General features: G+C 47.0%; 2 protein-coding genes across 2 annotated transcripts; one reads left to right on the forward strand and one right to left on the reverse strand.

The window, feature by feature from the left end:
- The first annotated feature begins 1,558 nt into the window (after positions 1-1,558).
- On the forward strand, positions 1,559-36,252 carry BLTP3A (bridge-like lipid transfer protein family member 3A). Its single transcript, XM_068419164.1, has 21 exons — positions 1,559-1,667; positions 15,307-15,469; positions 17,102-17,140; positions 17,615-17,706; positions 17,914-18,103; positions 18,543-18,683; positions 19,273-19,443; positions 20,629-20,809; positions 21,131-21,217; positions 21,823-21,987; positions 22,501-22,646; positions 23,408-23,549; positions 24,070-24,263; positions 24,998-26,538; positions 26,778-26,974; positions 27,516-27,667; positions 27,776-27,923; positions 28,870-29,141; positions 30,012-30,120; positions 30,701-30,816; positions 32,194-36,252. The coding sequence occupies exons 1-21, from the start codon at positions 1,624-1,626 to the stop codon at positions 32,317-32,319; spliced, it is 4,416 nt and encodes a 1,471-aa protein (XP_068275265.1). The 5' UTR covers positions 1,559-1,623; the 3' UTR covers positions 32,320-36,252.
- Positions 36,253-36,522: 270 nt separating this feature from the next.
- Positions 36,523-39,652, reverse strand: TAF11 (TATA-box binding protein associated factor 11). The gene is made up of 5 exons (XM_068419427.1): positions 39,442-39,652; positions 39,193-39,332; positions 38,776-38,863; positions 38,152-38,248; positions 36,523-37,044 (listed from the first exon to the last, which is right to left on the reverse strand). The coding sequence occupies exons 1-5, from the start codon at positions 39,631-39,633 to the stop codon at positions 36,914-36,916; spliced, it is 648 nt and encodes a 215-aa protein (XP_068275528.1). The 5' UTR covers positions 39,634-39,652; the 3' UTR covers positions 36,523-36,913.
- Positions 39,653-69,675: the final 30,023 nt, after the last annotated feature.

Consider the following 69,675-nt stretch of genomic DNA (forward strand, 5'->3'; position numbering starts at 1 on the left):
GATGCTGTTAAAAGGCTCCTTCTTGCAGTAAGTTATTGTTTTGATGCTGCCAAACATATTTCTGCTTCCGCTCAGTTCCTTTCGTAGCATAAAGGGATGTGTTGAAGACATATCCCGGGCCCTTTAGTTTATTAAAAGGATTTTGCTTTTGATGAGCCATACGTAACGCAGGTGCACAATTTCGATGAAATTAAAAGAATTTATTCTGTTTGCATAATCATCTGCTCTGTGCATGTCGGTTGTCATCCATTGCAGCCAGCAGAACTGTCCGACTCATTCTCAACATATTTGCATTCAATATGAAAGCGTGGGAGTGATTTGCATCTTAACAAGAAAGTGTTTGGTTAGCAGTGCTGCGAGGGCTCCTTTTCCGAGTCGCTCTCTGCTGTGGGACAGGACAGTCAGATCATTTAGAGGAGATTGTTGAAAGCACATAAGCTTCTAAAAATACAACCTCCTGTAAAGAATGTGGTAGCTGAGATCAAATATTTAATAGCTCAATATTTAATAGCCGTCTTCAACAAACATTGAGATGAGGCAAAAGTTAGAGGATGTTTCTACAATAAACCATACTTATGCAGCGCACAGCACTTGGGCTGGACCAGCAGTGAGGTGCTGCAGCACCGACACGGGGGATCCTGCTGCTCTTGAGTTACCTGTGTCTGATGCAAACGGATTGTAGTGCAGCTTCATCTCCCAGGTCAGGTTCTGCAAGCATCGGACACGGAGCAGAGTGCAAGGAACTGAAATGATTATGCCAATGCATAACTTGGAAGGTGAATGCATCTCTCTGATCAGTAATCTGAGCGGTTTTCAGCTTTACATGCAGCTGGGTTGCTGTTATATCAAACATAAAACACACACCGGCATCAATGCATATTAATGACTTTCTCCTGGGGAAAAATAAATAGGCAGGAATTAGTTCTGATCAGCACTGGGCTTGGATACAAGTTCAAGGGTTGTTCACCCCTTGAGTTCCCCCTGCCTACTGTCAGATTAAACCAGAATGTACTCAGTAAAGTACAAAGCCCATGGTTTTCTTGTCGTGGGGCTGTTAAAGGCATGACTGATCAGTGTAAGGCTGCCTTTGCTGAGAGCAAAACACTCCCGTGTAATCCGGGCTGAAATCTGGCACAGCGTGTGAAACGCTCACTGTCATCCATCAAAGAGTTACAATGCAAACGTGAAGTAAGTAGCACAGAAACTTCTTGAAACTAAGATTAATTGTTTTTTCTTCTGAGCAGCCTCACTGGTTGCATTGTTTTACGTTGAACGTTTTATTTTTGTAGTGTGAGCACCTCTGTTTTTTAAAAATAAACCTGATTTGTGGCTGACCTGGGGCAGCCTGCGGAAGGGAGCTCTGCCCAGAAGAGGTGTCAGACTAAGCCGGTTTGTGGATTTTCGCCTGCAGCTCCACGAGTGTGAATAATCAACGCTGTAACAAACAGCACCTCATTAACAGCAGCCTCGAACCGCCGCCACCCTGCGCTTACCGGCGGCGGCCGCCAGGGGGCGCGGCGGGGCGGCGGCGGCGCGCGGGGGCCGGCGGGAGGCGGCGGGGCGGGGCGGGAGGCGGTGGCGCCGCGATGGGGTCCCGGCGCCCGCGGCCCTGAGCCCCGCGGCATGGCCGGACTCATCAAGAAGCAGATCCTGAAGCACCTCTCCCGGTGAGGCACCCGTGCGCGGGCCTTCCTCCTCTTCCTTATCCTCCTCCCGGGGGGCTGCGGGTCGGGGAGGGCCCGGGCCTGAGCGGCTGCCGTGGGGCTTGGGGAGCGCAGGGCCCGGCTGACAGCCCCGCTGTGGAGCTGCCGGGCCCGGGGGTGTCTGAGGGCAGGGGGGCTGTGGGGCCCGGGGCTGTTGGGCCAGTGGAGGGGTCTGAGGTCCCGGGGCTGTAGGGCCAGTGGGGGGGTCTGAGGTCCCGGGGGCTGTGGGGTCAGTGGGGGGGTCTGAGGGCCCGGGGCTGTGGGGGTGTCTGAGGGCTGTGGGGCCCGGGAGCTGAGGGCCCAGGGGGAGTGGGCCCTGCCTGCTGTCAGTGGACCCTGCTGCCCTCCCCTCAGGGCTGTATCCTGCTGGGATCAGGCCCTTCAGATCCCCAGGCCGGTGCCCCCCATGTGCGGGAGCTGCTTCCAGCCCGGCCTGGCTCCTGCCGCTGCCGGTCTTGCCTTGGTGCTGGAGGTGCAGGGAAGTGGCTGGCTGGGTGTGTGTTCCTGGGGGGCTGCGTTTGCTGACCCTCGGGGGTAGCTGTAGGCCTGGGCTGCTTCCAACAGCAGCTCCCGCTCGACTGGGAGCGGATGAGTGTGAATAAAAAGCTCAAGAGAAAAGAGGAGAATATAAACAGTGAAAGGTACCAAGGGTGAGAAGGAATGCTGTAATACCTGATATGCTCAGGCACTTGCTTGTCATTTTCATTGATGTTTTGTTGTTTTCAATGAAGTTCATTAAATGCACTAAAAGGTGCCTTGAGGAAGACCATCATCTGGTGCTTCACGTGTAAGACTGTGAGTCATTAAATACAGCTTCAGCTGTGGCACTGCCACTGACTGGGGGTTGACCTTGGACAAATTGCAGTGCCTCAGTTTCCCTCTTGTTTGAAAAAAAAAAAAGAGCTGCATGAGAACTAGTGGTTCTGTGTTATCTCGTGGCCATGGGCATGTCCTCCCTCTGCATTGCTGAAAGATCAGAATGGTGAAATATAAAGGTGGGAAATCTCTGAGGATAGTGGTGAAGGCACAGCGTTGCCCAGTGCTTTTCCTCTCTGTGCTTTATGAGCTGCAAATGATCGAGTCCTTTCCGTTTTTACTGGTGGAGAAGCTCAGATACAAAGCGAGGGGCTTGAAGTGCCTTGTATGGGATTACGTGGTGTTAGTGCTGGAGCAAGGAATTGAGACCTGGGAATCCTGCCTCTCTGAGGCTGGTAGTAAATCCTGAGTGTTTCTGGACCTGAGAAGAATCCCCACTAACTTTAAGCGAGCAGTCTCCTCAATAAAGTGTCTGTCTGCAGCCGTTCTGAGTCACTAGTTGCTCAGTGCTCCAGCTTCCCAGGCACTGTACCGAAAGGAGTGTAATAGAGCCTGCTGCTTGATCTATTCAGTGCGCTAATTTAAATGAATTTCTGCTAGACCTGACATCACAAATCTCCGAGCTTTCTGCCTCATTCCGCCTCAAATCGGCGTGTCACGCTCGTTGTGGATTCATTCTTCTTGTCCGGAGGCACTGAAGTATTTATAACAAGGAGGGATGGATGACAGCAGTTGTTAATGGAGGCTGAAATAGAGCTGGGCTTTATTCCTAGGTACCATTCCTCCTAGGATGAAAGGGGGTGTGTGGTGTTCTTATGGATAATTATCTTTCTTTAGATAAATACACTTTTCTTGCTGGTGCTTTTACTTAATTTTGCTTTTCAGTCTCCCTTACCTTGCGCTGTTACAACGTGGTCCTGCTCCAAGTGCCCCTTTTCCCCTCTGATCAGGACAGTTAGTGTTCCCCTGTGTCTCCTTTGTGCGGTTCCAGGGAGAATGGGGGGTCACGAAAAATTCTGCAGCTCTACCTGTTTTCCTACTAGCTGGACTTACTCTGTCATTTGGGGTGCTTGGTCTGATCCTGCCCCTCTCTCGCACACGTATTGTGGATGTTTTTTAGAAATGCATTTTGAACACAGTTTAATGTTGTATAAAAAAGATGAAGTTTTTCCATTCTGGTTTTGTTTTCTCTAAATACCTCAGCTTCTCGCTCCCTTTGGGTCTGTCTTTCAGCTGTGCTTATTTGCCCAGAAGAATTTTGCTACTCAGTCATTAATCTGCCTTTATTTTCTGCTTTCCATTTGCATATGAAATAATCCCTTGTTCCTCTTATGTCTTCATTCGAAGTGATTTCTGCATGGGGTATGTTTTTGTTCCTTTTCTATGTGGAAATTTGCAAGGAAGGGTCACGAGAGACACCAAGATCAGGGAAATATGAAAGAGTTGTTTCACACCGGCTGTTCAGATTAAGTGGATCACATGTCTAATAGGATGACAGCGGTCACTTGCGGTGATCTGTAAAGCTGGGCTTTGCCCTCGGTGACAGAGCTGAGTTATGAGTGTATTTTAGAAGGCTTAGCCTGTGTTGTGCTTTAGCAGCTTAAATTCCTAGAGCAGAAGAATCTAAAAACTTGCAGCGCTTTCACCATCTGTGCTTCTCACTCTTTTGTCCTATATTTAGCTGGGAAAAGAAAACAGATTCGGTGGTTTCACTTTTTGGTTCTTCTGCCCTGGCACATGGCTGCGGTACTGGGGTGGCAAATTCTGCAGGAGAATGTTTATAACCAAACGACAAACCGCTATAGCTGGGACAAAGGGCTCCCCTCTCCCTGCCAGCTCTCTGAAGCGTCAGCTGCTTGGTGTGTGTTTGAACTTGAATCTGGTTTGAACTCCTCCGAGGCTGTAGAACAAGAGCAGTACTTCGATTGTGTTTACCAGCCTGTAATTATTCATGGAAACACATCTGTTGCTTTAAAATAAAAACAGTGATTTACCCTTTACCTCCTTCTGGTTTTGTTTGAAAGTATCCTCTTTTTATTGTCTTTTTTTCTTTTTTAATAGTGCTCAGTGCAGCTGTAGTAGATACTTGATCTCAGAGTTATTATAAAGCTGGTATTTGTCCCCATTTGGTAACCAGGGAAACTGAGGCAAGCCAGACTGCCCAAACTTACTTAATGTAACACTTCAGGATTTGAGTTCTCAGCACTGCAGTGGAAATCCTTATAAAAATTATTTTTATTTAATTTCGTTAGGAAGCTTTTGTCTGCTGCTGCATCTCACAACTGCTTTGTGACGTTTTCTTTTGTTACACGTGTTAAAACGTCTGAGCTTGTGGAGTAATAGGCCTTCTAACTGCGCACGTTACGTGGTTTCCAGAGGAAATGCAGTATGTAATCCTTCTGTTTGGAGGAGAAGAATAAAAGTTAGGTGGAGTAAACAATCAGATAATAGCTTTGCTTGGTCCAGTTCCAAAGGGGTGATGTGAAAGAGCCACTGAGTCAGAAGCCTCTGAAAGGAAGAAAAGCTGGGGTGGGGTTCTGGGAGCAGGTTCGAATGCAGGGGAAGGAGACCACAAGTGTAGCTTTGACAGGAGCCCTGGAGAACTGCAGCTGAGGAGGAACATCAGCATTCTCTGAAAGTGGGGTGGGAAGTAATCAGAGAAGTGAGAGAGAAAAGCTGGCTGAGGTAACACTCACTGAGTGTATTCTCACTGAGGAAATACAGAGGAAAACCAGCGTGGGAAAAGAGACCTGTTTGCAGAGGGAAGAGTGCGGTGCTTGAGCCACCAGTCCAGGCAGCTGGCCGGGCTGATAACAGATGTGTGCAACAGAAATGCAGGGGACACTAGGCTGGTGGGGTTTAATTTGCTTGAGACATGCTCGTAAACAGCCTGGTGCTCGCAGAGGCCCTCTCCTGAGTTTATAAAGTACTTGAGTGCCATTGGGGTTTTTGCTCTGTTTTATTCCCAGTCTGTTACGCTGGATTACTACACACGTAGGATCTCAGCTCCTGTTTCGTGTGTTGGTCAGGACAGTATCTGCACGGTGCTGTGTTGCTGTGGAGCAAGACTGGGAGTTGTGGAAGGGATTAAGACAGTGTTCGTAGCAAGGTTTTTGGTGTCGTCTTATACTGTGCTTTGCTTCTGTTGGTTGGTTTGTTTCCTCCTTTCCCTGGTTTTGGAGGTTGCTGAATGACAGGCAATGTTTTGGACAGCACAACCTTTCCAATGAAGGCTGAAGCCAAATTATCTTTGGCAGGTGTAGCCAGGGTTATCGATCGTGCCATCAATTGTCACTTTCTTCTCCATCTGGATGTCATAGGGAGGAAGACGGGGCATGGCAGAGGTTGGCAGAACTCTCTGTCACAGCACAGTATTGGAGCCACCTTTTTGGATAAATGAGGTGGCCTTAAGAAACAGAATTTAAAATATCCTAGAAAACAAAACAATTGATTATCACGTGCAGGATGTAATACTTTGATACTTGTAGGTCAAGTACACAGCCAGAAGAAACAGCGTCATGTAACTCATCATAAACTGGACTGCGTCTTAGCAGAGCCTTTCTTCTCAGCGCCCAGTGGTTTAGACCGTTTGTCCCTTTTTCCAGGCAAGATTGCCTTGACTCCTCCCCTCTTTCATTTGCAATCGCACCTAGTCCTTGCAACAGATAAAACCACTGCTAGTAGATAAGGGAGAATATCAGGAAAGCCTGTAGTGTATCTTTAGTTTCTTCTAGATCAATTTAGCAGTCAGGAACACGTGGGTGTCGCAGAGCGTGCTGAGCTAGGAACACGTAGGCTTCTGTGGGCTGTTATTTCATAACTTGGATATAAGAGTCTCAGAATCCCTTCCTGGCCCTAAAAATGCATTTGGTATTACCCCTTCGAGGCAGTTGTGCTACTTCTGTGCCACGTGCAGACTTCAGAGCTGGCTCCAAGACCCAGAACCGCTCTCTGCCATGTGAGCCCTGCGTGTTCTGTTGCGTTACTGGATTAGCTCTTCAGTTAGTTTGGAGCTGTTTGTGCCTCTGCTCAAAAGTATGTGATCGCCCCCACCATCAAAGACAGGCTCTCAGGCTAAGACAGGACAAAGAAAGGCCATTGCAGCTGATGCTCATCCTGCTGTTTGGTGGTACGGGACTCTGTGAAGTCAGGGTGGCAGAAGTGAGATACGTTATCCCAAGGGGACCCGTCATTCTCCTCAGAAAAGATGGGGACAAGAGGCAGAAGTGGTGGTTCTTCAGCCAAGAAAATGGGATTCAGTCTCTGCTCTTCAGGAATGGTTGAGATGGGCTCTGTGGTTTGCACTGGGCAGAAGGTCAGATCACGTTATCAGATACGCATCATTTGCCCAACACAGAGGGGTGGGGAATTCCCTAGAGCGTGTTTTTACCCCCTCAGTGCTTCGATTTCTTGGCTAAATGCTGCAATCTGGAAATCACTATAAGAAAATACAGTCTGAATTCTCTGCTCTGTTTACTTGTCACTTGTCCTGAAGTGTTTTGCAGCATTGCTGTGTGCTCGAACACCGAGATGCAGCTGTGCCCTTGCAGTGACAGGCAAAGTGATGGAGCATTCGGTTAGTAAAATGTAAGGGAAACCTTCTGATTTAGAAAGATCTACCCTCAGTATAAGGTGTGTGCTTCCTGCTTAACCCTTCAGGTTTCTGTGAGTTTCCTGACCTTAATTCTAAATTAACTGGAAGAAATTTCAAGAGCGTGGTGGGTGGGGAGGAAAGCAAGAAAATTACGTCTGGGAATGGCCTGATGAAACTAGAGAATCATGGAGTGACGTAGGCAGAAGGGACCTCTGGAGAACCTTTGCCTGGGACAGAGTGTCTTTGGTAGAATTGAGACCAACATTGCAATTTTGGCTTTAGCTGCTTTAATATCCTCCTTCAGTGATCAGGGAAATTTCTACTGCTGAAGATTTGCCTAAAATAGCTGTTGCAGCTATGGGAAATATGTGAAACCACACAGCTGCTAGCAGCTAAAAATTGATTATAAAAAAGCCATTACTTTTCCATCTCCAAAGCTTTCTGTTTCTGCTTTTCAGTGCATTCTGTTCAGCCAGGTAATAATTTCTTTGGTGCCCCAGTGCCACAAAGCACACAAGTTGGAATCCAAAGCACGAAGACTTGAAAAACAAACCTGGTAGCTAAAGGCCAAAATAACCCCCTCCTGCAGCCAGCACTCGGACAAACGATGGCAGAGAATAGCAGAGGAGAAACGTGGTTGTGTTCTCACACCTGCACGGGGCTTGCACACGCATTTTGGCATGGCTGAAGAGGACTTGAGCAACACAAGTATGTTACAGAGAGCAGGTAACCCGGGTGTGGGTAACCTCCCTGAATTTTTAAGTTCTACATTTTGATCTTCATGTGGCTGAGAGCAGCAGGACACGTCTCAAAAGGTTTGGGGACAGATGGGACATGCATGCGGTTGAGTCTGGAGGGCGGTTAGCTGTGGGGTGCCTCATGTGGCTGTGGGGAACTTGCTTAATCATTTGGTGTCACAGTTTCCCCGGCGATTAAGTAGAGATAATACTAACGAGCCAGTTTGTACGTTGCTCTGGGAACACTGGCAAATAGAAGCAGTTTTGGGAAATGGGATGGAAACAGTTTGTAGCACGAAACTCTGAGCCAATTGATAAGACAGAACCTTTGTCAAGGCTCCTTCCCAGCAGTGGCTGCTGTTTTGCAGGCCACCAGGCAGAGTATCCAGCATTGAACCACTGGCAATATGTTTGTCTCTTCAGTTCTTCCATGCTGTGTCTAGCAAAGCATTTAAGGCTGGATGCAAACCCTTTAATGTCATAATTTGGAAATTTCTTATTTTCCTAGTACATTTTGATGGCTTTTTTACTTTTTAAAATTTTAATATTGAGGAATTCTTGATGGAAAGACAGAACAGGCTATTATGGAGTAAAGTAATAAACAGCTACCACTTCTTTGGTCAAGACAGGGGTAGGGAAACAGAGTGCACACATAACAGGACGTGGCATTTTCCTTTTGCAGAGAGTAATCTCTAAAATCAGGGTTGCTATGCTGCAGTTTACCAGAAGAACCAAACTGTCAGTTTTACAAAGCATGTGTCAGCTGGTGGATGCAAGGTGTTTCCAGCCACTTCCACGCAGCTTGAGAGAAGTGTGTGCTGTTTCTGGAATGCTAAATAGACTCTTGTTGCAGCAAAAATAAGTTGCACTTCAGGAGGAAAATGTGACTGGATATATCCTCACATCAGCTGCTGGGTTTTGCAGAGCCTCGTGCTGGCTGCGTGGAACCTGTCCACGCCACTGATACTCTTCAGACTAAGTGATGGGTCAAGAAAAGGGGCTGTTAAACACGACTCTTCTCCCTTTGTCTTATTTCTCCTAGGTTCCTTGAGCTCTTATCTCCTCTGCAGCTACTCAGTTGAGTCTGTAATTACCTGTTATTTTCTGTTAATCGGAACAAAAATGCTGATTGCATTCCAGGGTGAATAATTTCTTAAAATTGGAGAAATGAGACTTCTGACTAGTGCATTTATTTATATGCTTCTTCCTAGTTTTCTTTTGTGTGTTATTATTTGCTTGAGGTTTAGTCTTGGGGAATTCCCTGGCAGCTGACAAGGGTTTGCATTCCAGATTTTGAAGCATGGGGCAGCTGGCATATAAACTTTACTGAGCTTCCAGCTGATGAGCTAGAAATAGCCAAACAGTTCCTCAGTGAGGTGGAGTTCAACCCCTGCCAAAAACCCAGTCTCTTTTCCTTTCAGGTTAGTTTATGGTTTGCTTTACAGGTCTCCTAGTACCAAATTAGTTGACAGTGTGTGTGGTGCAAGAAGCACACCTAGTCTGGAGCCTTTGCAGTTTTTCAGCATTCAAGTTCTTAACAGTCATTTCTATTGGGGACAAGAAAGTGTCCTAAGGGGTCTAAGTGAGCGAGAAAGCAGTGGAGGAGTGACCTGACATTCATGCTTTGTGTAATAGTTCAGTCTTGTTCCTCATCTCTTTGGAAATGTTGATTTTCCTCTGCAAGTTTAACTTTGAATTGAATTTCTAAGTCTTTTTTACCTTAGCCATGTTGCATTGCAATAGATAACCTGGAGCTGAGAGAACTGGTAACACGTTTGTTTTGGGCCTAAAGATGTTTTGTGGTGTGTGTGAAACTGCGTTTGGCTTTGGGTGGTCGAGTGGTCCAGCCTTTTATTCAATGTGGTTGAAGCTTGGAAAAACAGAAAGCTGGTCATTTAAAGCCACCAGTGGCACGTGTGTACGGGCACATCGATGCACTTAAATCACCTCTGATACGGAGCCTACCCGTGTGGTGTTAATGGCTCTTACCAAGGCACATGGTGACGTGTACAGAGTTTGTTGTGTAACTGAAGTAGGGCGAAGTCATCAGGCTTATTGCATTGGGACCTCTTTGTCTACAAAGGAAAATATGACTGCCTACCCCAGTACTGTGCACAGTGTGCAGCTGGAGTCATGGAGGTGATTTTCATTAACAAGATGTGGTGCTTTCCATCTTCTGAACAATTGGTTAGTTTGGTATCGATCAGATTCCCTTAAATTTGAAATGGCTTTATACTAAGTTGGTGTGATACCAACTAGATTAGTACTAGCTACTGTCAAATACTGTGCGTAAATTAGTCTCATCTGCTAATTCAGCGTGTTTCTCTTCCTTGTCTGCAACTCTCAGTCTTTCAGTCTTGGCTAGTACTGTGCATGGTCACCAGACAGATTGCTCTGCATTTATACCAAAAGCTTGAGCAAGTTATATGACTTTTCTTCCTGAAAGAGCTTTTACTTCTTCTTCCTATGTGTCTGCGAGGCAGCTATTTTTTACCTTTTTGCAGAAGTTTTGATCCTTTGCCCAGTTTTATTTCCTCCAGAATTATTTTCCAGTTCATTCTCAGACACGTGTCTTGCAGTTAAAGCTTCTGCTGCTGTCTGCCTTGACAGCTTTCCTGTATTTGGCAGTCACTGACCTTTTCTTGTAGTAGTCGTGAACCTTCTTTCCCAAGTAAACATGCTCTTTGGCTCCTGAGGTAAGAAGGTTTAATATGAGGGGAAATATCCTATCACAGAGATTTTTGGATTGTAGAAGATCTTCCCAAGGAAGGCGGAATTCCCATTAAATGGCCTGTCCAAAACCTAACAGACAAGGCTCTGGGAAAGATCTTGGGTAAGGAGCAAATCTGCATTGGACAGAATATATTTTTTTCTTCCATGTCTAATTCTGTTCTTCTGCCATAGTTGCTTAGATCACATGTTTGTTTTCCAAATTAAAGCAGAAAATCTTCATCTCTTCCCTTGCTGTTATCCTTATGAAGGCAAGAATCTTGTCTGCAGCAGTTTCCCTGGGGCCCTTAGTATTGCTTGTCTGCTTTCAGAGCGCAGCTGACAAGTTACCCCCTCCCTGGATTACGTGTGTGTTGAGTATTTTTCCACCTGCTCTCTGCAACTGTGGCTAATATTGCAAGCCATGCAGTTGCTGGCTTCTGCCAATAGATGATGCTTGTCATTAAGTAAAATCAGGGTCACTGGGGTACTGCTAATTAGTTCTCACATATAAGAACCATAGTAACAAAGATATTAATAGAAATAAATGTGTTTAGCTGTAAGTAGTGGTTACATACAATAGACAATGATTACTGAATAACTGCAGGAGAAGAAGCTGAGGCAGAAAATCTAGTTTGAGCATATGAAGCTGCTGACGAGAGGGTTCCCATACCACGTGGCAGCAAGGTAATGAGAGAGAGGGATCTGAAGAGAAGTTTTATGATTTCAGACGTCTTCACCTGACGTTATCTGTCTACGTATTTGGTCGGAGACAGTGTGGCCAGACAGCTACGAATGTGAAAATAAATTTTTTATTTATGATTATAGCCTGGCTTCAGGCCAGCAATCAGATTTGGCCAAACTCCCTCTTGCAATCAGAGAGTTTGTGGCCTCTGGATATGCAGGCTGATGAATCGGGCAGTCGTTCTTTTAGTAGTGACATCATTTTTTGATGTATGTTCAAGCTGATGATTGAGCAAATAGACTGACACTCCTGTGCCTTCCCCCATCTAAAATATGAAATGAGGCTTCAAAGCAAATCACGATCTCAGACACCGCCCAAGAAAGCTGAGGGTTTCTGTAAAGAACATTATCCTTTTAGGCCAGATCCCAAGAAGGCGTTGAGGTTTAAATCATCTGGGTGCTGTTAGCTTCTTAGGATGAGACCTTCAGTCTGCTATGAAATTAGGATAGCGCTGTTAACGACTGTATCTGTCTGCTTATGAGCATTGAATGCCCGAACACTCATGTCAACTGAAGTGGAAAGAAACAGTGGGAAACAGCCTGTAGGTAAAACTCTTCCTGCAAACCACTGGGCTAAGCAAGAGGCTTGACCTAGCCGGGCTTCCCTAGCTGTAGCTGCTCTAAGCTTCTAGCTTGTGGCCTTGACTGTGAATGCAGCAAGACCTTTTTGTTCATGTGAAGCCTTTCTATGGATGCTGGTGGCTGTGGTGGTCCGTTTGGCCATTGTGTGGCAGATCAGCTTCTGGCTGGCAGGAATTTTCAGAGATGAAATGTTGCTCGTGGTATTGTTAATGGGGATGCATGCGTGCTCGTGTAAGTGTACACAGATGCAAAATGGCCTCGTGACTCTGCAGTGACAGTTCCATAGAAGATAGAAAAAGGTTTTCTGGTTTGACTTTTGTCGTGGTAATCCTGGCAAGCTCAAAAGGAGTGCTGTCCTCTGAGTTTACTGGCTTAATGCTATGTGACTTCTGTTAGAGTTGCAAAAAAAAAAGTGGAAATATCCCACACTGCCAGTTTTCCTAATAGCTACCATTTTCATTCACTTTTCTGGAAGCCAGCAATCCATGCTGCCAAAAATGTTACTGTTGATAAGTATGAATGGAGCGAGCCTGCCAACAAACATCTGAAATTGTCTGCTCTCACTGCTTTTTGCTTCCCCTGGCAGTGACCAAAGCGGTTCCTTTCAAGAAGTAATGGAGATTTGGCATCTGTTGAACTCCTGAGTTCACAGGCACACTTCATCTGTTTTCCTCTTGTAAGCTCCATCTAACGTGCATTACCTGTATCAAAATGTCTTAAATTTGAAGATTATTGCATTTGAAGATCTCTCATTCCTTTACAGGAGGAGAAACGGAGAGCAGGGGACCTGGTGATAGGCATAGCTTCAGGAATTTTGCCTGTTTAAAGGAGGGAATTTGTTTCATTTTTAGATTTTTGTTTACAAAACTTGCAGCTTCTGTTGTCCCATCATCGGTGGGGTCTGTAACCTCTCCTTCGGGGGCGGAACAGCACATTTTGGTGTATCTAGAATGCCTCATGAAAAGGATTCTTCTGTAGAGTCTGGTAGTACTTGTGGTGGCTTTCTTACCTGCTCAGGAGGATTTCTGCAGCCTTTCCCTGCAGATGATTACAAATAGTTATTTGTTTTTAGCTAGATCATGTTTCATACCGCTCTCTCCACCAGTGTCCTGTTTCACAGCTGTAGCGTCCTTTCACTACGTCACTGTTTTTTTTTGATACACATACACACTAAATAAAAGTAATGTCCTAGTTTAGACACGTCCTTATATTTTGCTTCCGCATTACCAGCACAAAGCAGCTTTCCCATCTAAGCATGCTTAGCCCGGATGAGGATTTGAGACACCCGTGGTTCGATCCTTGCTTTCCAAGTGTGAGAAAGCTGCTCTGTGCCTCAGCCTCTCCCCACCTGTAAGCTGATCACTACCCACAGCAGCCTCTGAGCTTAACAGTGCCAAGTGCTTTTCATTACCTACCTACTGAGGTAGTATTTGCTTTATTCTTAGTATCCAGTCCCAAAGGGACATGATTACAACAGCTTTCAACAGAGCTGGTTCACTGATGCAAGACAAGGATGCTCATGTGTTGCCTCTGGAGGTATTCGGTCTAATTTTCAGCGGTGTCTGAGATTGTGGGTGCTCACAGTGGGACTCCAAGCACAAACCTTACAGACACGCAGCCTGTCCCTGCATCTCCCTGCTAGTGGAGCAGCCTCTGTAGCACACGCTGGAATATGTTATTTCTTTGCGTAGATGCTGAGAAGCAGTGTTGAACTTGGCTGCCTTCCTGGGTGTGTTTAAACAAGAGAGCCTTTGGTTAAAGGGAGTAACAAGTTTAAAGTGAACGTGTCAGCCTGAGATGCTGGCAGGTGTGTTGTAAACTTGGTCTTTAATCAGCTGTGAGTGTGTACCTTCGGCTCAGGGGAGGGAGGTGACAGCATGACACAGTAAATGGCTGACTCAGGCTTATGTGGCAGCAGAAGACTCTACAGTGGCAGGGATCAAGGTAAAAAGCAGGCAAACTCACAGCTGTGTGTGCCACCCTCCTCTTCCAGGAGTTGCTGCATCAGAAGCGTAGTGTTGACATCAGTGGCTCTTCGCCATCCGTCAGACTTTCTCCTGGCGAAACGTTCACTTTGGAAAGGAGCTTTTCCTCCAGGATTGACTGACCAGCAGCTGCTCTGACATCTCAGCCCGTTTTGTCCTACACCTCGTGCTCCTACAGTGGCCACATAAGCTGCCATCCCAGCAGTGTCGCTCTGGTTCCTCCTCCCCTCTTTTACCAATGACTTTGTTCAAGATGCCCTTTGTGCCTTTCACAAAGCAGCAGCCCACACTGTTGGTGCAGGGGAAGGAGAGAGAATGGCAGCGTGTGACTAACTGTAAGACTAATCCTGCTTACGCTGACAATAGGGTCTTTCTTTCTCTTCCGCTTTCTGGACCACTGTACGGAATTAGAATTAGCATTAGCGTGGAGGAATGTGTGGAATAAGCCCTGGCTCAGTAGAGGGTAAGTTGTTCAGCAGGAAGTCTTCAAACGTGAATCCTGTGACTGCAGAGTGCAAGCTGCTTTGCTCCCTTGGTGGCAGCCCCTTCTTCACAGAAGGGTTGTTTGAGGGAGACAGCCGTCTCCATCAATACAGAGAGGTATTGCTGACACACGTACAACCTCTGCGGTCTGTTGCCCTCTAAACTGGCTCTTCTGGTTCCTTAGGGGCCAGGGTGGTTTTAATGAAGTCAGAGATTTCCAGATCTACACCACATACACTGCTCTTGAGCAGTCCTGCGCAAATTGTTTCATCTGTTGTATTTAAATCTCAGGCACATAAGGGATCTGAAGATACTAGGCTGCATGCAAGGGAGGTGGAAACAACAGAAGCCCTTAGGAGGAGGAATTGCAACCAGAGAGAGCAGCAGCTGGTGGTTGCCAAAAGGAGAGGAGGACGGGAGCTTGGGCTGGTCACTAGAGAGGGGAGTTGGGTTGCATGCTTGGACCTGCTGACCAGAGAGCAGGCTGGATTGCGAGACATGTTTAAAGAGACAGCCGTAAAAGTAATTTATTAATGATCTTTTACTTTCCTGTGTCAAAAACTTCAAAAAGAATCCAGATAATTAAACTTTTCACTGCTGATATGGCACTTCTGGGGGGAGTAAAATTGCTGACCTGTTGCAGTTTGGCTTTGGTTTTCTTTGGTTTTGTACTAGGGCAGTTTTGCTGGTTTCCAGCTTCCTAGTGCTTCAGAAGGAATTTTCAGTTTCTCAAACTTCAATTTGATTTAAAACAAACAAGTCCTTCAAATGTCAAAGTGTAAAGACATTTTTTTCTGGAGCAACCAACATACCCTGGGTTTAAAAATGTCAGAAAGGGTTTAACAAAACAGCAAGTAGACTCTTATACTTAAAATAGCTCTCTTAAAGGCTCCTCTAGTCTCAGCAGCTTTGCTGGGGGTTGTTTTTAGGGTCTTCTCTTTCTTCTCTTGTAGGTTTACCAAGAATCTCTCTCCAGACAAAATCAACCTGAGCACACTGAAAGGGCAAGGGCAGCTGACGAACTTGGAGCTGGATGAAGAGGTGCTGCAGAATGTGCTGGACCTGCCCACCTGGCTTGCCATCACTCGGGTCTACTGTAACAAGGCATCTATCAAGGTGAGTGGAGGAGGCTGCGCGCGTGTTCCCAGAGGCAGTGGAGGCCTTCCTTTGGCAGCTTCTATTTGTCACTTGGGAATTTCTGATGAAGAATCATGGTGTGATTTGATCCACACATCTCAAACCCTGTGCTTTGGGTGTGAGATGTGCTGATTGAATGCTTGAGATAGCCGCAGCAGGTTTCACCAAAGGCTGCCTTTGCCAAGCACTCTGCCCATGATGGTGGCCAGCAGCAGATGGTAGAGGATGCTGAGAGAAGCACAGGAAAAGTGTGCCGTGGTCCTTCTTCACCTTCAGGTCACTTGTTAAGCCAGAAGTGAGGTCTTTGTATTTAATAGCCACTGATGAATTTCCAAGAATTTACCCAGCTGCTTTCTGGACCTGCTTACGTATTTAACATCCAGAGTGTGCTATGGCAAAGAATTTCAAAGCTTAACTACATCTGCTGTTGCTTGTATCAAGCCTGCATACACTAGTTTTAGTTGATAACCTCTTGGTACTGTTATTGGAAGAAATAGTGAACAGTCGTTCCCTGTTCATCACCTCCACGTCACTTAGGATTTTACAGACCTCTCTCTTTGGTCATCCCGTCCCATTTCCCTGCTATTTTGATAGTGGAAGAGTTTTCTGTGTCCTCCCTCATCCCCACTGACTTTTTTTTAATGCTAAAGAAGTAACAGAGACCTCCACCAGGAAGAGAAAGTAGAGAGAATGGAGTGCAGTTCTCTGAAAGCCTAATTATGCTGTGAGGTATTGTAAAAATAAATTGAGCTTAAGTCTTAATTGTTGAAAATGCAATTCATAAGAAATGTGTGAATAGTGCGTGTGAAAAGCTGCAGACTCTGCACTTTGTCAGCCTTTATGCCCACAGTTATCCATTTACATGCATAATCACTGAAATTGTGCATGTACTTGCAGTTGCACTTTTGCACATTGAACTCCTCTTACAAATTCTTCCTCTGTGCTTTTTAGAGAAAAAAAAATGATTTTTTTCAGTTGATATGAAATGCCAGATTGTTTAATCTCAGTTGGTAGGTACTAACCATAGTTGCATTACAGGGATGTAAAAGTTTTTAGTATATCGAAGAGACTTGCTATATAAGAAATATGGTTCTGCTCTGCCAAGTGACAATAAAAATGAGCCTGTCTTGCTCATCTGATCTGCTCTGTTTTTAGAGTTGGATCAGCTTAGATTAGTAACAAACATTTGTTCTTCCTCCTACGAGAACTGCAGAATAAGTGTTGCTGTAGGAAAATAAAATGGAGCTTTTTGGTTTGTGCAGTCTTCAAAAGAGTTACCTGACTTCCAGTAACAACAGCAATTAATTGTGAACTCTTTAAGGACAAGAACATTCTCCATAAAGGAATATGAAAAATCAGAATTTGACCCGCAGAATATCTATTACTTGTGATATGTGAGATCCAAAAGCTAAGCTGGATTTATAGGTCTGGTGGCTGGAATGTCTTTTCACTTGAATGTGTGAGCCTGTTTGACCTGGATATGGTGGGACATGATGGATTGTCCCTGTGGTCATTTCTCAGAGAAGAACTTTGGGCTCAAATGGTTCCCTGCAATTTCTCAAGCTTTTCAATGTGAAGATAACTCTTGTAACCTCGACTTTGTTGTTTCAGATCCAGTGGACAAAGCTGAAAACACACCCAATCTGCCTGGTAATGTTTCCTCTCTTGTTCATTCCTTTTCTTCCTCGCTGTTTTTAATCTCTCCTGCTTGAGAAAAGGTCTGCAAAGGGAAACTGTGAAGTGCATACTCCAATTTTCATTTGATCTAAATCCTCTAGGCCCCTAGCACCCAGGGGAAGGGAAGTTCTGAGAATAGTGTTTGGCAATGAGTGACCTCCCACGAGACCCATGTTTAGCTGCAGGATGGAGCTGGGCTGAGCTCTCAGTGAAGTCCAGGGCAACCTTGTGCCTGGTTTTTGTTGTTTGTTTTCCCCTCACTTCTGAGGATTCAGATTACCCAACGATCCTGGCACTGATGGTGTGAGAGCTTTAACATGAGACTCTTGGAGAGGCATGAGACTCCAGAGCTTGTTTATCCCTGCCTTAGACTCTCAGACCTAAGGCTGGTAGGCTGAGCTTGAGTCTTGGTCTTGTATTTACTGCTCCCATGTTCTGTCTTTACAGTACCTGGATAAAGTGGAGGTAGAGATGCGAACATGCGAAGAGCCTCGGCCACCCAACGGACAGTCTCCCATTGCTCTTGCTGCTGGTCAAAGGTCAGACCCCCAGCCCTGTGGTTTCTTTCTAACATGCTACTGGGGTATGGGTGGCCATTGTTCTCGATGGTTAACTATTGGCCTTTCCACACTCAGGTTTAAGTGGCTCTAATATTGCTTATAAACCTTGGAGTCTATATATATTCTTACCTCTACCAGGCCTTTTATTGTAACAAGTGATGACTTTGAGGGATCTTCTCTTTGCAGTGAATATGGCTTTGCTGAAAAGGTCGTGGAGGGGATGTTTATTGTTGTCAATTCCATCACCATCAAGATTCACTCCAAGGCATTTCATGCTTCTTTTGAGCTATGGCAGCTCCAAGGCTACAGTGTCAACCCAAACTGGCAACAGAGTGACTTGCGACTCACCCGCATTACTGATCCGCAGAGAGGAGAGGTAGAGTTGTCTTATGTTGCCTGTCATAACGTGCACAGAAGAGTGGCACTCGTGCTACCTCAGTCCTCTGGGGTAATCAGTCTGAATTCTCATACAGTGGCAGTAGGGAGCTTCAGTGAGCTTGCCTGCTGTTTGCTGGAACAGGGTGGCTGAGAGCTGACTCGTGTTCACACCTTTCTCTGAGCTCTTCTAATCTGAGAGAATGAAACTGGAGAAGCTCTGAATGCCCTGGTGGTTTGGCTGCTTTTAAACTCAATGTGAGAGAGGGGGTTAGATGTTACCTGGGGCATGATTTCATTTTTGTACTGGGATCATGGAAGAAAAGTGCGTTGAATGATTTTCTGCGGCCTTGTTTCATTCCACACCTTCTCAGCATTTATTTTAACCCTTGAAGTTGTTGAAAATCTCAGCATTTTCCTATTTTGCTCCTTCTGGGTAGGTTTTGACGTTCAAAGAGCTCACCTGGCAGACACTTCGGATAGAAGCAGATGCCACTGACAATGGCGATCAGGATCCTGTTACTACTCCTCTGAGACTCATTACCAACCAAGGGAGGATCCAGATCTCTCTCAAGAGAAGGGTGAGAGTTTCCTCCATACTTTGCTGGATACAGTCTCACTGCCTGGTGCAGTGATGATGCATATTTCCTCCCACGTTCCTCAGTAACCGTTCTTTTCCTTCACAAATGTTGAGCCCAAGCTGCTATATTGCTGTTTTCTGTTGGAGACAGCTGTGTTCTTACCAAATGTCAAAGCAGTTTATTTCCCAGGGGAGGATAACATGTATGGAGCAAGTTTTTAAATCCATTTGAACACCTCAAAGAGAGCTGTCATCTCTTTACTGGGAGATTAAAACCTGTAAAGAGCCTTATTTTTAGCTTATTTTTAGCCTTATTTTTAGCTGTCAATGGAAATATGACTAAAAAATTGAAACCATCTCTTTTTTTAAGAAAGAAAACAGTGAGCAATTTGCCTCCTAAAGAGGAAGTAGCTTTGACTACTTTCCTTCTCAGAGAAGGTACTGTGGACATCCACCAGATAAGTTAACTTCTCTCTCAAATGAGTGTCAGAGCAGTGTTTCGTGTTTCTGTTACAGCTTCTGTGCATTATAAAGAATGTGTGTGTATGGTTGCAGCTCTTGAAGTCCCTGCCTCCTCCTTGCTGTTTCAGACCAAAGATTGCAATGTGATGGCATCTAAGCTGATGCTTCTGCTTGATGACCTGCTCTGGGTGCTGACAGACTCTCAGCTGAAAGCAATGATGAAATACGCAGAGTCTCTGAGTGAAGCCATGGAGAAGTCTGCCCAGCAGAGGAAAAGCTTGGCACCAGAGTCTGTACAGGTGAGTGAGTCGTGATTTGGTTGTTGCTCTGCCAGGAAAAAGGAAAAGACAAGGTGAAAGAGATGGTTTCTGTTTGTGTGGCACCTGGCCCTTGCTCACAGAGCATCTCCCTGATGGGAACTGGTAGGCTTACCTGGTGTCAGGTCAGTATCCCATGGATTGGGGGCTGTTGTTGGGTAACAAAGTGACCAAAGGAGTTGGATTCATTGCCAGTAAGCATTAGAGAATGTTCATACGTAGTCACAGGCTAGATGCTGTCTCATAGCAGGGTAAAAGTGGTGTTAAGTTGCATGGCTTTCTGGATTTGGCTGGCACATGGAAAGTTGCAGCAGGTCCCATGAGGATTTGATTTGGTAATAAGCAATAAATATGTTCCAGAAATAATATTTTCTGCCTCTGACAATCTGCATAGGCCTGGGGGAAGGGACTGGCATAATAAATTATGACATAAAACCATAGTGAGTGTGATGCTCAAGGGAAAACATTGGCACCTGATTTCACTGTTGTTGTTTGGGTTTCTGTTTTTTCCTTCTAATACTCTCGAGAGCTCTTGATTTTTGCAGTTGTTCTTTGGTTCGCATATAGCTTAGCAGTGTATGAGAACCTTGGGACAGCTGCTTCTGCCAGTAACCTTGAACTTCCCTTACCACTTTCTTTGTTTTCAAAATGCTGTGCTGAGTAATTGTTTGGCGAATGTTGCAGAATAAATACATAGGGCAGAGGACAAAAGATGTTTTCTGAGACAAGGATGAGGGAATAGGAGTATCGCTGCTGGTGGTGGAAGCTCCAGGGAGAGAGGGCTATGCACATAGTGCAGTGGGATTACACAGAAGAGGGGATCAGGAATATTTAGCCCTTTTTGTCCATGGGGATCAGGAATACTTAGCCCTTTTTGTGCAGGAGTCTTTGAGTATGTTTCAAGATAAGTGAACGGTAACGGTAGCTTGATGTAGAGGAGGCAGAACCACAGGCAAAGAGTTTTGCTCATGAAAATATAGGAAAGGATCCAGATTTCTGGACTTCCAATTCAATTTCTATAAATTGATGCCTTGCAGTCTGGAAGATCGCATGAGTTGTTTTTAATTGCATTATAACATCTCTTGGGGTTTTTTTTGGGTGTGGTTTTTTTGTTTGTTTGTTTTGTTTTGTTTTCTATTAGTTCTTACCAAACTTGTCTGTCTCTAGACCACACCGCCTCCTCCAAGTACCCAGCAGCAGTCCCGGTCTCAGCCATTTGGAGTCAGCCCAAATGCAAGTAGCATTGGTCAGTACTTTGATAAGCACGACGTGAAAGAGTCATCGTACCACCTCCTCATCTCACGCTTGGATCTGCATATCTGTGATGACAGCCACACTCGAGAGTCAGGTAACTGTGAGACCAGTGCTGGTTATTGTAGTGGGAAGTGTAATTGATAGGGGCCTCGGAAGCAATGGGGTCTGGTATTTTGGTATTTGAGATTCTAGGTCTGGTTCTTATGATATGAATTGTTGGCCTGTTAGATTCAGTTGTCCTTTTCCTTGCCTAGGACAAGATTTTGATATGGCTTTCTAAAAGATGATACCCTAATACTGGCCACGGTGACAATCAGTCGGTGGTGGCAATCAAAGCAATGTTATACTGAATTCTCCCAGTTCAGGACTTGGATTGCAGAGCTGATCATGGTTTTCTTTGTTCTGTTTTCCACAGGCACTTTGAAGCATGGGATGCTGGGAGGTGCCATGCAGCTGACCTTCAGGAGGATGGCTTTTGACTATTATCCTTTCCACAGGGCAGGTAAGGGAGTGTGTGGCCTCCCAGCTTGAGGAGGGGGATAAAAAAGAATTTGAAGAACACTGATGATGTATGACTTCAGGCAGGACTGGAAGAAAAGTCCCAAGCCCTTTGTGTAGCCTAAATCCTCCTGGGCAGGGTTAATCTGATTTACCTGTTGGTGGATGATTGACAGGTTTCTGGCAGAGCAGAGTACAAAGAGAGGAATAAGTTACTGTCTGTTGTGAAGACATGAAGATGAAACTTTGGATTCCTTTTCAGTTACTTAAGCTCTGGATCCGGTTCTTACATGTGTCTAATCAATTTTGAAGGGTTATAGGATGTATCCCAGGAGAAAATCTGTTTGTGGTTAACTGAAGAATCAAGGAAAAGTGACCTTGGCATTCTTTGCAACACTTAAATTTGGAACACTTGCTGGTAGGACCAGCTCTGTTGTGTGAAATCTGCACTTGTTTCACAAGCACTTAGTATGCTGCACATTGCATATTCCAGATCCACTATCAATAAAGAGGAAGGCTGTACAGATTTACATACATTTGAGGGGCACAGGAGGGTTGTGTGTATCCAGGAACCTCATTTTTAAAGCCAGGATGTTTGCTTTCATGCAGGAGATGCGTGCAAGCATTGGGTGAGGTACAGTGAAGCAATGGAAACACGGGGACAGTGGGCAAAGAAGTTGGTCAGTGAATTTCAAAGCAAGACCGAGAAGCTTTATGAAGAAATGGACCCTGCATTTGCCAGGACTTCACTTTCCCCCTTCAAAAAGAAACCAGGTAATAGTATTTGATAAAACTCCTAGTAAAACAGGAGATGGTAACAATTTTGCTCCATCCAGCAATAACTCTAGTTACCTTTCCCCAATTTAGCAGGCTGATTTATTGGTGCAGAAATCCATAGCACACTAAAAATAATAACTATAATGGCAAAGGAAAGTGGCTGTCATACTGGAATACCACTGCAGCAAGAATGGACAGACTGCAGTGGTCACTTTCCTAGCTTATTTATTGAGTTTCTCCATAAGTGAGTATATAAGAAGTAAATTAAATACTTAAAGCCTGGCTGAAGAACGTGTTCTTTTGCTACAGAGCAGACTCATCTTTCACAGCGTTCTTCCTTCAAAAGTCCTAAGTTGTTTTTTTTTTTTTCTGCCTATCTGTGCCCATCTGTTTCTAATTTTGGGGCTGGTAATTCTGCTCTGTGAGCACATGGGTGTTGGTATTGATGGTGAAGTTTGCTGCAAAGGAGATGAATAAAACCCTGCTGGTTCTGCTTGCCCATCCCCACAGATACTCCGTTGAGTCCTCGTAAAAAAAGTCCCTCAGAGAAAGGCCGTGTACCTCCCACAAGTCTGCCACGACTCCGGCACCCTCCCTGGAACCGGCTTCGATCCAGCTGTGTGGTAGTTCGAGTGGATGACTTGGATGTTCACCAGGTAGGGCTTTGAGCAGGGTCTGGAGATGTTAATGTCATTTTTAAAAAAGAAATTTAATCTGATACGATTCAAATAAATCTTGCAAATCCTGTGTCATCCAAGACAATCAAAACTCTGCCCAGAGAACCCAAATGCCATGTTATGTTGCATGTAAAACTTTTAAACCAAGCACGAACTGCTGATAATTTTCATGTTCAGAGGAAATTGCATGCATAACCACAGGGTTTCTGCATTCTGTGTCTGTTCACATCTAAACTTGCATCAAGCATTAGGCAGGCCCAGGGTAAAAGATTTCATGCATTTGAGAAGTTAGTGAGGATATGGATTTTTGACAGAGGAGAAGTCTTCCCTCATGCTTTCTGACACAGGAAGAAAGCATCACTAGACTGGATCAGGTCCTACATCCATATACCCTGTAACCATTGCAAGAGTGTAATCAGTACCAGATGCTATAATGGACTTACCAACATGCTGTGAATCTTGAAGAAAGCTCTAATAGATTTCAGTTCTGTTTATTCATGTTGCCTAATTGATTGTCATGGCTCTTACTAGCAGTGACAGGAGACATAAAGAACTAAATTCCCTCAAAGGACAGGAGTTGGCAATATTAGCAGGTAGAAAAAAGTTTTATTTTTACTTGAAAGCAGAGTATGTTTGATGTGTAAATGAGATGGATTGAATATGGGAGACTGCAGGGTTACTGGGACACTTTGTTTTGCTAAATCTGAATTCTGCACAACTGCTTACCCTTGTGTTTTCAGGTTTCTACAGCTGGTCAGCAAAGTAAGAAATCCTCCACCTTGCTTTCATGTAGTAGAAAATTCTTCAAACTTCCTGATAAGATCTCTGCAATCCATATTGAATTCACAGAGTATTACTTCCCAGACAATCAGGACTTTCCAGGTAATACACCAAGGTTAGCACCTTCTTTCACAAGTTTCTTAAAGAATCAATAAACTCTTAATTCCTTAGGTGTGTAAACCCTGTTACATATTCTCTGGGTGTCCATTTTTATTTAGTTTTCTAATGTTTGCCTTATATTTTTTTTGCCTGTGGGAAAGTGGGATGGAGTTTGCCTGGTGCAGAACGTGGATGTAAAGTTGTGCTTGCCAAATAATGTATCCAGGAACGTATTGAAGGAGCTGCTGTGTCTGCCCAGCTCTCAGGATTCTGCCTTATTGCTTAGCACTGGAGTAGGACTGTAGGGTGCTCTGGGTGCTCTGCAGATGGCTTGATGTGAGACCTGGAACACCTCGTTTCTCTGGTGTACCACAGCTTCTCCCTTTCATCAGGAGATCTGTCTTCCAGCGTGTGTTGGAGCCATCTGCATGGTGTTGTCAGGGCAGGTTGTACACTGAGCTGTAGACCACCTGAAGTCCCTTTTCAGCTATTGTTAATCTGTTTCAATTCTGTTTCCTTCTAGTTCCATGCCCCAACCTGTATGTACAGCTGAATGGCCTGATGTTTACCGTGGATACAGCAAGTGTGCTCTGGATAAACCTCTTCTGTCTGGACCTTTATCGCAGCTTGGAGCAGTTCAAAGCCATCTATAAGCTGGAGGACTCACGCAAGCGTGATGAGCATTTTGATGTTCGACTGGATGGCTTCCGGCTGAAGGTACCATTCATTTCCTTCCTTTCCCAGTCTTCAGTGTTCTCTCCCTTCCTGTTGTGGAAGGAACATGAGACCAGGATGTAGCTGGAGTGCAGAATGAGAAAACAGAACATCTACCTTTCTCTAACTTTCTCTGTCTACCATTTGTGTTAGTTTTGTTTTGATCTGTGAACAGTAAAACAGGCGCTTCAGCTCTAGTCCAGAACAGGCAGGCAAGTCAGTATTTATGAAAACAGTTTCAAGGAGAAATTGATGGTTCAAGTAGTCAAAAGTTGTTTTCTGGCCTTTGGAAACCACTTTGACTCTCATACCGTTCCCAATGGGCCTGTGTCTGCTGCATTGACGTCCTGTGGTGTTTGTCGTTGACTACCCTTGTTAGCGGTTTTGTGAGGAAGCTTAAAGGCCTGAAAGTGTAGTAAGTCCTTGCAGAGAAAGATCAAAGTGTGTGGCTGTAAGCTGAGCTGCCACGTAAGCCATGGATGGTAAAAGAACCTGAAATAAAACTCAGTTTAAATTCTCTTGTGTCTGATCCCTCTTCCCTGATTTGTAAATTTTATTTCATTTTTTCGGGTAGGGATAAATTGAGTCTAGTCCAGCTCTTGGGATTTTAGTAGAGATCAAGACTTCTCAATTGTTTATATATTCCACAGCTGACCTTCTGTGTAAATGGTCACAATAAGCCTCTGCTGGTTTCCCTTTTCACCGCTTTACTTGTAATATCTTTCTCCTCGATGTAGCTTAACATCCCCGTGGAGAAGAAAGTCACTGACCATCCAGATCGTCCACAGACACTCTGCATTTGCACGTCGGAGATGACTGCCACCAACACTCGCCATGCTCCCTTCTGCAGCTGTCAGGACCTCCAGAACCTCTTCCGCAAATTTGCCGGTTCAGAATTCTTCCACTCCAGCTACACGAAGTTCCCAAGGGCTCAGGACAGTTTCGGCCTCCTCCACACCCTTTTCTTGCGCCACGCGTATGAGGTGGATGCTGGGCCTCAGAAGCATCCAGGCGTTCCCCAGCTTCTACAGAAAACCTCTGCCTCTGAAGATCTGTGGTCTGTGTATTTCACTGAGCTTTCCCTGGACTTCGAGGGAGCTGAAAGCTCAAAGGGCAGAGCCCTTAGCTTTGTTGACCCTTTTCCCCTTTCCATTTGGGCCTGCCTTCCCAAGAGATGGGGCCAAGCTCAGCTCTCTAAACGACAAGAACTGGCTGCCTCTGAGTTGAAAATCAAGCCTTCTGCCAGCTTTAGCAATCACTCCAAGAATGAGAAACGTTCCAGAGAACATGGGGTTTGTCAAAGATCAAAGACTGACCAGGATCTGAAGAACATCTACAAGGTCCCAGAGACAATGGCTGTCTTGGGAGAATCTCGCTCTGAAATTGATGATGGAGTAGATAATAAAGAGCTGGAAGCCTCTGCTGATATCCATGTGCTTGTGTCCTCATCTGTTCATGTCAAAGTTCGGCTCAACCACTACCAATACTTGGTGCTGCTCAGGATGAAAGAAGTTCTGCAAACACTACAGGAGCAGTTGGCCCAAGACACCCAGGAAGTAACTGGGTCTCCTTTAGATCCCATGTCTGCTTGCGTAGGAGTTGTGTTCCACAGTGCTGAAGTGGCTGTACTCATGAACACCACACCAGGCTCCGTCTTGGAACCCAGATCCCTTGACTCGGACACAACAAGCCTGATCGAGTCGGAGCTCTCGCCTTCAGACAGCAAGGAGGGGCTGGTGGACGAAGAGAAGGAGCTGAAATCAGAGACCAGTTCAGAGAAAGGAGTATGCAGTACCTCAGAGGTCCCAGAGGACAGTGGGATTGAAAGTACAGGTACCAGTGTACCTCTGGAGAGACTCCCAAGATCTGCAAGTGATGGAGCTCTGAGTACAGCTCCGCGTAGTAAGAGTGTAGAGGAGAAAGGTTTGATAGAGGAGGCACATGAAGCTGTGGAAGCCATGGTTGCAGAAAGACCAGCAGAGACCAGCAGCCATCCTCAGAGCCCTCCTGCCCTCCCTTCTAGCCCAACTTCAGACACGCAGCCCTTGGGGAGAGGAAATAGCGCTCTCAATGGCCAGGCAGAGCTCATCCCTTTGAAGAACATAGAGGTGGAGTTGTCTAGTGCGCTGCATATCACAAAGGATGCCACGAAGGAAGCTCTGCATGTGACTATGGACCTCACCAAAGAAGCCATGTCTATAACAAAAGACGCTCTGAGCCTGAGCCGAGAGAAGATGACCTCCACCATGCAGAAAATGCTCTCTCTCCCCCCAGCCAAGTGAGTGGGCCATCCTCCTGTGCTTCTCAATAGCAGCAGCAAGGCTGCTGGGAAGGGGGGAAATGTAGGCTGACTGCTCCCTTTCTTTCCATATCATTTGGATTAGAGATAGACCATCTCCAGGAGAAACATCTAACCTAAGTACACTAGAGTCTGACTTGCGAGTGTTCAGAGTCCAGCCCAGTATCTGTGTAATCTGGAGGCTAAGTTGTTTGCCTTTATCACTTTGTTTTTTGTAGGGATTCTGTGCCCAAAGCAGAAGAGGGAGCAGTGACTCCAAGCGGGAGTGGCAGCAGCCGAAAGCGTTTCTTCTCCATGAAGAGGACAGCATCCCAGCATTCCTTTGACACCACATCTGTGGATGGGAGCGGCCCTGAGGATGGGCTGTCTGTGGACAGCGATGGCAGTGACGGCTTTGTGATGCTCACAGACTCTGGTAACAAGTGCTTGACTTTATCCTTCTCCCTACTCTTATTTCACACTGGTGAACAGTTTTCTGCCATGGGCAACTGGCTCATGCTGTGTTCGTATGGAATGCACTTGTGCCACTCCTTCTTTTTGAAGGTCATGAGTAGTTCACCCACAATGGCTTTTTCTGCTTTTGTAGGTGCTTTTTCTTTGAGATGAAGAGTATAAATGAGTGGGGAGGGTGACCCCTGCCCATCACAACGGTGTTCTAAGGCATTTGGCCATACTAGAGGAAGGACTGTAAATGTGTGCGGGTGGGTGGCTGGTACGTAGCGTTTAGGAAGGGTTTAGTAAGGGCTGGTTGGAAGTAGGGTCCACTGAGCATTTCGGCGAACGTCTCTCACTTCAGCTCTGTATTGCTTAAATTCATCTGAGGAGCTGGAGAGAGTTCCCTAGAGGATGGTATGGGCTGATAGGCCATGAGATTCAGGCAGGTACTGAGATCAGGACTTCTTAAAACCAGAAAAAGAATCAGGATCAAGTTGTTGTTGTTGTTTGTTCCATTTCAGAACCCAGCCTGGACCCTCTTCTTTCAGAGCATCTTCCTCCGGTCCACAGTGACACAGGCAGCAGAGCAAGCCTGATGGCAGAGGACGAGGGTGGAGCGTCTCCTGAAATAAACAGCTCGACTTCACAGAGTGAAGACCCCAGCCTTCAGCTGGTCAGAGTTCTGTTCCTTTTCACTGCAATACTGCCTCTGAGTGAATCTGGAAGCTGACTGTGCGGTGGTGTTTGTTTTAATAAGTGAGCTTGTCTCTTGCTGTTTTAGGTGTCTGTGTTCGTGTTGAAGGTGAATGAGGTGAACTGTGGAATAGAGGCACGAGGTGATGATTTGTCTGTTGCTGTACAAGTAATGAACGTGGTTCCAGAGCAGCTGAACAACATTGGAATGTGGCAGTATCTGCGTGGCTACCTGGGTAAGACACTGGCTCTTGGAGTCTTTTATAACTGGCTTTTATCCTGGCCACCCTCAGGGAATGTTCCATTTTAACAGTGTTAATGTTTAGTGTCTTTAGGATTGAATACGACTTGTGAGGGAACGTGAATGCCAAGAGTCTTTCTGTCAGTGGTTTAAATCTGGTATTTGAAAGATGTTTCCAAAGTGCCTACGCAGTCAAGCTCTATGGTGCCTAGTAATCATTGACTGGGATTTTTTTAATTGCTGCTAGGATGCATGAAATGAATTAAAAGAGTGAATAAAGCTATCTAGGAAAACTCTGAAGTTATTCCTGCCCTGAGAATAATGCTTATGGGCCAGGGTACTTCCCCAGGGCTAAATTTTAATTACAAACAAAACAAAAGAAAAAAAAAAACAACCAAAAAAACCCAACCCACACAAAACCAACCAACCAAAAAAAACCCAACCCCAATCCAACTCCAAAAAAAATGAAACTAAAAGCAACTACAACCCGAAACTTAAGTGAAAGCATGAGCAGTTCTTGGACTGTTGATCCTTCCCCTCCCAGTACTGCCTATGGCCAGGAGGGGGCAAAGTGGAATACAAGATCAGGCAGTGTTGAGGTCAGGGGAAAGACTGGTCAGGGCTGGAGAGCGGGGTGGTGAGTTTGTGGTCAGCTCGTGTCTGTGCAAACGAAGGCTAGTTTTAAAGTGTGCTGAGATGGTGAGAGAGAGGGATGTGTTTGGGGGCTTAAATGGTCCAGCTCTGGTGTTAGTTCTTGTGATGTGGACTCTTAGTTGTTTGAAGTTTGGATTCATTTCATGTGAAGGATGATTTCAGACTGCTGTCATTGTGAACTCGGCTCCGTTCTGCGTCTGGACAGTAAAGGGCTTTTCAGAATACCTATTTCAAGTTTATATCTTATTACTGATGCAGTCTTCTGCAATGAAATCTTTCTGCTATAGCTCTAGGAGATCCAGGTATAGAGAAGCCTTCAGTCCCTGAAGCTAGTAAGACCCAGCCAGAAGTGTGCTTGCGTCTTGAAGTAGGACCCAGTGCTGCTGTGCATTCACCACTCGCTGTTCAGAACGGCTTCCTTCGTATGCTGCTCCACAGTTACACAGCAGAGCTCTTCATGTCCTCCCTTACCAACCTTGGCCCCTTTCTTGAGGATGAAATAATTCCAGAGGTGATCCCCATGGAGATAGAAGTTGTGGATGCCAAAATCACATTGAAGGTGAGTGTATGGGGAGCCAGAGATTGCCCCCAGGATGGTATCCTGGGCAGAGCTCACTTGCAAGATTCTGCTTGGGAAAGGATGCTGTGGGATGGCTGTGGGCCTCTGTAGAGGTCCTGTTTTCCTCATACTGTTTGATTTTGCTTCTAAAAACTGCCTTAGGGATGAACGAGTAACACAATGGAATTATTGAGTGATCAGATTGTGGAGAAATGGGAGCCTGACATTCAGATTCTCTCCCCAGCTTTGTTGATGACCTATTTTGCAGACTCAAGGGAAAGAATTAAATACCTCTTCCTCTAAGTGCTTGTGTGAAATGGGAAGTAGTTGACCTTTTCTGTAAACAGTTAGGGGATTATAGATTAAAACATTATATACGAGCTGGTTGATATTTAGGAGGGGGGCACTGACAGAAGTTCTTGATTAAACCTTTTTGAAAGCAGTGCTTTGGCTCCACTGACAAGCAGGAACCAGTGTTGCTGCACAGCAGCGTGAAAATCTCCAGACTAAGGGACATTGGCTTTTTTTGGTTAAGGAATATTGGCTAGGGGTTTGAATCAGGAATTTGTAGGATGACAACTGTGAAGAGCAGCCTTCAGGGTGATGGTCATAGGCCTCTCCTCAACCTTTATTATGGGTGTGATAGAACTTGGTTCTGATCTGTGGGAGTGCTTTCTACACAGGTTGACTCACATGCAGCCTTGTATATAAAGCCAGGCTTTCCCGTGTGGTGGGTGACCTTGGTGAGCTCTGGCAGTGCTGCCAGTTGGTCACAGTACTCCCGTGAAGGCTGGGGGCAAGGGGAATCCTTTGCAGAGTTGCCAGAGCTGTCACAGCAGATAATCTCTTCTCTGCTTTGTTTTTTTCCAGGATGACAGCCCCCGGATCTACCCTACCTCCCCTGGCCCTGTTCCTATCACCTTGGCAGTAGATCACGTCATTGTGAAGCGCAGAGATGATGGGGTGTTCTATCTAACAGGTCAGCAACGTCGGGAAACTTGTTTTGTTCTCCCCTTGCACCCCCCAGGCTGTGCTGGAGGTAGAGTGCTCTGCTGTGCCTGGTGCTGGAGGAGATTGGAACTGAAATGTGATGGTTGCTGCTGGGAAGGATGGGCTCTGGTGTGTGAGCAGTCCCTGCTTCTGTTCTCTGCAGTCATTTCTACTAGAAAGGGCAAATAATCTTCTGTCTTCAGTGCAAGCACCCAGGTCCTTTGGCTGCTCTGCCGTGTTCATCTCTGGATGCATGCATTCCTGCCGCTCTAGTTCTTGCTACTTTTGTTGTTTTCTTTGGACAGCAAATTTGATACCTCGGGCAGAACAGGTTATAATACCTAAAGCAATGAACTGGCAGCCTGAATTCATGCCTGATGTTTTCTTGAGCTCACAAAGTCAGCACAGATTACTGCTTCTTCCCTTGCTTTAGTTTCTTTGTGTTAAAATGGGAATGAATTTTTTTCTCTGTTTAAAAAGAAGAGAAAAAAAGACAAAGTTATTTTTTTGTCCTGAGAACCCTTTTGTATAAATGTCCACACCTGAATGTTTTCTATGCTGCTTTCCAGCTCCGCAAGGGGAGGGCTCACCGAAACAGGAAAAACCTGTGTCAGTTCTTCAGGAACAGAAGGCCCCAGTGGAGTGTGTCTTGGCAGCCCCAGCAGCAGGAACACGTGGGCTGCAGGTGAGTCACTGCTGCCTGTTGCTGCCTGGACAGCTAGTAGCTGGCAGCAGGCTGGAAAATTGTGTCTTTTGTCTTCATGTTTTTGCAGTTACTGGTAGGTGTGGTGTGTTGCAGGTCTGGAGTGCACAGAAAAGCAGCCTATATCTCCTTTTACAGGCATTCTGAGAAGTAAGGATACCTTGCCCAGCATAAACTCTCTTGTTGCCTTTCAGAATTCTCTTGTTCTTCTGAGTGGCTCCATCTTCCCACTGTGTCTGGTTCCTGCTTAGAAAAAGAGGAATCGGGAGGTTCCCACAAAGAGAGAGATGTTTAGTGCGAGTAGAGAGGTCTTACAGCCAGGGAGTTTCAGGTTGCCTAAAGTTTCTGCTGTTCAGTTTGAACTTTCATTCCCTTTTGATCCATATATCTGAATGCCAGATAACTTGTTTATTTTGAGATAGGCAGTGTTCTCTGCTTACCGTTTGATGCCAGGTCTACTTGGTAAATTAATCACTTGCTATGGAAAAATACATATTAAGGGAGCAGTGTGGCTGACTAGATACAGAACTGGGCTGGGAGTTTGGATTCTGTTCATTAGTTGGTGGCACATCACTTCATTTCTCATCTATCTCCCTTCCATTTAGTGCAGAGATTTTCTCTTCTGCCCCTTCATAGCGTCTTGTGAAACAGGGCCCTGACCAGAGTTGGAGCACATAAGCATCACAGTAACTTAGCTTCAATAACATCAGAAAATAAACTGAACTTATTAGGAACAAATGCAAAGGCTAAATTCTTGAGTAAAAATATTTCTGAGATCCCAAGGAAAGAACTGTCCTGTGCCACGAAGCTGCAGGGGGATCTCGCTGGCAAAGTTTGAGGACAGAATTAACTTTGGTCATGGAGACAAGAAATGCCAAATATCTGCTTGCTCCAGCTATCATCTTAACAGATCTTTAGAGGTGTATCAGGACCCTTTATAAAAGAATAATGCAGATCAGAGCCCAATTTTTTTCTTCCTGCTTTCTTTGTATAGTCATCTTCAGCCAAAGCTAGCTGCTTTGCAGGAAAAAACCTTACCCACTGCAAGTCTTGTTCCTGTGCCTAGAAATGTGAAGGGAAGTCTTGGGAGAAAACAGTGGTTAGACAGCCATCACTGGCAGCCTGAGCTGACTAAGGACAGGAATGGAAGTCAGCAGGCACCAGTCGGCAAGTATTTCTGCAACTCAAACTGGGTCACGTTGTCTGAGCTTTGTGTGGTTGTGTCACATAGTGTAATTCATCTCCAAAGCTCCTGCTTTGGTTTTCTTCTTTGAGCACATCGGTGCAGTGAGATCTGCCCTGCTGCTTTACTTTTGGAAACTCCTGGTTTGGTTTTTTTTTTCTGTTTGTCTCTTGTAGTTAAAGGAAGTGCCAGAGTTGCAAAAGGAGCTTCAGACCATGAAAATAGCCCTTGCAGAAGCCAACATGGACAAGGCTCGCCTTCTGCAGGAAATTAGGAAATACAATCCCCTCTTCCAGCTTTGACAGTGAAGGCGCAGGCTGCAGCTGCTCCGGAGGAGTGGAGACCACCACCAGCACTAAGGCGGCTAGTTTGATTATATTGCTGCTAAACGGGTCAACCTCCTGGAGACTGATGGCCTCAAAGAATGGAAACCAACTGTGATTGCAAAATGAACTTGAAAGAGGGAGAAAGGAAGGAAGGCCTGGCTGAGCAACAGGGAAGGAATGAGAAGGAATTATCTGTTTGCAGCCACTTTTCTCTGTCCTGGCAGTATGGTGCTGCCTCTGTCACTGAACCAGGGCAGTGGTCAGCCTACAATCAAAAAGTCAGAAGTTGGGGGGGGGACACCCCGTGTCTCTTCATCCATGGGTGGTAGTGACAGTCTGCTTTCAGCCTTCACCTTTCATGGTAACATCTAGAGATGGTTCATGTTGGGGTTTCTGCTTCTTTCAGCTGTCCTTGTTGTGTTCTTGCCCAATCATGCATGACAGAACACAGCAAGAGGAGTGTAGTTACTTCACCATGTCAAGGAGGGATGGAGAATAGGTATGGCAGAAAACATTGCTCAGAGCTCTGGTGGGAAAGCACGTGTACTATCACATCAAAAACAGAAACACAGGAGGTCACTTGGTGTGGGAGGTGCAGAAGGGATTTCTCTCTGTGGAGGAAGGGGGCTGCAGCTCATTGTTCCCTCAAGAACAGGGTCAGGATAGTAAAGAAATTCCTTCAGACTTCTTTTTCCACCAGTAATTTGTTGTGTCAAGACAGAATCAGTAGTATATTAGACTTAGTTCATTCTCACTTAATCCCGCAATGTTTGGCTTTATTGATGCAGAAACACAAAGGAATTAATTTGTTTCATTACAAAGCGCTATTTAAACTTTCTTTAATCTTACAATCAAAGAACAGGGGTGAAGGAAGTCGATTAAGTCACGGAATGAGATGACCTATGCATTTTCTTTGGGATGCACGCTGTCCTCAAACCATCGTGTGCCAGAGCTTCACCAGTGGGGAGAGGGAGAGCAGTACTGGCCGCTGGCTGCCTTCCTACACGGTCATGTGTCTTTCTTAGCACTGAGCTTACGCCTGGTCTTAAATGTCTTTTAACAGGGATGTTGGTATGTGGGTCAGGAGAAGGGTGCTGACCAGGCCCCCTTGGGTGGAGGCTGACACTATGAACTGCTCACTGTGGGGTGGAGATGAAACAGTGGCTGCTGGGTTGAGCGTGGTTTGTATTCTCGTCTTTTCTGGAGCTGCTTCCCTGAAGAGGAAGAAGCCTCTGTGGTCACTGACTGACTGAATTTATAAAGAAAGAACCTCTACAAGCGTGGAGGGGAAAAAAAGAAAACCCTAGTAAAATATGAAGTAAACACTAATTTTAAAAAATAAAAAAGGAAATGTCATTTATGAGCTGCAAGAATCAAATCCACTCCTGAAGGCAAACTGGTACGTGGTTTCTTTGCTCTGCTGGTCTGGGCAATACATGGTTGATGGGCTGAAGAAGGAAGCAGCCATAAGGGGCAGTTGTGAAGGGAGAAGCTGTTCAGAGGAGAACTTGCTCTGTGTTGTGATACAGAGGGGTGTGACTTTCAGCCCCCTCCGTGTTACGGATGAGCGACCGTTCCCTCCCCTGTTACACACAGCATCTTTATGTGTGCAGAGTTTGTTGGATTTTATCTTATTTCAAACTTTGATTTGGCTTTTTCTAGATGCATTTTGTGTTCATGTAAATGTAGCATTTCTGATGCACAGGCTTTTAGTGCATGTAAACCAGGTGGCGGTTGCCACACACTAAGTGCTAGGAAAAGTGACAGATTATACGTGATTCTCCTTTAATAATCAGATGAAAACTTCACTCCTCTATAAAGGTTGGGTAACCCTTACTGTGATTTTTAGCTGATCACACTCCCCAAAACTTTAATCTAATGGATTTTTCTATTTTTTTTCTATCTAAGCATTACTCCACTGAGATTAGTTTAGGTAAAGGAAGACAAGATTTTAATCCTGCTCACTATGCAAGGAGCAGCCTCTGATTTACAAGCCATAATGAGGTGAGGCCTGGAAACTATGCAAAAGCAGGCAAGTAACTTGGGAGTTAAGTTTGTTTTTCCTACTGTGCTCTTATATTCTTGTCCCTTTGCCAAGCTGTTGAACACTTCCCCTGAACAGGCACTCCTGAGATCATTTTAGTTCTGCTTTAGCTCTAGGGGAAACAGGGACGTGTTTACAGCGCTAGGCTAGATGTGGAGGCACTGCTGTCTGTGGTTTGCGGAGAGCCAAGAGTGGATTCCTTGTGGTTGTTAGCTTTCACTTTGAAAGAAGAGGGTATGTAAGAGAGGGACGGTGATTAAAACAACTGTCACTCTTAAGATCATCATCTTAATTCCATGTTTGACTCCGTTAGGCTGAAGGGAGCTTTGAATAACAGTTGTTGGGATTAGTCCTTGCATGCTAGGTTTGAACAGCCAGCCTCGGGGCAGGCTGTGCTGCCAGAGTCCAGCATTTCTTCCAAGATCTGACTGACCAGTGCTTGCAATCAGACATAACAGCAGCAGTGAGAGCCCGACCTTCCTTCTTGAACCTCTGGCCGCAGGCAGCCACAAATGAATGAAAAGCAGGAGCGCTTGCCTGTGGCAGAAGCACGGGAGCTGAGCTGCAGGAGGCTGCACGCTCACGACCCACTTAACCTGGGCTAGCTCTGAGGTTTGGATGCTCTGGCTTCTGCCAGTTGCTTTCCCTCCTCCACGGGAGAGGATCCACTCCTCCTCGTTCCCGTTAGACAACCTGGCTGTTTCTCTGGAGCCCGTTCTGTGACCCAGCCCCTGCTCAACTGTGACAGCACAGATTTGTGGTGCTGCCTGTGGCGGAAGATGCACTAGAGCAGCCCGTCAGGCCTGTTCGCAAGAGGAAAATGCACTTTAACTTTCTAAGCATCAGCGGGCATTTCCTTACCAATACTGCCTCGTGCGTAGAAGAATCTGGAAGTCAAAGCAGGGGTTCTGAAATGCAAGTTATCTTCCGTAGTAAGTAAGACTTGCTGTGAGCAAGAAAGGAGGTAACAAAGCATCTGCATATCTAGACTTGCTGTGAAACAAACCGATACGCCAACAGCTCACTGTAAGTACCATCACCAGCTGCACAAAGCTCACACAAGCAGAAGCTGAACTTTGTTTAGTCAAACCCTCGTGCTTCTGTGCTTGTTCCCTCTTCCTGCGTGAAGCAAGAAATGTAAGAATGCTTGCCTTAGGTGGAATGCAATGGTATTGCTTTTTATTCACTACTTGCTTGAAAACGGGAGGTTTCTTTTCTTTTCTTTTAAATTTTCATGACTTTGAGTAGGTGTCCAGCTTCATCTCCAGCCAACCTGGGAAATGAGTAGGGTGCAAAGGGTTTTCTTGGAGGTGGTGCCTACTTGTAGTGTCACACAACTCCTTACCCCTCCCTCCCACGTGTGCAGGCTGAACAGAGCTGAGGCCAAGTTGTTTACAGCAAATTTCTTGCTCCAGCAACTCAAGTCAACTGGTTTTGTTTAAGAATTAAAGCACTTCCATTGTTTTAAGTACCAGTAACAAGTACTGTAAAACAAAATTCATGTCCTGTGTACAAGGCATACGTGTGGGAGGACAAAAACTCCCCTATCTCCACTGATGATGATGAGCAAAGTTTACTTTTTGGAGCCTTTTATTTAAGGACTCTTTCTATGTTATGATGAGAGCCAACTTACTCCTTTGTGTAACTACAACAGTTACCCTGGGAAGAGCACATGGCCTCAGCATCTGTTACATTGTTAGAAGCAGCGTGCTCACAGGGGGCTCCTCTCTGTACAGGTGGGTAATGTGCAAGTCTGAACTTGAATTTGAGTTTTAGGCAGTATTGGAACTTTGTTGCAGTATATTTCCACTCATGCATTTATTGGTTCTATGAACCATGAAAAGAAATTAAACTTGTTAACCTCCTTCCAGGCTCATGCTTTTTTTTTTTTCTTCACTTTTCTCTCCCCTTTCACCTTCCTCCTTGTACTGTTTTCTAGACAGCTCCACAAAACTGGCTTTGGGAAGAACAGGGAGTGATGATTTCAGAAGCAGCAGCTTTCAGCCCTGCTTATGCTAATGGAACAATACATGCCCGAGGCAAGGCGAAGCTCCAGGAACATGTTGGGGTTGGTTGAGACAGATCATCACAGTGCACTCCCCCTGCTTTGCATCACACAAACACCACAATTAGCATTTCCCAGTAAGACTAAGAACACAATAAGTTTAATGTACAAAAAAAAAAAGACCCTTCTGTACACAGACACCACTACATGTGTGCCAGCAGAAAATACGGCCCTGCTGGGCGAATACCCTGAAGCCCTTGAACGTTCCTGTCCCTGCTCTGTTGAAGCAGAGGAGCCCAAGGCTCCAGGTCAGGGATTTGGCCCCTGCCAGCTGCTGCACAGCGCTGGGATGACAAGCCAGGCTTCAGCAGTGAGGGCAGGAAGCCTCCCTGCCGTCACTTAAGTCTCCACACAACGCTCCTGAAGGAGCTTCAGTCTCATAGCTCTGCTCTCACTGGTGTGAGGTTCACAACAGGAAGCTTGTTTTAACTTCTGTCTTCTCTTGCTGCTCTTGGGCTGCTTCAGTGGAAGATGATCTTTTTGTATTTGGAATTGGGGATCTGTCCTCGGGACTTGAGCCTCCTCACCGCCTCTCGCATGTGTTTGGGCTGCAGAGGTGGCAGCTCCCCCCACTTCTCACACACATCCAGGGCTGAACAACAGAAAACAAAGAGTTCACGTGAGTGGGACAGCAAAGCTTAGCCCATCTCCTACTGTCTGAGCTTTAATTTTAAAGGCAACAGGGAACCTTTTTGTTCAGGGTTTACAGTTCACATTTTGTTAACACACAAGAATGAAAGAAAAGTCACTCCCAGGGGCATCAACACTGGACCAGAACAAACTGCTTTTTAAACCATTCAGCTACTCTGGAATATGCTTGTTTGAGTCACGCAAGAACTTATGATCTTAAACCAGTTGCTCTAAAGCCACCCCACGGCAGGGTGGGGTGTTTTGGGGTTGTGTACAGTAGTGACAGGAAGGTACAACCTACAGTGGATTTAGGGGCCAGTTTCTTCTCTATCGTTTACAGTAAGTATCATTCACGCCTCCTGCCAAGGACACAAGGCAATTAATGACATGAAACAATTAACAGCAGTGAAGCTGCTTATCCAAAATGCCTCAGGCAACACACAGTGCTGCAGAGACAGCAGCAGTAAAGCTGCATCACCCCGGCAGAGGTGATCCCAGCACGGACAGGCCGTGTTCTGTGTGACAAGTCCACACAAACTGGTTGGTATCAAAACCAGCACCACCTCCAGCCCAAGCAGAGCAGGGACACAGCTGGGTCAGCCGCCCACCCGGTGTCCCAAGGAGATCTTGGCTCATCCCATAAAGGAAGAATCTTATAGGTTAAGAGGCTGAAATAACTCATTTCCCTCTGGGCTGAATTTGTCCACGGCAGCATTAACAAAAGATCTTTACTGCCCGGTTGCAGCCTGCTCCCAGGCCGACGTACAGAGCAAGAACTTCCAAGTTATCCTCTGTAGAGAGGACGAAACAGGAGGTCAGTGGTCACCAGCCTCTGCTGCCTCATGGTCAGTGATACTGATGGGATTCAAGGGGACTAGGGGCAACACCAACAACGCTTCACCCCTCTCTTGGCTTAGCTCTCAACGTAGCTCCCTGCTGCTGCTAGAAGGTCAGAGGGCTCCACGGGACAGCAAGATTGGGAACCCCTGTCCCGTCTCATTCCATGTCCTGCTCTAAGCCATGAATTTACCCTGGATTCTTAACTTTGTACTCAACATTTGCCACTCACCTTCCTCCACCACCTCCCCAACAAAGACCTTGGAGATGCCAGACATGGCGATAACCACGTTCTGAGAGACGGAGGTGCCGGTGATGGACTGGATCAGCTGGGGAAGGGAGACAGACAGCTGAGCGAGGTGCACACAGCAACGGTGAAACATTTTAACTCCCATTTAGCAGTTTGAGCCTGTCAAATGTCAACCAAGGGCTACTGAAACGTACTGAACAGCAGTAAATGAGCTTTAGAATTAGGTCCTGCACTTTGGGCACATACTGGCTGTCAAAGATTTTAGCCTGCCCTCATTCAGCTGCAGACCCTGTACCAGCAACCACTTTTTCCCCTTGCCTCACACCCCCCAGCCCACTGTTATTAAAGACGAGCTTCTATATAAACCTCATAAACCGTGTGAGGGCACAGAGCTGGCCAATAATGGGATAAGCTGATCTGAGGACAATGGTCTCAGCCACAGGGGCCAGGACGCAGCTGGAGCAGGGAGCAGCCACTGCCTTTGCATACCACAGAGCCAGCTCGTGTTGTGCGAGGCCCAGATAAGACCACAGCCAGGCTCTGTAAGGCTCAGCCTGCCTGCTCAGCTCAGCCTCCATCTGTGGCGAAGCGTTACTGAAGTCATACCCGTTTAATAGCAGCTTTGGGGAAGGCAGACCGGCGATACATCTCGTAACGGTTCAACTGTTCTTCAGAAAAGGATGAGACCAGTATTCTGGAGTGGAGAGAATTGATCGTTTACAGCAAAAATAAAAACAAAAGTCTGAAGCTCTTCAGGCTGCTGCAACAGCCCTGTGAAGCCCTTCTACCATCCTAACCCTCCTGCGGTACGAAATGGAGCTGGGAAGGGAACAGCGGTGCTAAGGTTTAGTTTATAATGCAAAATGGCTGGGCCCGCCGGGAGGGGAGGGGTCTGGGATGGAGCTCCGGACATCCTTAATTACGGGCTCATTAACTGATTAAACAATTATTACACAGTTTCCAGCGGCAAACCCCGCGCAGCGTGCGGCGCCCTCCCGAGCCCCCGCCCCCCCCGGCACTCACTGCATCTTCTGGATCTCGTCCTCGTCCACTTTGTGCTTCTTCTCCTTCCTCTCCTTCAGCTCCAGCTTCACCTTCTTGGCCGCGCACGCCTGCAGGCTGGGGTCCTCCCCGTCCACCGCCTCCGCCTCCGCGCTCCTCACCTGGGCGAGAGCGCAGCGCTCGGCCCGGCGGCCCCGCAGCCCGGCCCGGTGCCCCCACAGCCCGGCCCGGCCCCGCTCCCCGCTCCCAGCGGGCCCGGCCCGGCCTCACCTCCCCGTCCGGCGCCTCCGCCTTGGCCTCGCCGCCCCCGCCAGCCTCTCCCGCCTCGCCCTCGCCTGCCACCTCCGCGGCCTCCGGCTCCGCCTCCGCTCCATCCCCCGAGGGGGACGCGGCCGCGGGCGGCGGCTCCTGGTCGGTGGCGGCCCCGAGCTCCTCCCGACCCCCTTCGCCGGGGTCCGCCATGGCCCCGCGCTGCGACGTCGCTCCCTGATGACGCAGCTACGGGCGCCGCGAAGGGCCGCGGCGGAGGGGCGGGGCCTGTCGCCAGGGCAACGGGCCTGCGGCGGCGGGTGAGGCGTGGGGCCGCGCTGGGGGAACTGGGGGGGAACTGGAGGGACCGGGGTGGGAAGAGCTGGAGGCACTGGGGGAACTGGGGTGGGAACTGGAGGGACTGGAAGAACTCAGGCCACTGGGGGGACTGGGGAAACTGAGGTGGAAAGGGCTGGAGGCACTGAGGGGGGGGACACTGGTGGAACTGGGGTGGGAACTGGGGGCACTGGGGGAGCTGGGGGAATTGGGGAACTGGGGTGAGAAGGGCTGGGGGGCTAAATACATGAAATTTCCAGCAGGGCCTTTACACATCCTCCTCCTCGGTGAGGTTCAGGGGTCCCGAGCCCCACAGCACGGGGGTGACGCTGCGCGTGGAGTCCCAAAGGAGGGCTCGGCGGCGCGAGGCTGGTGATGGACGCTGAGCCTGTGCCCTGTGAGTCTCCTCCTGTGCGTGTGGCACAACACGGGCTCAGGACGAGCTCCCTTCACCTCTATCGAGCACGAACCGCACTGTAACAGGCTTCCCTGAACACAGGGATTGAAAACTGGCTGCCTGTTAGGATGGATACCGTTAATATTACGTTCAAATGAACCATCTGGCCGCATTTGAATTATTTTTCATGCAGGCTTGGAGCGTTATAACTGCTTCTAACCACTTCACTTCCTGGCGTAGACTGATCCTCAGCGTGCCATGCAAATCACCGCGCCTCCCCCGTGACCTCCCTGTGGGAAAACAGCTGCGAAATTATCCCTGAATATTCACCCTCCCCATAAACACGCGGAGGGAAACCCTTGGCAAAGATATTCTTTCTTTATATACATCCTCCTTTATATACATTCCTTCTTTATGTGCGTCCCTGCTGTATACACGCCCCTGAGCGAACGCCCGTGTGTGCTTTACACCAGCGTAGTAGAAACCTGGGAGACGGGATTTGACCAAAAAATGCTTCTTTCACCCTGCAGCACGTGCTGCAATCCCACTTTTACATTATTCGCGCGTTCAACCCATAAAATTAATTAAAACGTGGCAAAAAATAAGGTGGAGTGAAGGGGTCAGTGAGAGAATAACCCAGCGGGGGGGCGGAGCCTCCACAGGCCCCGCCCCCCGCAGGCCCCGCCCCGGAAGGGCGCTCGGGGGGCGGGGCCTGGCGGGAGGCGGCGGCGGCGGCGGGCGGCGGCGGCCGGGCCGGGCCATGGGGAAGGAGCAGGAGCTGCTTGAGGCCGCCCGTACCGGGAACCTGCCCGCCGTAGAGAAATTATTATCGGGGAAACGTCTCAGCTCCGGTTTCGGTAGCTCCGGTGGCGGAGGAGGAGGAGGAGGAGGAGGTGGTGGAAGCGGCTCCGGGGGGGGAGGCGGCGGAGGAGGCGGCGGGAGCGGCGGTGTGGGGCACCCGCTGTCCAGTCTCCTCAGGTGAGCGCGGCCTGGGCGGGGGGCGCAGGGCTGGGGAGGGGCTGGAGGGCCTGGGGGGAGGAGGGAAGGGGGCTGTGGGCCTGGTGGGTAAGGGGGAGGCTGGGGGGGCTGGGGGGTTGTGGGGCAGGAGGGGCGTATATAGGGTGAGGGGAGGGAGAGGCTGTGGGGCGGGAGATGGGGGAGGTGGAGAGAGTGTGGTTGGAGCCTAGGAGGGGGGTCTGGGGGGGTTTAGAGTTGGGGGGGATAGGGGGATGGGGTGCTGTAGGGTCATGGAGCTGGAAGAGGGGTATGGAGATTCGGGGCCGCAGGGTAGGGGACGGTGTGTGTGGGGCTGGGGGAGCTGTGGGGTTGTGCAGCAGGAGGTGGGGGCTGTGGGGCTTGGGGGGGTCTGTGGGGCTGTGCAGCAGGAGGTGGGGGCTGTGGGGTTGGGGGCAGCTGTGGGGCCATACAGCAGGAGGTGGGGGCTGTGGGGCTTGGGGGGGTCTGTGGGGCCATGCAGCAGGAGGGGGGGCTGTGGGGCTTGGGGAGATTTGGGGCCATGCAGCAGGAGGTGGGGGCTGTGGGGCTTTGGGGGGGGCTGTGGGGCCATGCAACAGGAGGTGGGGGCTGTGGGGCTTGGGGGGGGCTGTAGGGCTGTAGGTGAGGTAGGAGGTATGGGGGTTTGGGGTGTGGTAGGACTGTGGGGCAGGGAGGGAGGATGGAGCTATGGGGTCATGTTGATAGGGGCTGGGGGCAGAGGAGGTGGGAGGTGTGGGGAGGGGGGTCTGTAGGGGTGTGGGGCTGGAAGGTGTAGGCTGGGGGGTGTGGGACAAGGGGCTAGGGGTGTGGGGCAGGGGGTGTGGGGGCATGAGGGGTTGTAGGGCAGGGGGGCTGCTGTAGGGGTTTGGGTGTGCACGGGGGGTGAAGCGTGTGGGTGAGAGGGCTGTGGGATAAGGGGATGTTGGAGGTCCCTGGGGCTCGGCCGTGTGGGCTGGAGCGCTGCGAGGGACGGAGGAGGCCGGTGCCCTGGGGGTCTGGGCCAGCGTGGGCCGAAGGAGGAGGCGCGTTGGATGGGAATTGAGGGGCACAGCGGGCTGTGATGGATGTGGGGCACACAGGGTGCGTGAGGATGGGCTGGTGGGGCCCTGAGGGGTTGGTGCTGCCTGTGGGACCAGGGGCGTGAGGGGGCTGGTGTGCCCTGAGGCAAGGAGTGGCAGGGGCTGGGAGAGGAAAGGAGTCTGTCTGGAGCGGGTGCTTCCAGGGCTGGGTGCTGCCTGGTGGTGGTGAGTCCCCCGGGGCTCGGACTGCTGCAGGCTACGGTATTGTGGATGCTGCTGGTTACTGTCAGTGGCTGCAGACTGGTGTAACTGGGAAAATGGGATGCATATGGAGGAGGACTCTGCGTCAGGGTGCTAGCAGAGACTGCTGGCTCTGAAGCCAGGACGTGTGGAGGTTCCCACGGTGAGGAGAGCTGCTGGATGAATGTCCTGGGGCCGATGTGCAGGCGGGTGTCGGGGAAGGCGTCCGCTCCCTGCTCCCTGCGCGCTCACCCTCGGTCATTTTCATGCTTCTCTGCTGTGGTTCTCGCATCGGGGGGTTTGGGGCTCGGCGGTGCTGTGCGAGGGGCTGCGCAAGCACGTGAAAGGCAGAGTGATTTGCTTTAGCATTTAAAGTACCGTGCTGCGGGATTTGCTCCGTTTTGAAGCTCTTAGACCTTTGTTAGTTTTTTCTCCTCCCCTTTTTTTTGGCGTCTCCCAAGGAAACCCCTTGCTGGTGTGCTGCTGGAAACGCTGGCGTTCCTGTCCCCCGAGCAACTGGTTTATATTGGGGGAGGAGGTTTGAGTCCGGTGCTGAGTGATGCTGTTGCTGTGTGGCCTGGCTATTTAGGAGGATAAGACTTGCCCATTTGTGGCCAAATTTGATCCATTTTCCCTTTCACATAACCTTATCACAACTCTGCTGTGGCACGTTGAGCTGAATGGCAGAGACCCGCTGACACAGAGCTTGTGCTTTCCCGGTGCGTACATTTGCTTCTCTGAAATGTAAATCTGCTTTATTCGTACTTTATTCTTCTCTTTTAATATATTAAACTCTCTGTGCCCTTGTTTTGAGTGGGAGATTGCTCTGACCACTTCAGGCTTGTCTGCGTTAGAAGATGGATGTACTTGTGGGGTGTTCAGATAAAGTGGAGAGGGTCAGTGAGTTAAATACACACCCCGGGTGTTATCAGCCTCTTGTTCTAACAGCTCCGCCACACTTTCTCACAACGCGGGGTGATGACGGTGACCCTTTTTTTCCCCGGTAAGACAACGGCTTGTGGTATGGGCTGATTTTGGAGCAGGCAGGCTGTTTGACGGCTGATCAGTTAGTGGGATTTTTCCCACATAAACGTGGTTTTGGGTGTAGACACGGATCTGAAGGATGGTGAGTGTCACAGCTGTCATTCATAGCTTCTGCGTTCGTTAACTCGACTCGCTTATATGTCTGTCAGCTGACAGTATAACGATCCCGTTTTCCCACCAAACTTCCACAGAATCACAGAATCAATGAGGTTGGAAGAGCCCTCTGGGATCATCGAGTCCAACCATGGCCCTGACACCACCATGTCAACTAGACCAGGGCACTAAGTGCCATGTCCAGTCTTTTCTTAAACCCCTCCAGAGATGGTGACTCCACCACCTCCCTGGGCAGCCCCTTCCAATGGCTAATGACCCTTGCTGAGAAGAAATGCTTCCTAATGTCCAACCTGACCCTCCCCTGGTGAAGCTTGAGGCTGTGTCCTCTTGTCCTATCACTGGTTGCCTGGGAGAAGAGGCCGACTCCCACTGCGCTACAACCTCCCTTCAGGTAGTTGTAGACTGCACTAAGGTCACCTCTGAGCCTCCTCTTCTCTGGGCTAAACACCCCCAGCTCCCTCAGCCATTCCTCGTAGGTCAGACCCTCCAGACCCTTCCCCAGCTTGGTCGCCCTCCTCTGGACTCGCTCCAACACCTCAACATCTTTCTTGAAGTGCATGGTGCTCTGTCAACTCCTTGGGCTTTTACTTTGGATTAAATGACTCCATGTGAGAAGACTTGTGCTCGTTTTAGAGTGAGGAGGGTTTTATGAGAATCAGCTGCTCAATTTACCTGGGAGGAGAGCCTGACAATTGTTTGGGGAGCAGCTGGGACAAGCTGGGCGATGTTCAAAACCTGTTATTTTCTGTAGTGCAGGCTCAATCCCAGTGACTGCTTGGCATCCTGGTGTGCCTGTGAGATGGCTCTGCTGAAAGGTTAATTCTGGTAGCAAACATACTCCTTCGTGTCCCCTTAGTACAGCAGCAAAACATTGGATTTGGGGGATTGAGTTTCCAAAAAAAGTAGCTGGACTAAGTTTCAAAGTGGCCTTAGCGAATCAGAGAAGAAATTTGGGCAGTTGTCTTGTGTGTGTTTATCACCCTGTCTCTGTTGTGGTCTTGTTTTCACTCTGCCAAGTGTGAAATCAGCTGTTTCCCCCGGTGCCAACCTGATTACTGACTTCTCTGCTCATCTCAAGGTGCTCGATTCCTCCAGAGCACCTTCGCCTGCGGTTTCCCTGCTTCCTGGGGGCAGGGAGGGTGTTGCAATAAGTGCTCCACAGCAGGCATGGTATTTAATTATAGCTAACTTTGCCTTTCTCTGCGCCTTTTAAAATCACTTCAAGGGTTTGGAAACGGAATATGAAATTTTGTCTGGCTGACACTTCGTGGAAAGTCAAAGATTGGCAAATTAAAGGGAGCTGGTGCTGTGGGAGGAGGGTGGAAGGGTAGAGGTGACAGAAAAGGGTCTGCACTGCGTCCACCCCACCAGCCCCTGCCTTCTCCTGAAAGTGCAACAGGTCAAGAACAACTTTGGAATAACTTAAAGTTGAAGGGTTTTCTCTTAAATCTTATTCTTATATCCTGATTATTTTTCCTAATTATGATTAGATACATTTTCTAAATGAAAACCAGTAAATACGGACTGGACATGTGTCTGGAGAAAGTCACAGTGCCAATTAAGTGGAAACATTAATGGAAGAAGTAAGTTGATGGAGAAGGTGCTTCAGTTGGCAGCTGTTCTGAAGGCTCTACAGTGCAGGAAAGCTGCTTAAACAATAGATGTCTTCAGTGCTGGTGGGTTGAGAAATCACAAAATAGGTTTCTGGAGCAGGGATTTAGTTTTTTCTGTGTATGATAAAGCTGTATCTGAGAGAATTTAGGTTACAAAGCCTTGTCAACTGAGATTTGGAAGTATTTAGAAAAGGGGTAAGACTGCTTTTATCCTTGCTCAGAAGTTGGTTTCGCTGAGGGCTTCTGGCAGAAATGGCCTCGTGCCTTTTGTAACAGCCAAACACAATTCCTTAGTTGGGCACCTGTGAAAAGCATCTCTGATACCTGTGCAATGGCTCTGCCACACCGCAGCCAGCCTGGAAGACAGGGGGATGGCCAGAGCTGATGGGGTAGGGGTCTGCATCGACAAGACAAGGCAGGTTGCTTTAATTTTAGGGATGTGTGTGGTGTTGGAAACTTTATCAACACTAGAACATGGGAACTTTTCTAATGAAGGGTTTCTTACCCCTCGGTGGTGGTGGAGAAACCTGTCCACGGTCAGGTCTGTATGTTCCGTGTTTTCCCTTCCTCAGCCAGCTTTTAGCAGCGCGGTGATGTTTGATCCCTGGTCCCGCTGAAGCTGCTGGAGTACAGATATCTCCTGAGAAGGGGGGTGCTGAGCTGTCCTCCACCCCTTGAAGCTCCTTCCGAGAACAGGGTCATAACGCTTGGCTGGGCTGGCAGAGCTCCCTTGTTCCTTCCTCCGTGTGATTTCAGGTCTCTTTGATGTCAGCACGGTATTTAGTTCCTATTTTTCAAGTCTCACTCTTCGGATTACCTGTTCTCAAAGGCCCATTTCCCTTTCTGAGGTGCTGGTCCCAGCTTTTTCTCTGCAGTTTTGCAGCAGTTTAGACATCTCAAAAATATAGTTTGGAGTTAGGTACAAACCAGGGGTTTCCTAGAAGAACCACGTGTGTCTGTGGTGTGGGAAGCTGCGTTCCCACCGTTACCCTGGTAAGTGTTTGGGTTGAGCTGGGGGACCCGGCTGAGCTAATAATCATTTTGTGCCTTTTTTTTACAAGGAGAGCAACTGCCAGTCCATAAAGGCATAGAAGATGCCCCTGGCAGTAAATTCTGTGCAATGTGTTGTTTTGTCACATAAACTTAACTGCCCACCGTGTTTATTGTAATTTAAATGTGAACTTTGTCAAGGGCTGAGGCTTTCGTACTTCCTGCTTAGATCGCCAAGCTGAGCCCTCGGGGTGCGAGACGTGCACAAACTCCAAACGAAATCACCCCTTTCTGCAGGTAAGCAGGAAGCAAGACGTGATAGACCGTGATAAGCCAAATGAGAAGGAAATGCAAAGACAGAATTAAAGATAAAGTCTCTCCCGAGGGGGTGAATGTGTAACGCTAAAAATATTAGGTAGGAAAATAAACGCTAATGTGAATAAGGGAACGCAAGCGGCGGGTTGAGGTAAGGAGGAGGATGTGGGGAGGATGAGAAGCAGGAGGGGAGAGGGAGGTCGGTCTCTGGCTTTTGCCAAAGCAGATGGTGGGGCTTACAAAGAGGCGGTGGCTTGCCAGGGTTTGGGGGAGGCTTGGCTTCGCGCTGCCGTCCACGCAGCCTCCGGGATCTGCTCACGTAACGTGATCGTTGGGATCCGTCCAGGGCCTGGAAATCTGCTGAAAGCCACGTCCAGGAGCCTGATGCTCCACTCCTTGCTCATACCCTGGCTCCTCTGCTTTTCAGAACATATATAGCACAGGCAAAAGCATCTCTTATAGATCAGTGAGCATCTAGAGATAATATCAACTTACCGTAAACATGGCTTAATGCTTATAAGCAACAGCAAGTCCAGAAATCGCAAATCCTGGCTGAATCCGTGAGGTTTCTTGGGTTTTAGGGCGCACTTCTGCATAGAGGCTGCACAATTTGGATGTATTTTTTTTTTTTTTTTTTGTTGCTGCTTCACTGTGAAGTTAAAGGCAGGAAGGAGCAAAACAATCTGTGGCCTGAAATATCAAGCTGCATTCAGTAGGTTTTGCCAGTAGCAGTAAGGGATGAATTGTGTTAAAGCCAAATCTGCAGAAAAAGCTTTTTATTTTCATCTCTTGATGTGAAAAGACTGGATCTTTGTTGACGGGAGGGGAAACTGAGGCTGCTGTTGAGCCCCAGATTGTATATGTAGTTTTCTGTAAGTGTATCAAGGAGAAACTTCTGCTGTGAATTAGGACTTTTTTGTACACATCTGTTGTGGGAAAGGGTTCGGTTGTTGCTTCGCAGAAGCCACAGCAAGTGTTCTAGTCAATTTGCAGCAGTTATTACTGGTGAGTGTTTGGTTTGGTTTAGGAAATGACATGGTGTAATGGCTGAACACTTAAAGCAGCTTCAAATAGTCCAAACGTGGTTAGAGGCAGGAAAAATATTTCTATTTAAAAAAGTGGGGTTTCATATTTGTTCTTGTGCAGCTGGATGATTTAAAGAAATGATTTGTTAGTGCTGCACGTTCTGCTGGTGACCTGGGAGTCTGGCTGCAACGTCTGTGCCCGTGGTGTTTCCATCAGGAAGGGAGGTCCTGCAGCTGATGGGGAAAAGAGAACTCTCCCCGTAGGAGGTAAGGATAAGGCTGTTAGTGTGTGTGCCCATTCACAAGTGTGTCGTTATCCCCTTACGTGTGGCCAGGGCTTGTGAGTAAGCAGCAAGTCCTGCAGTGTTCGACTGAGACAGCGGCAGGGAACAGCAGCTCGGCTCCAAGGTCCGACCTTCCAGGGTTGTGTAAAGGTGCAAACAAAATCTTCCCCTTCCCCATAAAATGGAAGTTGCTCTCGGTGCGTTCTCATAAAATAGGGCTGTGTTCGAAATCGTTGCTGGATCTTTCACCTCTTCTTGGTGCCGTGATTAATAATATCTCGCCCACTTTTAAACTGTCTTCTATTCCACACCCTGCCGTGCAAACAGCAGAGCAGGACAGATCTCTCTTTAATTAGATACCTGAACGCTGGTATTTTAGGAGTATTAGTGCCACAGGCGTTAGGTGTGCACCGGCTCTTTTCTGTGAATTGTTTTCTAAGCACTTTTTAAATAATTCAGGAAGGCTGCAATTATTGGCAGTGACTATTAAGCGTTTTGTATCTGTGTGATCTTCTAATTCAGCTTTGGAATATTTTATTTGCTTGCTTTGGTCAGCGTGATTCTGTGATTAGGGTTGTGTCTGGGGAGGAGTGGGTTTTTCTTGCTGTAAACTTGCTGTGGGACCTCAGGTCACATTAGCTGTGCCCTGCTTTGCTCACCTACGTGTGAATCGATTGAAGTAGCGCAGCCTTCGAGCAACATGCCTTGGGTGCAGCACGTTGGATAGGAATCTCTGAGTTAACTCTGAGTAGAAGTGTCTGAACTGTGTAGGCAGTGACTCAAAGCCTCTGTGACTGATTAACCCAATATTGGCTTTATAATGTAGGTGGGTGTCCAGGCTGGGGCGAATTCTTCTGGCTGTGATGACTTCCCATCAGTGTTCACCCTGGTGCTGAGTCCTCTGCTGTCCTGGGACTTGCTGTCTTGGGATTGCCAACGTGTTTATGTCAGACGGAGGGTGAGAACACATGAGCTTCGTTTTCACTTTGAGAGTTTCTCAGCGGAGTGTTTTGAAGTGCCCAACAGGTTTTGGAAATATCCATGTGCTCATACAGGTTACTTCAAATCCTCCGTGAGGGAGTTACTGTGGGCTAAGACGTGGTGTGAGGAGCATGAGGTGGGTCAGGATGGTAGGTGAGGAGTGTTTGATGGGTCAGATCGTGTTGAGGATGCTGAGGAGGTCAGAACCAAGCCAGTTATCGCCTGCTGACAGATGCCAGGATTTAAATAGTTGTGGTATCCTCACGTGTCACAGGGGGCTGGGGGCAGGAGCAGAGCCGAGGAGATGGGGCTCCCGGGGTGTTTTTCCACTTGCCAGGCTATACTCCTTCCCAGGAGCATCATTTTGCAGCTCTTAGCATTCACGGGGCTCACAGAAGATTTGTGCTGTGCCCCATCACGGGAGGAACAGTGAAATGCGTCCATGACATGCAGTTTGCTTATTTTTCCATGCCCTGAACAAGGCTGGCTCAAGAGCTGGCTGGAGTATCCCAAAGAGCTGTAGGAAGCCAGAGGACTGAGAAGGTGGTTTGTGTTCGGGATGCCCACAGGAGTGGTTTGAGCTGGGCACCGATGGTTTGGTTAAAATGCCAGATGCAGTGTGGAAATCTGCATCTTGGAGACTTTAGGGCTCACTTTATTGGTGCTGGAATTAGCAGCTGTGTTCAGCACGTTTGCACAGGGGGATTTCTCTGTGTTTGCCTTGATGGCAGAGTGGATACTTGTGTGACTTGAGTGGACTGAGGGGATGTTTGTGAGATTCCCTGATGGCTTTTTGATCTGTACACCCTAACTTCTTATCCCACCATTGAGCCGTGTTTAGGAATTTCAGGACCAAAACCACAGCTATGCATGTAAACAAATACGGGATATTTGAGCGATGAGATACGGACATTTCCACAGCCTTGTTCCCCTCTGCTTTTGTCTGCAGTCCCGAAACTGAAGAAACATCACTGCAGACTCGAGTACACCCAGAGTGCTCAGTGTTTCGAAGGCAGGAGCTACGCCGAGTTCAGCTGGACGCTGAATGTTTAACGAACGGCTCTTGGCACGTAATAGCGAAATTTGAAGGTTACAACTAAGCTTGTCCAGCAGTTAGTTGCCGAGAGCAGTGGTCTTGTCCTCCCCCATCTTCTTTTCCCTGATACTCGAGTTGTTGTGTGGCTGTGCCAGAGTGAATCACTCCAGCTGGCTCATCTAACAGAAAACTTTTGTTTCGTGAGGCTGCACAGTTCCGAGACCCAATCGGAGGGAGGTGGCGGAAACCCGCAGGTGACAGTCTGGAGGGGCAGGATCTCCCCTCCCCTTCTCTCTTGCTTGGAGAGCAGTTGTCCTGCTGCTGCTCTCTGCGTGCAGTAATTCGGATCTGCATATGGACTGCCTAAATAGCATGTGTTTGTGGAAGTGGAGCTGCTCAACTTGGTGACGTGGGTCCTACGCTGCTCTGGCTGATTAAAGCTGTTTGGCAGAGAGCTGAACTTTCTAAAGATGAATGTATGAAACAAGCGTTTGATATATTAGGAGCAGCTGAGCCAAGAAGCAGTGTTCATCCAGTGTTTGTTTTTTTCTTTAATGTAATGCATTGTTTTACTGAGATTGTAGGAAAGCAAGCGGGATATAAAAGACAAAGATGTGATACAGAAGTAATACATACAGCTTACACCTGCGTTCATCCCAGACCAAAAGGGAAAGCCCCCTCCCAGCTGCACTTGGACAAGGATAGGACAAGTTCCTGGAGGCTGAGCTCCTTCCACCTTCGCTGGCTGGCAGCAGATAACGTGTGTTAATGCCTCAGCTCCCCTGTGAGCCCTTCGCCTTTCATGAGGAGCTTACACTGAGCTGAACTCAGTGTGCGTGCAGCTTTTTGTGGGGACTCGGTGGAGATGATCCTTCTGCCTGCAGAGAGAGTGCTTAACATCTGGTGGGTGCTCAAGCTTTCTGGTGGGTGCTCTGCTGAGCCTCCCAGCACATCCATGGTCTTCCACACTGTGCCATCCACTCTGCTCTTTTCCACTCCACAGATACAGCTGCATCTCAGGGAATCGTTTCAAGGTTAAGTGTCCTCTCGAAGTGAAGAAGGTGCATTTAAATGAGGATGATGGCCATTTCCTCTTGTCATTGACACCAGGAGCGAGGTCCTGTCCGATGCTGAGAAGGCACTGTCGCTGTCCCAAAGAGCTCGCTCTGGAGTACAGCTTAGTCATGGAAATGAGATAAATCCTATTTCACAGAAACTGGTAAAAATAAAACTGTTGAGGATTGATTTGTTTCTATGGCAACAGACTGGAGAAGCTAATACAGCTGCTCTCTGCAGAAGGGAGAAAAACAGAAATTGAAGTGTTGGTCCACCTGGGACTGTAGCTGTCAGCAAAAGAAGGATCTTCGATAGACTGATGAAGGGGTAAAATGCTTAATTAAAGACGGAGGGCAGGAAACTGTGAGCTGCTAGAGTGTGTGAACGTGCCCTCTTTGCTGTGCAAAATCTGGAGAGCCTGTATTATCAGAGCTATTTATATCCTATTTCCCAAAGGACTATGGCTTTCTGAACTTGCCTGCCACCCTCTCATGGGTGGGGGAATGCCCTGCTTAAAGTACAGCAGTGCTTTAATGCCATTCGGTACCTGGGTGTTTGTCATGTCAGGTGCACGTTTTTAAACCTGAATTCAAAATGACTTTCTGTGCTGCAGTGAATCACCACGGCTCGCTTGAGAAACGTTCAAGGTTTATCAGGGGTCTTTGTTGCATGAACTGGAAGACAGCCTTTGAGAAGTCTGGATGAATTTCTGAGCTAAATTTTCTTTAATTCAACCTGGATATGGAGCTGGATGCTCTATAACGTGTGCCAGGGCTGAGTTTTCTGTAACTGTTTGTGTCCTGGAAGAAAATCCTGTAGAGCATCCAGACTGCTGGATAAGGTGCTTGAGTTTAACACTATTTTTTTATCTACAGATTTGAGTAGGTTCTGACTTTACTTTTGCCTAAAGCAAGAGTTGTAGCAGACTCCAGTATACTGTGCTGTTAAGGTGGCTGTTTTCCCCCGTGGTTATTAAAGACGAACTGCTTAAATGTTGGGGAGGCCCGAAGGTGCCAAGTGCTGAGGCCAACTGTGTACGTACATTTGTGACTTGCTGACGTATCCCCCCTTGCGTGGCTGTGAAGTGTTTCAGGTTAAAATCAGTATATACATCTGAAACTAGCAGGGTGTTAATGAAATCCCAGAAGGTGCTTTTAGAACAGGAGAGTGTGTGTTATTTGGCTTAAGGAAAGTCAGAGCTTGAGTTCGTGTTGTTTAGGGTTGGTAAACTCAGATTATATTAGTGCTCTTCCCTTGTTATTTAAACACGTGGTTTCTTTTAAAGGGAGATTACATTTAAAAATAAACCTCAAGCTTTTTCCAGCTACAAGGAAGTGTCTGTAGTGCTATGTACTAAGGATGCAAGAACACAACCCTGTCTAAAAGTGAGTGCCATAAATATGATGTTAATACATTATCTCATCCGATTTATATCTACTATTGCCTGCTGTTTTTCAGACTCGGGCCAAACAAGCCTGAAGATGTCATAGGTGGTCTTTCAAATCTAATATTGAAGTGGGTTGGAAATAAGGTGAAATGACATTTGCCTCATCCTAATTAAGACACGATGAGAAATCCTTTCGAGTTTGGCATCACAGAGTAAATTGCCTGGTTTTAAAGTGTAATCCGATTAAAGCAGCCTAGTGCCTGGTGAGGGTTGAAGCCTGCCTGTGCAGTGACACAGATGGGCTTCCCAGACCCTTCCTTACTGCTCTTAATGTCAGAAATCAGCACAGTTTTTTTTAGGAAGCAGGAACAGGATTATGACAAAGCCTTGAACTCTGGAGACTTCAAAGCTTTGTGTTCTGGTCTTGGTTATTCTGCAAGGATTGTGAAGTCTATCAGATGACTTAAATAAGGGACTATGTGTCCTGTGGACTTGGGTTTGGTTTTGCTAGTACTTCTTTCGAGTTTTTTTTCAAGCGATGGTTTCTCGCTGCACAGTGTTAAGCCTGACAAAGTGTTGGCTGTCATGTAAGAGTCGTTTAAATGACCTCGATTCATCCTGTGATCCCCCATGGATGACTTCTGGTTGTCTTGGAGTGTCGTTAGCAACTACTTTTGCATGATTTAAAATTACTTGCGTTCCCCTCGTGACATGGGGCTTGTTTCAGCCTGGTGGGCTCTGAAGCCGTATGTCTGAACTACTGTGGCTCATCCCCATCGAGTGAGAAACAGCTGAGAACTTGGAGGACATGGATAATTAACGCTGGATTTGGCATTTAGGGAATATTTCCTTTAACCTCAACGGGAATTATTTCACAGAGTGAAACAGGATGTGTCCTTGACATTCCTTTTCGCTGAAAATAAAGACTGAAAAGAAGAGAAATTATTAGAAAAAACAAACTGCTGTCTTTCTGATCCTCCGACGTGGAGGACGTCATTCGAATACGGCGTTCGGTGTCTGTGCTGAGGTTAGGGCTGGAAGCCTCTCGGTTGCGGGGGAGCTGCTGTCGGGAGTCCAGCCCTGCTTTCCTGTCAAGCCTAGAAATGAGAGCCCAAAGATACTATAGATTGCAAATACAACTTCAAAACTACTCAGCAGAGAGGCAAGTGGCTGTTTGCCTTCGTTTCCTCTTGCCACCATTGCAGGGCCCGGTGTTTCATCCTTGTGAACGCGGCATCTCTAACCCGAGCTGCTCTCGTTAGGCTTTAACGAGACCGGTTTTTCAGATGCAAAGGTAAATAGGATGAATGTCAACTCTTGAGGCGTGGTTACCAAATATAAGAAATTTGAATCTTGAAGTAAACTTTGGAGTGTTAAATGTTGCATTTAAATTGTGTGTGCATAAATATATATATATAGCAAGCTATTTTTTTTTGTATGCGTTGACCTTAATTGCTTCACAAGACTTGAGTTTTCGGTCTCTGATGTTATCAGGAAAGTTGGGTACAATTTGATGGTCTTCAGGGCTGCTCCAAGACAGCTCTGCAGAGCTACTGTCTGAGGAAAGGAGTTTGTGCTTCCCATCTCAAAAGCTGTCGCTGTCGGTGGTGGGTAAGCTTGTGAAATGCCTTAGCATCCTGGTAGTTATATGGGTCTGAGTTGTTACAGCTGAGATATAATTATTTGCTGGGATAGAGTTGCAAAAACCCTGAAACTGTTTGAGGTAATGGAGAGTTTTATTCCTGCATAAGTTTATAATTTAGTAGTCTGACTTGCATGTATACATTCCTCCTGTACATTAAAAATGTTAGGCTGGGAAAAGCTCAGCCGCTAAAAGCAGCTCCTGGCTGGGAGAACTGTATTTAACAGAGAAAAAGGCCAGAACAGTTTTTGTATGCTTCCAAATAAGTGGGCAGAAATATTTTAAGGGTTTTAAAACATATTATCTGATGTTGTGTCTGTTCCCCAAAGAAAATGTGTTTTTTCCTGGTGAGGAAAAAAAGCTGTTTGAGGCTGGGTTGTCATCCTGGGCAAAATCAAATCTGGCAGGTGGATAAATCAGAGCTGGAAGCTGAAGGTGTACAGTGAAATGCGTGGGCAGGAGCTCTCTGTGCTGCCTGTTTGGCTGTTTATTCAGTTCACCAGTGTTAGGGGTGTCTGCAGATGTCTGCAGCTCTCCGGGGTGCGGTACCAGCCCTTCTGGCTCTTCACGAGCAGTTAGCGGGGAAAGGAGCTCAGCATTTCATACATATCGTTTGGCTGGCTGACTTAGACTCATATTTTTCAGCTCTAACCTTATCTCTGTTCTCCAGATAGCGTAGACAAGTAATGACAACTTTATAGGAGCTGTCTCAAGAGTTGGAAATAATTTACTGCCTCGACCATTCACTCTCGTGCCTGCTTTTTAATGGGCTGGATTTCACAGATGCTTCTAGAGTAAAAGGATGTCCTTTTTCATTTCCATCCTCCTTTTCTTAAGCTTTCTTAAGAACTGTAGACTTAAGCTGATGCTTTCTGTTTGCTTGACACATACCAAGAACGAGCAGGAGCTTATCGCAGTGCTCTTTGAACGGGACCGCTCAGGTGTGTCCTTAACGTTCCCATCCGAGCCGCCGCGGGGTCACTTCTCTGTTTCCCTTCCTCCCTTTACTGTCTTTGCTCTCTCATTTCCTTGTTACTTGCTCTTTGGGCATCCAATTAAAAAGCTCATCAAGAAGGAATTTCATCTGGAGTCAGTGCAGTGGTATGTAGTTGCCTTGTTTCTGTCCCACATTGTTGCCAGTTAATGTCTTGCTCGACCCTGTCTTTCTGTAGCCTTCAGGGACTTCTGATTAAGCCGGAGCACTGGGATTTGATACATGCTTAAATTGAGCTTTGTTGGTGAAACGACCTGACTGCTGCTGTGGGTTGTGTTGAAGGGCAAAGCCTGCTTCAAATGTGTAAGTGGAATCTTTGTCGTGGCTCTTAATTCTGCAGTCCCGTGTTCCCATCCTTGAAGGCCTCCTCTCCCATCCCGTTGCATTTGGGCTTCGATATCAGAGCGACTCATCTCCTTTTTCCCTAAGCTCAACGTTTCTCTCTGCTTGTCTCTGTACTGGGATCGGTGCCCTGTGAGCCTCTCCCCAAGGCGTGCGGGGTCTCTCCCCGTCTGTCTGAACAATTAAGCACTTCAATGCCAGCGTAAATTCAAAGCCCTCATGTCACTGATCTTGGCAATGTCACAAGGGAAATGGGATGTTATGTGAGCCCCCGTCTCTTTTTTTTTCAGTCTCCCTAAGGCAAAAGTGCACTCTAGATGCAGTTATTGGTACAAAATAATTGCATTTGCTTTTTAATTGATGTAGGGAAGGGGTAATTTAGTCTCTGAATCTTTGTTGCTCTCGTTCTGCTTTACTTGGCCTATTTACCTGTTTCTCATCTACTCCAGGTCAGACACAAGTGCCCTTGTTCAGCGTTTCAGGCATCGGTTCTAGGCAGCAACCAGCCTGAAAAGGAAGAACCTGCTTTGCTGTGGAAGTGAGCGGGCTGGCGTGGTTCATGATGATAAGGCATGAAGCAGAGATGGCTCTGCCTGGGCTGGAGGGCACGGTGGCCGAATGGAGCAGCTGAGCTTGGCTGTCGTGGGCTGGAGCGGGGAGAGGGCAGGTCTTTGGAGCAATCTGGCATTGAGAGATGGGAGAAAACATAGAGGTGTGTTTATTTTCTCTGTATCTAAGACTTAACCAGGAGGAGGGTGTCCATGTTTAAATAAAGTATCACCTTTCCTATATGCTTTTAGGTGCAAGGTTCCCTGGTAGAAATCCCAGATTCCCACTGAGATGCGTATTGGATCACATCACTGTGGGTGCTGTGAAAAAAATAGTAACTTTGACTTGATCTAATCCTGTTGATTTCCTCTGACAATGAACATGTAGCTGTTGTGTAGAGTAGACAGCTAGCAGAGGGTGGCACGTTTTCTGCCATCCCAAAACACTTAATTGGTGCATCAATTCCCCCCATACAGGGGGGTGACAGGCGGTGGGAATGAAATGCACTCTGCCAGAATTTTTTTACCCATGTTCCTTTTGGCAACGTTTTTACTCCAAACTCGGCCCTTTTGTGTGCCTGTCAAAAGGGAGCAGTGCAGATGGACGTGTATAGTTCAAGACACGGTGCTCTATTTCTGTTGTTTGTCGTGTCTCTTGGGATTCTGTAGCTTGTTAAATCATCTCACAAAAGAAAAAGGGGGAGGGAAAACCCAGGGCGAGGTTGCCAGCTGTAGCCCGCTCAGCGCTGCAGCATGAGCTGTTTGGTATTTTTTGATTAGGAATTTGTGGTTGCTTCCATTTCTCTGGAAGTGCAGGATAGAGGGAGGGAAAAGGGAAAATCTTGCACCTTTCCATGGAACTGGGCTTCAGCAGAACCTGGGAGCCTGCACCATCTGGATGTGTCCTGCTAATTTTCTCTGCGTCCAATTCTTTTTTTTAATACTGCATTTTCTTCCACTTGCATCTTCTCCAGCACTGTGGAAACGGTAGAGCTTAGCTTCAAATGAAGGGTGAGGAATGCTTACCTTAGCGATGCTGCTAGTTCCAGTTTGCAGTTCTGTGATGTTGTCAGCTCCAGGCTCTTTTATATGACATTCATAATGCTGCTCAGTTTATTGAATTTCCGCAGGAATTGTTTTGCTTCCTTTTGCTTATGTTCCTCCAAACCCCATCTGGTCAGATGCAAAAGAGGAGAATGCTCTGCAAAATTGGTAGTTAGTAAACCTGGTTGAGAGGTTTGTAAGCATTTTGCTAATGTTGTCCAATTTCTGTCCTCTCTTAGAGGTCAGTTTCCTCACCTAGAAGAAATAAGGCAGCTTTTTCAACTTCAGTGCTTCAGGTGGGAGCCTACACCTGCCTGTTGGGTGGTCAAGGTTTGGTCTCCAGTTTGAGAATACAGTTATTAAAGTACTAGTGGAGACATCTCGCATTATGTGCGTTAGAAGCCAAATGCAAACTCTTTTTAAAATGACTCCAGTGAGTGTTTTCCCTTCTCTTTCCTTCTGAAATCTCCTCATCTCTTCTGAGTTTGGTCTTCAGTTGAGCTAAGTGCCAAAGTCATCGGGCATGGTAGTGTTTGTGAGCTGAAGATGTGAAGGACCCGTGATGTTTTGACTTTCCCTTCTCTTCGCCTACCAACATGGCACTTAGTGCCATGGTCTAGTTGGCATGGTGGTGTCCGGGCAATGGTTGGACTCGATGATCCCAGAGGTCTTTTCCAAACTCATTGATTCTGTGCTAACACGCTGCCCTTGGACCGCACGTGGAGAGTGGGGTGCTCCCCACTCTGTACACATCAGAAACCAAACCTCCTGGCCACTCTCCCCTGGAAGACACTGCTTGGCTTTCCCTGTCTTGATGATTGACATTTTTTTTGCACTTCTTTCAGAAAAGCTTTGTTTAGGTCTGGCCCCTGCAGTCAGTGCCAGCGTGCAGAGCCCGTGTTGTATGTGAACTCTGCTCCGTTGCATGTAATCAGCTGGAAGTGCTCCCGTAATGGGAGCAGATTGCAGAGCGAGTGTCTGTAATGCTTTTAAGAATAAAGGGCAGCGTATGCACTCAAACCAGACCTGATTTTTTTTTTTTGTCTCCTGCAGCTATTTATTTTGCCTCCTGCTCGGAGGGATTCTTTGATGTAGCGTAACGTGCACGCGTGACCCGTCCTTTCTGTCTGCCGTTGCATAATGCAGGAGGTGACAGAGCCCACTGTCACCCCCCACCATACATTAAGTTTAAAGAAATGCATTTCCACTGCCAGGAGCCATCTGTAAGCGTAGGGCTGCCCTCTTCCTACTGGGGGATTTTAGCTTGGATGGATGCTTTTCTATCAGCGATGCCAACCCTATCATGCTCCTTTATAGCGTGAGCCTGCGAGCCCAGAGGTTAAACCTGTAGCTGTTGTAGTTCTTGTGCCAACACAAAAAAACCTCCTGGAACTGAGGAGTGGGAGTTGGTAGGCTGGTTTTGAGAGAAAGAGATGAGCTTACCTTTTGCTTCTTACAGATCCTGAACTGATCCTTCACGGGGTTGCTGTCGCTTTGAAAACTTGTGAAGATTTCCTGCTGCCTGCTCTCAGCCACTCGTTGCATCTCCGTAGCGAGCGGTTCTGCTCTATTCATAAAGAGAAGGAACAATTTGGGGTGTTAGAGGGTCAGTTGCTACATGGTGTTGCTCCGCTGGTGGAGATGCTGGCTTGTTCACAGCAGGCTGTTCACCTTACACTGGCTGAGCTGTCTGTCGGTGTTGGGCAATGGGGCTGGAGCTGGGAGCAGCCTTTGTTGATAACTATTGCTTCACACTGAGAATGAGCTGGCAAAGTGGAAGCGCCTGGAGGGTGGGAGCTTGGGGTCTGTGCAGAGGACCAGACATGGTCTCGAGCTGCTGCTGTGTGTCAGCCAGAAAGTTGGACTGAATCTGAGTGTTTTCACCTAAATCCCTTGTCAGCTGCTGTGCCTTCAGTGCTGGGTGCCTCGAGAGCCTGATTGTGGAGCCTGAGTTTGGCAGCTCTCGGGCTGGCTTGTGGTGTTGTGCGCTGTCAGCTGGGTCATTTTCACATGTCCTGCCCTTATCAGGGTCCCTGCTTTTCCCCATCCATTCTGGCGTCGTGTCCTTGAGCTCGAGATCCTGTGGCTTTGAGGAAAATTTACCTTGTTAAACTGTCTTTGCCTTTAATTTATCTGGTGGCATATGGGGAAAGGCTTGGACTTCATCCTCTTAATGTTTAGCTCTAATTTTTGTGCTGCACACATGCCAAGTTGGCATTGCCAAATAATTGGCAAGTGCTAAAGAATAACCCCTGAGGTTTTCAAGACAACATGGCTTGAAGCTTCTTGTTCTGGTCCTGATGCTGTAGAGGTAAAGGGAAGGTGTACAGGGAGGTGAAATGGCCAAAGGTTTGTCTTGCTGCTCAGACTTTACACGGCGTCAGTGTCCCCCAGCAGCTGCTTTTTCAGTTGTGCTTGCCATCAGCTCTGTCTTGCAGGTATTAACACATCCCTTCCATGAGTATTTAATTTAGCGCAATAGGATTAAGTCTTTTAATCTGTCTGTCCCGTATATTTGATCTCAGTTTAGCACTCTTAGTAATATGCAAAGTACTCTACTACAGGGAAGGGTGGGGATGAACGTGAGCCTTAAATGCAATGGTAGCCATAACCATAAGCTGTTCTTTCACTGCTGGAGTGGTTCAGTGTGTTGTCTACATGTCTGTTTGTTAAACATGATAGAAGGTACTTGGAAGTCCTGTAATTCCCACAGGTGAAAGCATGTGCCTTACTCCTTCTGGTGCATCGAAGAGTGTCTTTGGATTTTTTGCAGTGGGTAAGATGTGACCCAGGGCTGGAAATATGCAGAATTTCAGTGTGATGGTGGGCGTTGAGGAGTCACTTGTTTTACTTGGAGTAAAAAAAACCCAGGAGAATTTCAGAAAAAATGTTTTTACGCCTCTCCTCCAAGTGGTCGGATGTTGTTAGCAAGCTGATGTGTAGGTTGTGTGTCATGGTTTGTGGGGGGTGCAGATACCGATTAAATAGCGTCAGAAGCACCTTCTTGCTTGTGCGATGATCGCAGCGGTGTTTGGAGAGCAAGGGGGAAAGAGCATAATGGGACAGTGGCCAAAATCCTTGGTTCAGATGGGTGCTGCCATACGTGTTTGGAGTTGAATGACCGTGCTGGCTCCTCAAGGACTCGGTCAGTGATCACCCTGGTGCTGTCGTTTGTTTCCTCTGCTGTGTTTGTCAAAGACACGTTCCCACCATCACCCCTTTTGAACGCACAGCTTCTCCTCTCTCGGGGAAGCTTCAGCTCTGCATCCCCCCGTTGGAAACGGGGCGTGTGACAGCTTCACTCCAGAGGAAGGTTTGTTTTTCTCATGTGCCAAACCTTCTTTTGGCCAAAACTTTGAAAGGAAAGAAATCCAGATGCATATAGGAGACCAAAAAGTCACTCTAGTAAAATCTCACCCCCAGTTTTCCTTTGTTATTGTAACACTACAGAGCTGTGCTGTGGTTTCTCCTTCCAGCCACACTCTTTCCTACCAGAGAACTAGTTGAGATGGGAGATTCTCTCCTCTCTTTGATTTATTTGAATATCCGTTAATTTTCCTGTTTGATGAAATTTTAGTCTCATGCTCTCACTTAACTGTCTCTCTTCAAACCTTGAGTGCCAGGAAGTTTTGGGTGGTTGTTCCCATTAAAAGTTGCAGATGCGTAGTGAAGATTTGCTGATGCTGCCGAGTGCTTCTTCGCTGAGATCCTGATCTAAACTTGATTTAAAATCTGTTGAAACCAAGTCCACTGAGAAGTGCGAATTGATACTGCAGCGACTAGATGAGATGAAAGTGTCCCCTGCCATGTAGAGCTGTTGTATGCGAGCAGACCTATATGTGAGAATTAAAGGGAGTTTTGTGGATACAGCTGTTGAAAACACTTGTTACTCCCATAAAACTTACTTGGTACACAAATGCATCTGCAACATAAATTCTCTGTATGAATATGTCCATAAATCTGGAAGTTGCTCCTAGGTGAGGACACTACCTTGTCAAGGAGATCCTTTCATGCATAATGCTTTCGGCAGGCTTCCACCGAGTTTGGTTTTCAGGAGTTGTGAGGTATTTGTGCAAAGAAACACGTGCACTGGGAAACTGTATCTATTCCTTTTCGTACGCTTGAAAGGAATTTTCTGGAAGGAGCTGCCTGCAATTAGAGCGGCGAAAAGCACCTCCAGCAGGCACCAAATCCTTCTTTGCAATGTATTTACTGCGTGTCTTCACCTGTTTGCTCTAATTGGAAACACAATTGTTCCTTGATAGATTGGCTGCCTGACTCGGCTCTGTCCGGTGTAAACCTCCATTTCTGTAAGGAGCAAAGGTATGTTCTGACAGTGTGGAAGATCTCGTGTCGCTGCCCTGTGAATCTCTGAAAACAGTTTTGTTCCCTCTGCTGTTTGGTCCCGCTTTGCATGGGCTGACACAACATTAATCCCATAGCTGCAAGATCGAGGCCACCGCCGAGCCCCAGCGAGTCATCCCCGATGTCTTCTGCAGGGATGTTGGCGAGCTCCTGTCGTGGAAGGAGCCTGGAGTTAGCATGCTTTGTGGTGTAGGAATGGTGCTTACCAGTCTTCTGTGTTTAGGTTCAACAGTCTATAAGTGGCTGCAGGTTTAATGCATGTGCCCCTTAACTTTGACTTTAACCTGTGCATCATGTCTCGAGTATCCAGATTTCCTGGGATGGTGTGTTCAAATCCCAGCAGGATCCGTTTGTCTGCCCTGGCGCTTTTGTTCTTTTCATGTTTGAAAACTGGATGCTTTGCCCAGATGTTTATGATCCCACTGTTCTTTCCTTATAGGTGTTGCTTTCCCTCTCCTGTGTGTTAACTGCCAGGCAAATTTCTGCTTTGCAGCCCAGAACTAACGGCATTTCAGTGGTGATTTTTCACAGGTGCTTTCTGGAAGGGAGAGGTATTAAAAGCAGCGTGTAAGTCTGTGCTGACACTAGCAGCTGGGCAGTGCCGGACTCTTCAGTGTGTTAATCCTTGTGCGTGGGGTCAGTGGTGTCCCATTTCCTCTAATTTTAGATTTATTTTTTTTTAAGCACAACAGTGAGGAGCTGGTGAGTTCTGGCAGGCAGGAAATTTGGGGGTTAATACCTCACAGCCAGTTTAAGATCACACACTCAGCATCACTCCTTTTGAGTTGTCTGCGCACAGTGTCTGTGGTCAGAGGGCTGACAGCCCTGTAAATCCAGATCTGCTCGTTAATTTACCCATAATCATCCGAGCTCTGTAATCCTTTTCCGAGCCATTTTGCCATCAAGATTTATCAATGTAACTTACTGCTTGCAGCCTGAAGGATTTCTCTGCGCTTCTCCTGACAGCTTTGGGAATACGCTCTGCTCTAACTCCCCTGCTTCTTTCAGTGTGAAAAGTTGGTTGACTTTCAGCTCTCCTGGGGTCTTGCAGGCTGTATGATCTATAGAAGCATCCTTGCTGACAGCTCTTGCACGTGTTTTTCCCAAGTCTAGAGACACTTGAAAAGCACGTGTAGTATTAGCTCAGATCAGACAGCTTCTTCCCTTTCATTTAAGCATGTGAAGCTGCGTTTTAGCCTTGCCAGACAAGAAGAAAATTTTGTTCTGAATTGTTGCAAAAAAAAAAAAATCAAAGCCAACATCCAAACTCAAACAACAAACCCAACAAAAATGATCTGTACCTCTCCCCTTGCGGCCCCTCGACCCTTAACAGAGCTCTTCTACATCAGGTAGAAGGTAATTATTTGGTTGTAAAATACCTGGCAGCATCCTCATGGTTGAAGTGCTAAATGTGAATTACTGTATTTTATTTTTTCCAATAGAAAAATGGAGGCAGTAACGTTAGTGGGAGAATTTTATATACAGCAAATGCTTCCTGCGTAGGACTGGAATGTGAAGTGAGACTTCTGCATGTGTTTAAAATGCCTGGGTTCCCTGCAAAGCGTTAGATAATTATCCTCTATATTAAATGGCCACCCACATTTTCTGTAGTATGTCTGAATTTGTTTTTGCAACTGATAAGATGCTGCAGCTGTAAAATGACAATGCCAAGCTCTTAAATGCTGTGCTTTTGGAGCTAACGACAATGCCAGACTCTTAAATATTGTGCTTTTGGAGCTAACTTTGCTGCAATTAGTGGGAAATACTAACAAAGGCAGAAAACACATTTTTTTTGTCCGGTGTTCTATGATAAGCGGAAAGCGGCGGCCAAAATTAAGCCCCCCTTGAGCCAGGTGCTGTACAGACTCTTCAGGCCTGAGCAGAACAGCCCAGGCAGATGTACAGATTGTCTGGTCCTCAGTTTGCTGGGTGGGGGACGGTGGAGTTTGGAAGGAATCTGCTGAACAGAGAGAAAAGGGGGACGTGAAACGTGTAAGAGGATGATAGTGAGGACAAGAGTATAGGAAGAAGGCAGCCAAGAAGTTTTGGGTGGGAGCAATCATCCCAACTGCTTTCTTTGTAGCAAAGAAGAATCTGGACAAAGAAGTTGAGGAGTGTAGAAGCCAAAGATGACCACGTTGACTTCCTTGGCTGCCTCTCCAATAGCTGGAATCTAACCGGGTTGCTCTCCGCGGTCTTTCCCGAAGCCTGCCAAGAGGGGCCAAGAAAGTATTACTTGGGATCTGGCCATATTCTCCCCTGCCCCAGGAATACTCTGCTTTAATCTCCTCCAGTCTTGCATCAGCAGTTTATTTTTGGAAAAGCTGTTGTATCATCTAGTAGTTGAGGCACGCAAGAAAAGGGCTCGCAGCTCCATCGTGAGCCCCACCATGCCGTACCCCTTCCCATCGGTGAGGTGGGTGTAGCGCTGCCTTCCTCACTCTACAGAAGCACTTTCTAAACCTAAAGTCTTGCACAAAGCGTTTGAGTTGTTTGTATTACCCATCTATAAGCAGGAAATACCAGAAGGGGGTTGTGTTAGCACTGTGAGGATCTAGCAGTTGTATGGATATTAATAGCTGGGATGTATTGACTTGCTCGTGGTGTCCTCCGGGCAATGGACTAGGAGTTAATCTGCCTCCAGCCTTAACCGCCCTCATGACACTTTGTCCCTAAGGCATTGAACTAAGACTCCAAGCACCTGGGGCCAGTTCTCAGCTGCTTTAAACTTCCTTTGTGACCTTGGGGCCAAGCCACTCGTGCACTGGTTTCTCGTATCTAAAGCAGCGATAGTACTAATGTTGTTCCTTTTGTCTTTGGTGTTGAGTACGTAAATCCAAGGGGTAGCAATGGCCTCTGCTGTCTGATCTGCACAAATGAGAGTACCGGTCCCTGAGGTCTCTGGGTGCTTCTGTAACCAACATAAGTGAGACTGTAAATCAGCTCTGAAGACTCATCGTTTGACTTGAAAACACTGAGTTGTTCTTTACGTGGCGTGGCCTTTGCTCTAGCCCACTGCCCCAGACGATTTTGTGAGTAAAGTTACTACAGTCGGGAAGAAATAAATGGAGAAGCAAGAGGACAAACATGGTCTTGTTTAAAGGAACTATTGAGTTTTATCATGACCTAAAGCAATGTGCTTTATTCAGCAATTTTTACAAACAGGAAGCTTTATTTAAAAGGCTAGAGCACTTGCTGAATCATGGAGCAGGAGAAAACTGAGCGCAAGAATTAGTTTACACAGAGCAGATTTTGCAGTTTTCAGAGCTTTTCTTGTGTCCTTAATGTTCAGTCTTAATTGCCTTAAACAGATAGCTCAGAAACGTTGTTAGAATACTATCCTGGTGCAGCAAAAGGGAGGTGAAATCTAGGTAATCATTTGAGAATTTTGCTTTTGAATGGAGACTGATGATATAAAAGCAAACCCCTCTTTGCTGTAAAGAGGTTTTTGGGGATTGGGGGAGAAAAGAAAGCAAACGGCGGTGGCAGATGAATTGGCTCCAGACCTTCCCTGAGCTTTATTGGAGACTTGTATTTACAGCATTCTGCTTCCTGTGCTGGGATCTGGTTTTCTGTTTAATCAGAAACAGCCCAATATCACACTTTGCTTTGTGCTCTGCTTCTCTCAGTGCTGTATTTCCATTTTACAGATGGGAAAACTGAGGTCTGGAAGTAGAGCTTCTCCCAAGGCTACGTAGCACAGCAGGGAGTAAAGCCCTCGTGGCTTCTGGAGTCATCATCTGCACCCTGGCTTGCGAGGCTTGGAGCATCGCAGTGGTCTGGCGTTAGGATTTCCTGCATTTTGTTCTGTCTTGTCTGGTTTTGCCAAAGGCAGCGTTTATACTGCCCTGTCTTGAATTACTTCCCCTCTGCCTTGTAAAATCAGGGCAACAGGTCTGTAAGTAGGTATTGTGAAGATGAAATGATTCAGACTTTACCACCGCATGATCTCACCGCGCCTGAATAAGCGCTCGTCTCTTTCTCATGTCATTTCTCATCTGCAAGCCCTTGGAGGGGATATCTCCTAGGTGGAGATGCAGGCCCTGGGCCTTGATGTGAGCGTCTGTGCCTTAGCACAGCGGGAGGTTGGTGACTTGAAGGGGAAACTCCTCTGAAAGGGTCTGAGCCTGCCCAGCTGCTGCGGACTCCTGATTTCCCTGCAGTGATTTTTGTGTCTCCATAAAACCCGCTTACTGGATTCTTAATGTATAATTTTTATTGTTCTGCGTGTTGTGAAATGTGCTCCCGCTGGGCGGAACCAAGAGGAGTTAGATGCTGTTCTGTATTTATTTGTCCTATAAGGGTTCCCAAAGCGGGGCTGATTGGGGCTCCACGTATCCATGAGCCTGACATCTCAGAGTCTTGCCGAGTTGCTCCTGTTGACTTAAACCTCTTTACATTTCCCTGTCTGGCCTGAAAAGACCTGACAAACTCCTCACTTCAAAAGATCTAATTTTAATCTTAGAGTACCCACCTCCTTCCTGAAGTGGTCTGAGAGGCTTTTCCTAATCTTTTAGATTAGAGCCTGATGTTTGTTTCCAGTAGTTCTGCCCCAGCTCCTACAGATTTTGCCTGAGATGTCGTTCAGCTCAGATGTACCAGGAGCTGCAAATAGTGCTCTGGAGGAATCGCAGCGTCTTTCAGAAGTAACATTCCCATGTTCAGTGTTTTTCCAGCTCCTGGTTTCTGCAGACCACAGTGGAGTTGTTTTCCTGTGTTTAGATCTAACATGAGAAGTTTGGAATCTTATCTTAGTCTGTCACTTTAACGCTATGCATTGCATAAATAAAAACGGGATGAAAGATTTGGTTTCTGTTAACTCAGGAGAACTGGATGGCCTTCCTAGCAGAGCTGGAGAGGAAGAGGAGGGAAGACATAGATGCAGTCCTCACATCTAAATATAAATAGTGCTCTTATTGGATCCCTTCAGTCTGAACTTCTGGGTGATTTGACCTTTCTTTGATAAAAGCTTGCTTTATTTGCAAGAATAAAAGGGCAAAGGGGAGGAAAAGGAGACAGCAGATCTTATTTTTTTTTAAGTATTTTAAAATCCTGGCAGTTGATTTCTGCAATACCCGGTGCTCGCTATTGAACCAGCTCTGTCCTGGGCTCCGACTTCTCTCCTCCTCCGATTCCCTTGAGTGAACTTTGCGTTTTACTCTAAAGCATTAGCCAGAAAATTTCTAAGGAAGTTTATGGAAGTGTCTTTTCTCAGAGGGAGACCATGCTCTGACGGGGACAGAGCTCCTGGGCTCCAGTCCCCAGTCTTGCTGCCGACTGGGGGGATCACTTTGAACAAGTGACTTGGTTTATGCCCATTACACCACTAACCTTGGTTTTTCTTACTCCATAACTTCAGCTGAAATAAATATTTGTATTAAATGCTGCTGTGTTTTCCTACGTACTCCCTGAAGCTTTTTGAGCGCAGCATCAGAACACAGCTCTGTTTAATATGTAAACCACTAAACACTCTGGCTTTGGTCAGGACAGCAGCCTGTGCAAGGGGATGCGCAGGCGCAGTATTTCTAACTGCTCCAGACGACACACAAGTCTTTCTGGCACTAGTTTTGACCATTAATTGCCACTTTAAATCCAGCAATAAATTATTTGGGCAACCACACTGCCTGAGCCCGCTGCCAAAAGTAAAGCAGAGCCTGAGGATTACTCAGGTCCCCTTCATACTTCAGGACTGTTGCAGCTGGATGGGGTAAGGCACCTCCTGGACTCAATCTGATCGTTTTTTTTTGGTGCGTCACGTATCTTCTGGACATAGTTTAAGCCATCATCCTGCAAATGATGTTAGTAGCACTTGAAACGCGTTGCTGTTTGCTTCTGAAGCGTGGGGTAGCGCGTGGTGCGCAGGAATGCCTCTGGATAAGCCTCCTGATCCTTTGCAAATGGGATTTTGTGGCTTACTTCCCTGTCCTCTTGGATAAAGTTTCCCCTTAGCTGCCTCTCCTCTCGTGCAGCTCGTGTCTGTCTCAGGACTGCAAAGCCTTTTATAAGGCTCTGCCGGATCAGGAGTCACTTGGAGGGGAGAGACTTTCTATTTCAGAGCAGGCTCCTGAATACCACCTGAAATGTGCTTGAGAGTAAGCACGCTGCTTACTTTACTTCTGAATTTCCACTTGGTCTGCACGAGGTTCCTGTTGGCCTTTTCTGCTGCTTTTATACACTGTGGTACGGCGCTTTTTCTGGCTAGGAGCCCTCTAGTAATGACTGTTATTTTAGAAAACTTAGTTACTGCTCGGGCTGCCTCTGTATCATGCAATGAGTCGTAGCGATTACATGCTGGGGGGGAAATGAAATGATCAGGAAAGGCCTACTTCATAAACCTTGATTTTAAACCAGTTAAATTGGGGATTGGAGGGTGCTGTTAAGTTCTACCCCTACTTAAAGAAAACGAAGCGTGAAAATATCCTGTATTAGGAAAAGCATGATTGTCTAGACTTATAATAAATCTTGTATAATTCTGGGAAGTATTAAGTTTAAAACAGGCCAGCATACAAGGAATGATGGGTTGTAATGGAGAGGGCCGTCTTCAGGAAAGGTGAATGGTTTCAATTTTCTTATAAGAACATATTGATTTGAGTTCACGTGCCCTTTCTGGGACAGGGTGGTAGCACTGGTGGGGGGGGGAGTAGAACCAAACTCCTTTAACACAAGCTCAAGAGCAGTGCCAGCTTCTTACATGTTTCTCCACTGTTTAAAATGGGGCACCTTGCAGGGGTTAGAGAGAAGATTAATCCTCTACAGGGTTAATCCTTAAATCCGTGGTGTTCGACTTTTGAACAAGGGAGGGAAGTTAACTGTATTCTCAGAAGTGCTCTGAGACCACCTACTCCTTCGTGTAGACTGCCAGCAGCTGTCAGATGGAAATGATTTTTGGACAGTATGAAATCAATGTGGAATCACCCTGGTGACCAAGAGCAGGCTCTGTATCCCACAGTCTCTGACTTACACCCCTAGTGACTATTGCCATGGAGGGAGGAGGGTTTCCCAGACCCATCACAGTCCTTCAGAGGGGTGTGAATTAGCAGTGGGTTGATGGTTTACTGTCTCTTGTGGTTAACTTTAATAGACACATGTTCCTCGGAAGATGCTTTTTGGCAAGCACATGAATGGCTGAAAGATGTCTAGCAGCAGGAGAACGTGGGAGCTCTGATTTAAAACCAGGACGGTCTGATAAAGCATCGAGTAGTGGATCCCTGTACCGGCTGTGTGCTTTGTGACACTAACCCCTCTGCTCCACGCAGTGCTGTGCGGTCTGTTCTCTGTATTACTGCTCGTAACCACAGCTGTCCAGCCACTGGTTTGCTTCCAGATAACCAGCGTGGTGTGAGAACCCCGCTGAAACTTGTCCTTGCCAGTTGTCCGTCTGTTTGGTGTATGCCTAAGTCTTCCCTGTACGTTTTCTGTCTTGCAGCATCTGGAGAGGGCCAAATGTGAACTGCGTTGACAGTACTGGATACACTCCACTGCACCATGCTGCTTTGAATGGTCATAAGTGAGTCATCTTATAATGCCTTTGATCACAGGGGATACTATGTGCTTTACAAGCTACGTGTTCTGTGTAATTCATTCACCAGTCTAGTGCTGTTTCCACTGAAAATGTGGCGATGGTGCAGCACTACACCATCTTCAGGACAAGAAATGAAGAACATCAGTGCAGTGAAGCTATAGAGACATTGGCTACTGCACAGTATGATCATACATCTCTAAAAAATTGGCAAAACACTGAGTATTTAAACCACCCTTTTATTTATAAGCAATTTGGATAAGATACAACAACATAGTAAAGGTGGCTTCTCCAGTAAGAGTCCTCTCCAGTCTGTCTGGTGTCCAATGTGTTGCTGTGCCTGCACCACTTAAAATTTGCTTTTGGGCATATTACATTTTTAAGTAACTCCAGTCTTCAGCGTGGTAGATCTTGTATTGTTCATTGCTGCTTAAGACATTGAGAAATTGAATAGAGTTAAAATCCTTAGTCATCTTCATCATGCTGGTGCAATTCACTTTTCACCAGTGGCTTGCAGAAGACTTCAGTCCCTATTCGGTTCCATTAGTATGAAGGTAACATCTTTCCTGAACTCATCTCAGCAGTCTTTCATTGTTTTTTTTTATTCTCCTCGGGCAGCATTTAATAGGAATGCTTTAAAATCACATTTCAAGAGGCTCTCTGAAACACTCCTGTTCAGATTAACTTTTTGTAAAATACTGCAGAATGTAAGCTCTGAAACAAGGACTTGTATACCTTATGGACTCAAGTTGCCTTCTCTTGCAGGGATGTTGTGGAAGTTCTGCTGAGGAACGACGCACTAACCAACGTAGCAGACTGTAAAGGCTGTTACCCCCTTCACCTGGCAGCTTGGAAAGGAGACGCAGACATTGTGAAGCTCCTCATCCACCAAGGACCTTCGCATACTAAAGTGAATGAGCAGGTCTGCGGATTTTTCTCTAATATATCATTGAATCGCTTCCCTCAAA

Source organism: Nyctibius grandis, chromosome 27 (assembly GCF_013368605.1).
Source record: "Nyctibius grandis isolate bNycGra1 chromosome 27, bNycGra1.pri, whole genome shotgun sequence".
NCBI classification, from domain to species: Eukaryota; Metazoa; Chordata; class Aves; order Nyctibiiformes; family Nyctibiidae; genus Nyctibius; species Nyctibius grandis.

What these genes read in the sequence shown, in the direction of transcription:
- TAF11 (XM_068419427.1), bottom strand. Translation starts at nt 39,633, where the DNA reads ATGGCGGACCCCGGCGAAGGGGGTCGGGAGGAGCTCGGGGCCGCCACC. An exon ending in GACGAGATCCAGAAGATGCA is followed by an intron (nt 38,864 to 39,192) that starts GTGAGTGCCGGG and finishes TCTCCACTCCAG; the next exon opens with AATACTGGTCTCATCCTTTT. An exon ending in TGGGGAGGTGGTGGAGGAAG is followed by an intron (nt 37,045 to 38,151) that starts GTGAGTGGCAAA and finishes TCTGTTGTTCAG; the next exon opens with CCCTGGATGTGTGTGAGAAG.
- BLTP3A (XM_068419164.1), top strand. Translation starts at nt 1,624, where the DNA reads ATGGCCGGACTCATCAAGAAGCAGATCCTGAAGCACCTCTCCCG. An exon ending in GCTCTTGCTGCTGGTCAAAG is followed by an intron (nt 17,707 to 17,913) that starts GTCAGACCCCCA and finishes TTCTCTTTGCAG; the next exon opens with TGAATATGGCTTTGCTGAAA. An exon ending in AGACAATCAGGACTTTCCAG is followed by an intron (nt 23,550 to 24,069) that starts GTAATACACCAA and finishes GTTTCCTTCTAG; the next exon opens with TTCCATGCCCCAACCTGTAT.